The sequence below is a fragment of the Micropterus salmoides genome, unplaced genomic scaffold (genome assembly GCF_014851395.1).
Source record: "Micropterus salmoides isolate LMB-PRFRI ecotype aquatic unplaced genomic scaffold, ASM1485139v1 Ms_hic_scaffold_2, whole genome shotgun sequence".
NCBI classification, from domain to species: domain Eukaryota; kingdom Metazoa; phylum Chordata; class Actinopteri; order Centrarchiformes; family Centrarchidae; genus Micropterus; species Micropterus salmoides.
In genome coordinates, this window is record NW_024041150.1 from 155,498 (window position 1) to 227,586 (window position 72,089).

Sequence of the window (72,089 nt, forward strand, 5' to 3'; positions counted from 1 at the left end):
GGTGGAGTTGCAGCTATCTTCGACTCTAGCCTATTAATCAGCTCTAAACCTAAACTAAACTATAACTCATTTGAAAGTCTTGTTCTTAGTCTTTCGCACCCAAGTTGGAAATCACTGCAACCAATTCTTTTTGTTATAGTGTACCGAGCACCTGGCCCGTATTCTGAATTCTTATCTGAATTTGCAGAGTTTTTGTCAACTTTAGTCCTTAAAACGGACAAAGTTATTATTGTAGGGGATTTTAATATTCATGTAGATGTTGAGAATGACAGCTTCAGTACTGCGTTTATCTCTTTGTTAGATTCCATCGGCTTCTCTCAGAGTGTTCATGAACCGACTCACTGTTTTAACCACACCCTTGACCTTGTTTTGGTGTATGGTATTGAAATTGAACATTTAGTGGTGTTCCCACAGAATCCCTCTTTATCCGACCACTGTTTGATAACTTTTGAGTTTGTATTGCTGAACTACTCGCCATTGGGCAAAAATTTCTATACAAGATGTCTGTCTGATAGTGCTATAGCTAAATTTAAGGATGCGATTCCATCAGCTCTAAATACATTATCTAGTCACAAAGTAACGGAGGACTCCTATGCTAATTTCAGTCCCTCCCAAATCGATCATCTTGTTGATAGTGCTGCTGGCTCGCTGCGAATGACACTCGACTCTGTAGCCCCTCTAAAAAAGAAAATACTAAAACAAAGACGGTTAGCTCCATGGTATAATACTGAAACTCGCAAATTAAAGCAAATATCACGGAAACTTGAGAGGAATTGGCGTTCCACCAAAGTGGAAAATTCTCGTTTAATTTGGCAAGATAGTCTTAAAACTTATAGGAAGGCCCTCCGTAATGCCAGAGCAGCGTACTACTCGTCATTAATAGAGGAAAATAGGAACAACCCCAGGTTTCTTTTCAGCACTGTAGCCAGGCTGACAGAGAGTCACAGCTCTATTGAGCCAAGTATTCCCATAGCTCTCAGTAGTTACGACTTCATGAGCTTCTTTAATGATAAAATTCTAGCTATTAGAGACAAAATTCACCAAGACCTGCCCTCAACTGGCACCGACTTATCTCTAAACTCAGGAACCTTAGAAACAGCTGTAGAACCAGATACATGTTTAGACTGTTTTGCTTCCCTCAATCTTTACCAACTAACTTCAATAATTTCTTCATCTAAACCATCAACCTGCCTCTTAGACCCCATCCCGACTAGGCTGCTTAAAGATGTTTTACCCTTAGTCAGCACCTCTATACTAGATATGATCAATCTATCTTTATCAACAGGCTATGTACCACAGTACTTTAAAGTAGCTGTAATTAAACCTCTTCTGAAAAAGCCCAAACTTGATCCGGATGTTTTATCAAACTATAGACCTATATCTAACCTTCCATTTCTCTCTAAGGTTCTGGAGAAAGCAGTTGCTAAACAGCTGTGTGACTTTCTACAGAGCAATAGTTTATTTGAGGATTTTCAGTCAGGATTTAGAGCTCATCATAGCACAGAGACAGCACTGGTGAAAATTACTAATGACCTCCTTATTGCATCAGACAAAGGACTTGTCTCTGTACTGGTTTTATTAGATCTTAGTGCTGCATTTGATACCATTGACCATCAGATCCTATTGCAGAGACTGGAATATTTCATTGGCATTAAAGGAACCGCTCTAAGCTGGTTTAAGTCCTATTTATCAGATCGATTTCAGTTTGTACATGTTAACGATGAGTCCTCCATGCACGCCAAAGTTACTCATGGAGTTCCTCAAGGATCTGTCCTTGGACCAATCCTCTTCACTTTATATTGCTTCCTTTAGGCAATATTATCAGGAAACATTCCATAAGCTTTCATTGTTATGCAGATGATACTCAGTTATATCTATCGATCAAGCCAGATGAAACTCATCAGTTAGCTAAACTTCAAATGTGCCTTCAGGATGTTAAAACCTGGATGAGCTGTAATTTTCTTATGTTAAACTCAGATAAAACTGAAGTTATGTTCTGGGGCCTAAGCACCTCCGTGACGCATTATCTAAAGATATAGTTTCCCTGGATGGCATCGCCTTGGCCTCCAGCACCACTGTGAGGAATCTTGGAGTTATCTTTGATCAGGACATGTCGTTTAAGTCCCACATTAAGCAAATTTCAAGGACCGCCTTTTTTCACCTACGTAATATTGCGAAAATCAGGAACATCCTGTCTAAAAATGATGCAGAAAAACTAGTCCATGCATTTGTTACTTCTAGGCTGGATTACTGCAATTCCTTATTATCAGGCTGCTCGAAAAAGTCCATTAAGACTCTTCAGCTGATCCAGAATGCTGCAGCACGTGTTCTGACAGGAACCAGGAAAAGAGATCACATTTCTCCTGTTTTAGCTTCTTTGCATTGGCTTCCAGTAAAATCCAGAATAGAATTTAAAATCATTCTTCTTACCTACAAAGCTCTTAATGGTCAGGCACCATCTTATCTTAAAGAGCTCATAGTACCTTACTACCCCACCAGAGCACTGCGCTCCCAGAATGCAGGGTTACTTGTGGTTCCTAGAGTCTCCAAAAGTAGACTAGGAGCCAGAGCGTTCAGCTATCAAGCTCCTCTCCTGTGGAACCAGGTTCCAGTTTGGGTTCAGGAGGCAGACACCATCTCCACATTTAAGAGTAGGCTTAAGACTTTCCTCTTTGATAAAGCTTATAGTTAGGGCTGGCTCAGGTAGTCCTGAACCATCCCTTAGTTATGCTGCTATAGGCCTAGACTGCCGGGGGATTTCCCATGATGCACTGAGCTCCTCTCTCCTCTACTTTCTCTCCCTCTGTATGCAACCTTATCCCATTATTGCATGTTACTAACACAACTTCTCCCCTTTCTGGTAGTCTTGTGCTTTCTCGTCCCTCTCCTCTCTCCTCCTATCACTTCCTGCAGGTTTTCTGGCTCTGGAGCTGTGGAGTCTGGATCTGTGGCTGCGGGTCGCCTGCTGCCCCTGTGTTCCTGCTCGACACCCTCTACTGCAGCGACTGTTGTCGCTGGTCTTATTGTTATTATAATCATTAACATTACGATGGTTACCATTAACACTATTATAAATATCTGTACCATTTTTCATTTAGTTTATAGCAACATTACCTTCGCTGTCTGTACCTCTGTGTGTATATTGTGTAGGCTGCCTCCCTCCCCTCTCTCTCTCCTTACATCCCTCTCTCTCTCTCTCTCTCTTTCTCTCTCTCTCTCTCTTTCACTCTCTTCTCTCTCTCTTTCTCTCTCTCTCTCTCTCACCCCAACCGGTCGAGGCAGATGGCCGCCCACCCTGAGCCATGGTTCTGCTCGAGGTTTCTGCCTCTTAAAAGGAAGTTTTTCCTTGCCTCTGTCGCCTAGTGCTTGCTCTTGGTGGGAACTGTTGGGCTTCTGTAAATATCATCACAGAGTACGGTCTAGACCTGCTCTTTTATGAAAAGCGCTGTGAGATAACTGTTGTTGTGATTTGGCGCTATATAAATAAAATTGAATTGAATTGAATTGAATTGTTGTTATGAAGTCTTTTGAACGCCTTGTGTTGTCCCACCTAAAATCCATTACAGACCCACTCCTGGACCCCCTGCAGTTCAGGTCTGTAGACGCTGCAGTAAACATGGCCCTTCACTTCATTCTCCAGCACCTGGACTCCCCAGGAACCTACGCCTGGATCCTGTTTGTGGATTTCAGCTCTGCTTTTAACGCCAACATCCCGGCCCTGCTGCAGGACAAGCTCTCGCAGCTGAGCGTGCCTGACTCCACCTGCAGGTGGATCACAGACTTCTTGACGGACAGGAAGCAGCACGTGAAGCTGGGAAAACATGTCTCTGATTCCAGGACCATCAACATCTGGTAGAGAAGGTGATTGGCTGCAATCTTCCTTTTCTTCAGGACCTGTACTCCTCAAGGACTCTGAGGCGTGCAAGAAAGATTGCAGCTGACCCCTCCCACCCTGGACACAAACTGTTTCAGACTCTTCCCTCTGGCAGGAGGCTGCGGTCCATCAGGACCCAAACCTCTCGCCACACAAACAGCTCCTTCCCGTCTGGCCCTGGGGGGTCTGGGGGTACTCCCCCCAAACACTTCATTTCCTGCATTCTGGTGTTTTTCTGCACCAATTTCTGCCTTTTCTGCATCAATTTATTGTGGAAATTATTTATGTAAAGGGACACACAAAATTCAGGTAGCCCGCAGGGGGTTGTATCTTTGTTTCACTGTTGCTTTTAAATGACTTGAAGGCTGGCAATTCTGCCTTCAGATGTTATGACTGACTACTCACTTGATCGTCCTTGTTGCTGAATTGTGGTGAATATTTAAGAACATTTTGATATTTTATGACCTTGTAACTGATTATTTATTTCCATCTTAAATATGTAATTGTACTACTGCCTGCCTTGGCCAGGACACTCTTGGAAAAATAGTTTTTCTGGTTTAATAAAGGTATAATAAAACAATTCAAAATCTAAAATTGTAACAGAATATAATGCAGAGCAGCTCTCAGGCATTCTGGGTTGTTTTCAGATATGTTTCTCCTGTAGATTAACTTTTAATATCATCACTGCTGAATCAACACACACACAGACGTGACTGATTGAGGTAACCTCTTTAAATGTGCATGTGGCACCTTTTTACTTCATCAATAATAAATTTTATCATTTTAATTCAGTTATAAACTCCTGGACTTTAATAGCTCCTGTGTTTCAGCAGGTTTTCTGCTCATGTTCAAAGTTCTGCACATTCAGAATCTAACTGGGTTCTCTGACATTTCCAGAATAAAGGCTATTCAAGAGAGGTCAAACAGAATAAATCATCATAAACTTTGCAATCAATCCGCGGTCCACCTGGGTGGCGCACCTTGTGGAAGGGATCCATACCACTACTATCCATGGTAGTGTGGGGATTTAATTCTTGCATGTTTTGTTGTGCAGGATCACAGCTACGTGACCCTACGTGTCCACACGAGGAAAGGTCAAGATAGGCTATTAGAGTAAAAATAGACTGTCTAGACTAGGCAACTTGATGAGTTTATTTTTTTAAGAATAAAATATTCCTGCAAATGCAGGGAAGAAGCTGATTATCTGTAATTTAGCTATATCTACAATTATTTTCCTTTTTAAATCTCCATGAAGGTGTTTCTAAGATCACTTTAAAATATCACTTTTGCTGCCCAGCCAACTTTTGTTACCTGTGCTTTTTTATTATGGAGATGTAGCCAACCAAACCGCTTGCTTTGCTGTAGCACAGGCTGCCAATGCAATCTGATTATTCCTGAAGCATCTAAATAATCTTCATAACGCAAAGAATTATTGTGGCAGTAACACGAGAGCAGCTCGTTGTTGAAGCAGGTAAACCTGCATACAGAGGAAGCTGTGCGTCATGCACGAACCCCAAAAGAACTATTTTATCCACCATATTCTCTCTCTCTCTCTGTGCATCTCAAAAATAAATAACAGCTGGTAGCTGCTGAGTGAAAGATTAGTTTCACCGGCGACATTCTCACCATCGGACATCGCTATAAAACAAATAGATACCGTTGTGTAAAGAAAAGAAACAGGCTAATGTCCAAAGCAATGCTCTGTTCAACAACAGGACACTTTTAAAATATCTCAGTCAATGCAGTGATCGTCTGACATAGATCTTACAGTGTGTAGTCTTCATTTGCTCTGCAGAGACTAAAGACGCTTTTAATGCGCCGTTAGTGGAAAGTGAAAGTTTTTCACTTGCCGACTTGTGAAAGAGCGACGCAGGCTGCAGTGCCGTGGTGTGCGTTCACTGGATTTCAGTAGTAGTAGCATTGTTCTAGTATTGTAGTAGAACAATAAAGCCTTAAACTGAAAAGATATTTGCCTGATTTTCTAAATGTTTGCATCTGCCCAGCTCTGTGACTGTGACAAGCGCCTGACCAGCATTTTACTGCGTAACTACTCGCACACAGCCTGGATGACAGCTCATTTCGGTTAATGAAGCAAAATGCAGATTACAGACTGGTGAAGTTATAAAAGGTATGAATGGAAAATGTAGCGAAATTAAAAGTACATTAGATGTCTGTAATTAAAGTCTGTAATATTGAGACAATTTGCTGCATCGGCCTCGAGCAACTTTTTTTCCCTCCCTCAACATTTCTATAGGCCACATTTTGTCCTCGACTGATGTGGACTGTGAGTGATTGACTGGTCACTTAGTAAACTGAAATCGCCTGAGCCAGGAAGGCAATGGGAAATAAAACTTTACATTAGGAAAGAGGGGGGACAAAACATAGATTTTGAAATGAAACATGAAATTTTGAATTTAAATGTATAATGCCTCCTCTGCCTATCAGGTGATCAACCTCACCACAAATCCACACACGTGTTATATTTCAGCGCCTCTGATAAAGTGCAGCTCACAGCCCTTCAGGTGAAGCAGAGAGGACAGACACAGAGCTACAGCTGGATCATCTTATTGTCCGCTAATTTGCAGGAGAATAAATAATAACAATACTCTCTCTCTGCTTGCTCCCGCGCGCGTTACGTTAGTTAAGCGAGTAAAGTTCAATTTTCGGCCTTGTGTTGTTTGTTAGCCCCGGATGTCCAGGGCTAACGACGCTGCTGGCACAGACCCAGAATAATGCACATGTATATATCTGCAACGTTGTTCTTCCGTTCCATGTTTATATGTTTCTACATTTATTTATGTCAACTGTATGTTTGTCTACGTGTAGCACCTTATCACCACAGCAAATTCCTCTTATGTGTAAAACACTACTTGGCAATAAAGCTCCTTCTGATTCTGATTCTGATTGTGTTCTATGCATGCGCAAAACTCCGCGCATGTTTACATTTTAACACCTTTTACGACACTGCCTGCACTTTACCATTACCCTAATCCCAGGCGCATGTGCACAATACCACATGCATGCGCAGAAATGATCAAGTGGGGGGCACGGATCGGGCAACCACAGAAACCACCTGGCAGCTCACACCTGACACTCAAAGCAGCCCGTCCTTAATTATGCATAATTTAAAGCCGTAATATAATTTAATCAGGTGAATTTCCAGTTAATTTGAAGGGGGAAACTACCTATAGAGACCAAAACCCTTTTTTTTGTACCAGGCTAAAAACATGTGTATTTCTGCTATAATTTTGGAAATTTTAAAATGGGGGTCAATGAGGATTTTGGAGCCAGCCTTAAGTGGCCATTTGATTGGCACTTCTGCATTGGCTTCATTTTTTAGCCCTGGACGTTGCCGCTTGGTGTTTATCCATGTAGCGAGAGTCTACTGCAGGACATTGCTGGGTTGCATTATGCAGGATCCAGTGTTTTTGGAGCTTGCATCTCAGATAAAGTATGAAGTATGAATTTTGACAATTATTTTTTGGTTGTCTTTAGCAACCTTTATCAGTTGTGACACTACATTGTTAGAATACTTTTATAGAATTCTTTTCAACATATTGGCATTACCAAAAGCTACAAACACAGCTGACAGTTCACAGTGTACATGTGTTTTGACAAAATATAGTGCCTATGTTTTCTCAACTTTATGCACCAAAATCTTTTGCATACTGTACCTGTAAATGACACAGTGACTAAACTAGTTTTAACACACACAAACATGGTACATTGGCTGGCAATAGGGCACATGGTCACTTGTATGGCAGAGAGTTCATGTCCGGTTCATTTTCTCAGTGAGTCACACCACTGACCTGATTGGTATCATGCTTCTCCAATCTCCTCCCCTCCACAGTAATATATTTCACAACATCAGGATCGATATCTGTGTCTGTATATATTTGATGACAGGACAGGGAAGAAGGACTAATCACAATCACAATTGAATATTACCATGCATGGGTTGTGGTAGAACAAACCACCTAATTTTCATGCAGACTCACTCTGTGATCATGTTTAGAATTTATCCACTGACCAACTCTGTAAAATCCACTTTAGATAACGACATACAGGTTTAAATTTCCAACATGGTCTTAAATGGAGAAGACAGATTGTGTTTTCTGTGTTGTGCTTCTAAGGGACCTGGATGTGCTTACATTATTTTCATCTCTGCTGTTTAGTCTTCAGATTTCTAATCTCTCAGTAAACTGTCAGCATGTAATGAAGAACAGGAGGGAATCGAATGGTTTAAATTAAATTATATTCCATCTAAAAACCTTCACCTTGTAAGCTGAATGACTTTCCTTTCATTTACAGTCTCATGAATAATGATGAGAAACAAAGCCATCAAGTAAAATGATTTAAGAATGATGTTCTTTGTCTGCCATTTCTTCACAGCCCGTACAAATTAGAAATTTTACATAAATGCTGACATTTGACTTTGCACATATTTTGCATTTTCTAACTTCTTACATAGCCATATTTACAAAAAAAAAGTCTATTCTGTGTTTTTTACTATTCATGAATCTGAATGTACTGGATTGAAGGGTCCAGTGGGTCCAGGCCCTTTGCATCCAAATTTTACAATAGCCTTAACAGAATTGATCAGAGGGAAATGACACCATCGCCTGTGCTGCATGCATTTGTAGTCCCTAGGGAAATTTAATATGGCCCGAAATATCATTACAATCCAGTTATCTTATTTATACTTTGCTATCTGTTTCCTTCATTATAAATACATTTTGGTCAATATTCTGGTCAATAAAAACAGTCAGTATCATGTGGAGGTTGCAGGAACTGTGATTGGGCTCATGGAATTTACTACTAATTTCTGACTTGGATATAGACGTATGTTGAAAACAGCTCTCACAATTTTCTCTGTTCTGTAACACAATGTCACATTAGCTCAGTAAATGTAAATGCTCCGTACTTGTATAGCGCCTTTCTAGTCTTTTCGACCACTCAAAGCGCTTTTACACTACATCTGCATTCACCAGTCATACACTGAGCCTAAGTGCTCAAACGGAAACTAACAACAACAAGTACAGCCAGATGCAGACACAGAGGCAGCTCAGTTCTATGGTTTTAAAAGTAAATAAAGAAAATATGCAGGCTTACAGGAAAGGGAGGATGCAGAGATAAAAAAAAACTAGGTAAGTAGCCAATAAGGGAAGCAAATCCAAAGAGAGCACAAACAATAATCCAAAAACCCAGAATCCAAAAGAAGTCCAACAAAATAAGAATATCCAAATAACACAGGGAAATGCTAGGAATAGGTTAGTACCCTTGACATCAAGATGAAGACGAAGTAACAACAGACAATGGGAAGACACTCACTTAAATACACAAAAGGGGTGGAGATAACGAGGCACAGGTGGAAACAATCAGGGAAAAGTAAAACAATCAAAGCCAGCTGGACAACACAGAGCAGGAAGGGAAGTGACCAGAAATGAGAGGAGAGGACAATACCAAAGTAAAACAGGAAGCAGAATAAGTTAATCAGTGACACAAGGACAAAACAACACAGAGTAGAGAAAACACAGAAACCCATCTCCAAACCTTCAGCTCCTTGTGATCGTAATTCTTTATCACAAAGAGAATTAATGAATGTCAACACAGTTATTGTGGGATATATAATTAAAGCATGATTTGGACTGATCATGTACAATACATCCGTCTAGTGTTGCCGTTAATGGAAATGAAAGCAGCACTGCTGAACTATAAATACAATCTATGCTGCACATATCTACAAGGGACTGACTTTAACCACTTGGGTCAATATAAATCCAGCTTTATATTGCACCTTTGTGCAGATCTCAGAACAAAGGATGGGTTTCTTTTTTAAGTTTAGACTTTTTTCACTTTAAGCCATGAGCACACAAGAGCTCACTGGAACGGGAGGTAACGGGGGGAAAGGTATGAGGGGGTCAAAGAAATATGTGACTGGCTCACAGATGTCTAAAGAACAGCATTTCAGTGGGGCTTCAGCATGGGGCTGAGGATACAAAGGAGTCTGAGAAAAAAATGACGCAGTTGATGGTATCTCTTACCAAGATGACATTTTGATGTGAAATCCTTTATCAAGATGTGTAAGATTGAAGATGAGCCGCTGGAAGTTTTGAATCAAAGCTCACATGCAACATGCAAGGAAATTCAACACTGGCCTCTGAAGAAGCTGCAAAATGAAACCTTTGTTGTATTTCAAAAAGACACATAAAGGGAGGTGATATTTAAAAGTGTTTTTCATCAGTTTTCCTTTTCACCTATTGATATGTTTCCTTTGTGTGACTCAAACTGCAGTAAAATAACGCACAATTTTGTTTAACCAAAGTGTCTTACAATATATGTGTATCATTGTGAGTGCATGTGCTCACGTAGGAAATCAGCATATAATCTACAATCCTAAAAGACGTTACCACAGAATTGAATAAACGCATTGGTAACACTTTCTATGAAAGTCATTAGTATAATGACTTATGCATATATTTATAACACGATATAATGCGTCCATAAGACATTATAACAGTTGTTATAATCACTTACAAACATGAATTAGGGGCTATACCAAAGTTCATAATATATTATGAACTTTTAATTTAATAAATAAATATAATAATATATAATAATATATAAATAAAAGAACGTCTTTTAATAGGCTACGTTTTGTGAAGTGGTTGTCTTTAATTGTCCACTGCATCTGTTAGGGCCTGTCCATAGCCTCGCCATTCATCTGTGACAACATCTGAGCCTCTTCTCACATGATGTTGGTCGGCAACAGGTCTTCTTTTGAGCGATCTTTAACCACCCTGACAATGAGTTTTCTTGATGTAATTATGTTGTGTTTTTGTGCTAAACTGCAAAATGTTCAGAATTCATACAGATTGTTCATAAAGTGAGAAACATAAATAAAAGTTGTTTTCCTGTGCAAAATGTGTGTCACTTTACTTAAAGCAAACAATTATGTGTTATAAGGTCTTATAATTAGTTCATATGATATTATGTCCACCTGTAATTATACAGGGATAGATATTTTAACACTTTACGTAAAGCAAACAAAGACATGCTATATAACAGTAAACATTATTATAAGCTATTATTCCAATTTATATCACTAATTCTAAATTGTGACTAAAGTGTATTTATAACAAGGCAGAGTCGGTGGTTATAATGTCTTATGGAACATGGTCGGAGATTCTTGCTACACATTGACATAAACTTGTATGACTATTAGTAATAAAACATTAAATCAAAAGGTCATAATACATTATGAACTTTGCTAGAGCGTCTAATGCATGTTTGTAAGTGAATATAACAATTGTTATAATGTCTTATGGAAGCATTATATCGTGTTATAAAAACATACATAAGTCATTATAGCGATGACCTTCATAGAAAGTGTTACCAAAGCATCTAATTTGACACAGACATAACAACAAGTCAATATGATTACATTCATCAAAGGTTTTTGCAGAGATATTTTAAGTCAGAAATCAGAAATACTTTATTGATCCTAGAAGGGAAATTCTGTGACAGTTGAACACATTGCACAAAGGGCAAAAGGAATATAACTAAAGATAGTGGTAAATGGAGTATATAAATATCAGCGCAAAAATATAAAATACAGAAATATAAGGCATGTGGATATGTACAATATTTACATAGTTAAAGAATTGTTATGATACAGTATTTACATAATTAAGGAATTGTTATGGTGAACAGTAATAATGAATAAATAGTAGCAGCAGAGTATTGCACATTATAATTTAAGCAGGTGTTATTGCACAAAACAGATAATATTGTCCGGTTTAAAACTAAGGGAGGAGTTATAAAGTTTGATGGCCACAGGCAGGAATGACTTCCTGTGGCCCTCTGTGGTGCATTTTGGGGGAATGAGTCTTGCACTGAAAGTGCTCCTGTATTTGAGCAGCAAGTCATGGAGTGGGTGGGAAACACTGTCCAAGATGACATGTAGTTTGGACAGCATCCTCCTCTTTGACACAACCGACAGAGAGTCCAGCTCAACCCCCACAACGTCACTGGTCTTGCAGATCAGTTTGTTGAGTCTATTAGCGTCCGCTTGCATCCCTGTCAGCTTCTCACCCAGCAGGGCCAGCCGGATAGTGTTGAAAGCACTGGAGAAGTCAAAAAAGATGACCTTCACAGTGCTCGCCGGCTTGTCCAGGTGGGCGTAGGTGCGGTTGAGCAGGAAGATAATGGCATCCTCAACTCCCAGTCGGGGCTGCTAGGTGAATGGGAGGGGGTACGGGAGAGGGCTGACCATGGGTCGCAGCTGTTCCAAAACCAGTCTCTCCAGGGTCTTCATAATGTGGGAGGTCAGTGCCACGGGTCTGTAGTCCTTGGAGTCACAGGAACGAGGCAAGATGTCTTCCACAGCACAGGGACCCTTTGGAGACTCAGGCTCAGGTTGAAGACATGGTGAAGGACTCCAGATAGCTGGGGGGCACAGGCTTTGAGCACCCCGGGACAGACACCGTCAGGGCCTGCAGCCTTGTTGGAGTGGAGTCTCCTTAGCTGTCTTCTCACCTGGTCAGCAGTGAGGCACACAGAGGTTACAGTTGGGGAAGGGGGAGAGGAGGAGTCGTCAGGCTGGAGAGAGCTGATAACCTGAGAGCCGGAGGAGGGGGGGTAGGGATCTCCCAGGAGGAGGGCGGGGGATAGTGAGGAGGAGGAGGAGGAGAAGGAGGGGGGAGTAGTGGGGATGGAGGTGAGACAGCAGCTGAGTTAATAGGGGGATGGGCAGGACCTATAGTATCAAATCTGTTAAAGAACAGATTAAGTTGGTTGGCCCTGTCCAAGCTGCCTTCAACTCCTCTGCTGCCAGTCTGTCTGAAGCCAGTGATGTTCCTCATGCCGCTCCAGACCTCCCTTGTGTTGTTCTGCTAGAGTTTACACTCCAGCTTCCTACTGTACTTCTCTTTAGCCTCCCTGATCTTCACCTTCAGGTACCCCTGAATGGCCTTCACCTCCTCCCTATTCCCATCTCTGAAAGCCCTCCTCTTTGCATTCAGGATGTTTTTGGTGTCCTTAGTTACCCTCAGTTTGCTGTTTGGGTAACACTGAACAGTCTATGCTGGGACAATGCAGTCCACACAGAAGTTTATGTAGCCTGTGATACGCTCAGTAAGCCCATCAATGTCCTCTCCATGTGGCTCACAGAGTGCATCCCAGTCTGTCACCTCGAAACATCCCTGAAGTGTCTCATAGACCTCCTCTGACCATCTCCTCACTGTTCTTGTGGTCGCGGGCTACCTTTTCACCAAAGGCACAGGGGTTGATGGTAACCAGGTTGTGGTCTGACCTGCACAGTGGGGGGAGGGGTGAAGAGCTGTATGCATCCTTAACATTAGCATGCAGCAGGTCCAGGGTCCTCTCCTCTCTAGTATGGCAGCTCACATACTGGGTGAAGTTGGTTAGTGTGGTGGTCATGGTGACGTGGGTTGAAGTCACCCGAGATCACTATGAGTGCACTCGGGTAAAAATGGCCACTATTATATTGTAAGATGTCCCATTCATTTTGAGTCCACCATCAAATTACTTTAGACATACGTTACTTATCTAATGTTTTGCACCAGATTTATTCTTGTCTTAAAACATTTTGACCATTTTGTAAGTCAGCATTTATTCTCCTATATTTGCAGATTGGAAAAACAGTTGAATAGCACAAACTATCAAGTGATTCTAAAACTTTCCAATACATCAATTAAATGGTAAGGACTCATCAATTGGCTGCTAAACAAACAAATAATTGACTAAAAACGCAATTGTATTGGAGGTTTACATCATGACAGACTGATCAATATTTCATAAAAGGCCAATAACGGTTAAGCATGTTGACAAACTCGTATATGCATCAACTCAAATTAAACTCCTGACTTTAAACTATTTAAATCTTGTTGTAGTCAATGAAAAAAAGATATAACCACATAAATCCAAACTAATTTACTAGTAAGAGTTTTTTTGAAAATGGTTCATAAAAGAGGCAGCATACCTTCCCTTCTTCTAACTTCTCAATAGTGAAGTGAAATAAGGAACAAAACTTGAGTTTGCTTTTAATATATGCCACAAATTCCTCTTAATCATGGCAGTTGGGCTTCAGGCAAAGGAAATCAATCAGTCTTTGAGTGTGATTGTTTTTCGTATTCTCTTCTTTAATTCAGAACCACATGTTTACCATTTACTCCCGCAGGATATTGTTTGACACACACATATACATACAAAGATAGAGAATAATGACATTGCAGACAGACACATCTACACGCACACGTAAGAACCCACAGATCCATCGGAAGAGACATTAACTTGCTTCTCCTGGCTCTGCGAGTCACAGAGCAGCAGAAACAACACAAGGACAGAATTCAATAATGAATAAAAGCAATACTGACAGGTAATGCCCTCACTACACTTCACAGCCATTTGTCAATAAAGAAGCAATTACTAAAATGTAGCAGCCATTTGTATGCTGCCTGGCAATAGGGAAGGGTGGGGGTCTCTATAGATTTGTTGTGCTCATCAAAGAGCAAAAACACAAATGCAAACATAAATGCCCATCAAAGGAAGCAAACACATTTATATGAACATAGATACAAATATGAACAAATGCAAGAAACCAAAAACATGCAAATTATACTTTTTCCTACTTTAATAACATGGAGTACATAGACTCAAAATGTGTGCTCAGAACCAGAAATCAACTTAACAAATGAAGGCAGTAAAGACTGATCAATGCACAGCTCTGACATTGACAATTAAGCTGACGATACACGGGGCAACAACTGGACAATCTTGCTGGTGGCAAGTCTGACTATGTTTTGAACGGATAGTGGCAGGGAAGGGGATTACGGTAGTAATCTTTACTCATTACCATTGACGGCAACATTGCCCAGCACCATTGCTCTAAAAGTTGCTTCGTGTCACCATTATCATAAATAGAAAAAATCATAATACCACTACTATAGATCCAGAGGATCGATTTGTTAACATTTCGATTCAAAATACTCCTTTATGCATTGCTAATATCTATGGCCCCAAATGTTGACGACCCCTCCTTTTATCATGCTTTCTTCAACTCACTCTCTGCTCACTCAGGCACAGCTCTTATATTAGGAGGGGACTTCAACCTGGTATGTAATCCAGCAGTTGACAGGCTCAGTACTGCAGGTGGTCACTGTATTTGGAAATCAACAGACACCCTACATCCCACCCACAATACATGAGCGATTTTGGTCTCTGCGATATTTGGCGTTCTCACCACCCCACTCTTAGAGAATATACCTTCTTTTCACCAGTCCACCACTCATATTCATGCCTTGACTATTTTTTGGTTAGCAACTCATTTATGACAGACATTTCAGACACTCACTATCAGTGATCATGCACCGGTTTCTATCTAAAAAAAGGGTCGCACAGCCAACTAGAAGTTGGATATTTAATGCATCATTGCTTAAAGACCTAGATTTTATAAGTTATTTCAAAAAGGAGTGGGCAATATATATGGAAACTAATGACCTGCCAGGAACCTCGCCATGTCTTCTTTGGGAGGCAGCAAAAGCAGTCATGAGAGGTAAAATAATCTCCTATTCATCATACAAAAAAAGAAAGAGAGATCTTGTGAATTAGAGCTAGAACAAAAAATAAAAACATTAGAAACTGCCCTTGCTGCCTCCCCACAGGAACACAGAATGATCTGAGAAAATCAAAACTTGAATTAAATGAAATTATTAATAAAAAGACCCAATTTCACTTGCAGAGACTACGCTTGGAGAACTTTGAACATGGCAATAAATCCAGCAGATTCTAAGCCAGCCAATTGAAATTGAATAAAGAAAAAATAACAATTTCCTCCTTAAAGGACTCAGCTGGGAATCTGACTTACAACCCAGAAGAAATCAACAATGCATTTAGAGATTATTATAAAAACTTATATACATCACAAATTGATCCATCTAGCTCTAACATCGATGCATTTCTGAACAATATAGATTTGCCAAGGTTAGATGATGAACAGAGCAGGGCTCTGGATTCACCTGTTTCAATGGCTGAACTCCAGGAAGCTCTCTTACATATGCCGAATAATAAAGCCCCTGGGCCAGATGGTTTTCCGGCTGAATTCTATAAGGAATTCTGGTAAATACTTGTGCCCACATTCTATAGGATGGTTATGCAAATTAGGGGTACTTGCATGTTGCCTCCATCAATTAACTCTGCTAATATCAGCCTGCTCCTTAAACCAGACAAAGACCCCACATTCCCGTCCAGTTATCGCCCAATATCACTTATTAACGCAGATCTTAAAATCATCTGCAAAACCCTAGCATGAAGGCTAGAGTAGGTCACTCCTGGTATAATACACTCTGACCAAACAGGATTTATTAAGGGCAGGCACTCCACCAACAATACACGCAGGCTACTTAACATAATAGACTATGCCACTATTCATAACCTGGAAACTACAGTTGTTTCGTTAGATGCAGAGAACGCATTTGACAGAGTAAATTGGAAATTTCTATTCGCTACTTAATATAAATTTGGATTTGGAAAGTCTTTCATAGATTGGATTAAAATCTTATACAGTTCCCCAAGAGCTTCTGTCAGAACAAATGATCATACTTCTCCATGCTTTAGTCTCCAGAGGGGTACCAGGCAGGGTTGCCCACTCTCTACACAAGATAAGCCTTTATGCAGATGATGTACTCCTTACTTTCCCTCCTAAAGTCACAAACTTCTCTTTCTGAGACAATCTCACATCCATTTCAGACTACTCCATTAACTGGAGTAAATCCATAGTTTTACCTGTAAAGTGTGATTTCCAGAGAATATCTACCACACCGCTCAAGTCTGGGAATATTAAATATCTGGGTATCAATATTTCCTCCAGGCTGTCAGAACTGACATGGCTAATCTACATGCCCTTACTTAAATCAATAGAGGATGACCTCTAGTGGACATCATTACCTATATCACTCATGGGAAGAGTCTCCACCATAAAAGTGATGGTCCTACCTAAAGTCAATTACCTGTTTTCAATGTTACCCACCAAACCCTCTGCTGTCTGGTTTAAATCACTGGACTCAAACATCTCAAAATTTTTGTGGAAAAATAAACCCCCACGAATAAGTTTAAAAACTATGCAAAAAGCAAAAGATTGTGGTGGTTTAGAACTGCCAAATCATTACTTTCTGTCCAATAGACTACAATATATCTCAAAATGGATCAATCAGAGCCCCCTGGACCACTCATGGATTGACATAGAACAAACATTTTGTAAGGAAATTAAAATTTCCGATATGCCATTCATCAGTTCCAGCATCAAACATCATACCTGCTTTAAAAGCATTAACATAAGCACTTCCCTGGCAGCTTGGTGGGAACTTCTCAAAATATCTGGGTCTTCACCAATCCCATGCAGATTTACCCCAATCTGGAATAATCCTGACATCCTGCAAAATAAGAAAACACTAAATTCCCCACTGTGGTATTACAAAGGGATGAGACATCTAGAGCATGTAATGCAAGGCAGTAACTTTATTCCATTCTAGCGGCACAATATGGAATTAGCCATAATTTCAACAGTTTAAATCCATAATTCATGCTAGATTTAAGGATAAAATAATGGACTTAGATCTAACTCCAATGATAACAGACTTTCTTAAACTCTCGCCTCCATAACTGTTAAAAACAGACAGTTCAATCTCTCTCCCATTCTTAAAGTGGGAGACAGATCTATCCATTAGTCCAGACCAAAACTTCTGGATGCAGATATGTTTAAATACCTTTAGAATGACTACAAATCCAAATCTACAACTCATACAGTATAAAACTCTCCATAGAACACACAATACTGGACAAAGGATGTTCAGAATGGGTCTTATACAGCCAAACATCTGCCGGAACTGCTCAGGTAACATATCTGTTCCGTTACAGTACATGCATGCTATGTGGCAATGTGCACCTGTTCAAAAGTTCTGGCAGAAGATATGTGAAGACCTATCGATATGGCTAAGTTACCCCCTCCCAGTTTCCCCATCACTCTGCGTGCTGGGGGACCTAAGTGACATTAGTATAGAGATTGACACATCATACATGCTTCTCACTGCCTTATGCATCGGAGCTCCCGCTGCTTCCCCCTGACGGCTCTCTCACAGTGGGGGCATTCGGGAGTCTCTGGGGCACATGGCCAGTGTTGTCGGGGTGGGTTTTGGAGCTCTTCATTGGGGGTGGTTGACTGGGGGGGCTGGGCCCCCGTCCCGGGACGAGACCAGCCTCGGGTTTACGGGGCTCGGGGGCTGCTGGCTCTGCCTGCACTCTGGGGAGGGATGCCTCTGGCTGGGCTGGGGGACTGTTGGCCTGGTTCTCCCGCGTTATTGCTCCTTGGCGGCGGGGAGCTTCCCGGCTCGGCTTTCTGCTGTTCTTCCTCGGGGCAGGTCGCAGGGGAAGCTGCGCCCTGCCCCGAGGAAGAACAGTTCTTTGCACTTTGGGGGGTCGCGGGGTGCCCTGGCTGCGTGGGTTGATCCGGTTGCGGTTTGGAGGGCTGCGGTGGGATTGTAGGGCGATTGTCAATGCATCTTTTCGATGCATTGTGGGGTTTTTTTTGTTTGTTTTTTTCCCTTCCTTGTGCAGGGTCTCTGGATGGCTGCTGGGCATTTAGTTTGTGCATTGGAGTCCGGTGGAGGCATTTCCTCGTTGGCTTGGGGGGACTTGTTTGTGTCCCTGGTTTGCTTTGTTGGCCTCAGATCCATGCTTCCCCATTTCTCTGTCAGCCAGCTGTTGGACCCCTCTGGATACTGAAGTATAAAGTTAGTTTTCGGGATGTGCAGTGTGGGTGCGGGGCAGGGCTGTGCTCCGGTTTATTCTGGGCTTGTGCCTGGAGTTCTCGGCCCTTGACGGCTGGGTGGCTTGGTAGTGGCATACATTTTTAGTCTCTGTTGTGTGCACGCCGCGGTAGGTCCGGGCACTGCTTTTCTGCGGGTTACGCCTGGTGCGTTCTGTTGGCATTGCGTTGTCAATTGCCATTTGGATGGTCATTTTTATTTTGGGAGTCTGTTGGTTGGGTCGAGGTATTCCGCATTTGCATCGCGGTGCATCTGGGAGTCATATTTTCCTTTTTGTTTTTGTTTTATTTATTTATTTTTTTCTCTCTCCCCACCCCTATTGGCTACTGGGGTTCTTGTCTGCCTGTTGCTGGGGTCGGTGTGGCACATTCTTTAACAGGCTTATGCGCACACACATGTACACACACACACACGCATACAGACACATTCAACCACACGCACAAAGACACACACATTCACCCACACGCACAAAGACACACACAGTCTCACACATAGACACAAATTTAGGTTGTCCCTGGTAGAATTATTCCTGATGCTTTCCTTTCAGTTACTTATTTAAATGAATTGTTATTATTCCAGCTCTCATAGCTGTGCTGTGTTGCTTATTTATTGTGCGTGACTGTTTCTTGTTTTCATTTTTCTCTTAGTTGTCTTACTATGTCAGCTGTTTATTGCTGCTGTTCAGCTGGTTGTCTTTTACTATTATTATTATTTTTATAGTTTGTTTGTTTGTTTGTTTGTTGTTGTTTTTCTCCTCCCCAAGTCCCCCTCTCTGTTCTATTCCAGGTTTTGTTGCTTTCTGCAATTGGTGTTTCCCTCTGCTATTCCCTGTTGTTCCCACCTTCCATCCCCCTTTCCCCCTTCTCTTGCAGGTGTTGTCCTTTCTCTGTGCTGTCTGTTTGTGCCCCCCCATCCCCATGTCTGCCCCCCTGTCCGGCCCGGTGACAAATCAGTAATCATCAGCTGATGTTTATCTGCATTTGTCTCTTTACATCCGACATGTGCTTGAGGGTTTATATATTTGCACTGAAAAAAGAAAACTAGAATTGCCCCGTAACCCTGCAAAGAGATGTTAGGTTCCGAAGATTCAATTCTTACCAATGAAAAACAAAGATGGTTTCCAACCAGAATCTGATACTTGCTCACAATTAAAAATAATAAGAGAAATTAATTCTTACTTACTGCAATGGATTGGCGACCTGTCCACCTTTCGCCCAATGTCCGCTGGGATTGGCTCCAGCCCCCCCACGACCCTGTACGCAGGATAAGCAGTTGACAATGGATGGATGGAATTCTTACTTAATGTTTGTTACCCAGAACATGCAAAGAACCAAAGGGATGCTTGTATGTACAATATATGTCTGCTTTTAAAATACATTCTGTACATATGCATGGCATTGTGTTCTTGTGTCAGTTAAACAGTGTAATACTATCATACACACAGACACAAATACCCATCATTTGTTACCCATCAAACAAAGCAATTTCCAGCCAATTAAAAGAGTCAAACAGAAATCAAATCTCATTTGGACTCACTGTTGTAAAACGCTGTTATATGCCTGTCTGTTACACCATTCTTTCTCCTGTTTACTTGTAGATGCTGACAGGTAGGTGTTTTTTTCTGTTGTTTTTTTCACATCATTCTCATTAAACCCAAACCACCGTTCTGCATGAACGACTTAGGACAGCAGTTGTTTAAGACCTGGCACAGCTGCCACTGGAGTTCAAACAGAGATTAGATTTTTTTTTTTAACCCTTTTTTGACATTGATTTTAACTAAACATTATAATACATAATTACAAAATTCCTATGTACTTGTTTCATATCACATCATGGCTGCATTGGTGACAATGAGATGTGTGATATGTCCTCATAAACAGGATAAAGCAGACTAATAAAAACTGTTGTTGTGACAGAAATGTTGCCATGTTGCATACCAGGACTGTCTGGAAAAATACTACCTACCCTGGAAAGCAGCTGCTTTGAGGTGTTTTTGAGCAGGAAAAAATTCAGTAGTCTTCAGGAAAGTTACTAATATTATATGGTATAAGGTATACAGTTGTTTCAGCACAAGGCTGCATAACGAAACAGAATTTGACACACACACAACATATAATTAAGTGAAGGCCCATATTAAAATATGGTAAAATAAAATAAAACAATATATACAGTTACACAATAATCACAATAATTAAAAGCCACAGTGGAACATTTAAATTAAAACAGAATATACTGTATGTTTCGGGTAAAGTTATGAGGGATTTGATCAAAACCTTCAGTATATTATACTTATTAACAAATAAGGAGCAATTCAGAGCTGTAGAAATATGGTGACTTCCATCCACATATCCCTTATGTGTTGTTAGATCAGGAAGAGGAAGACAAGGTAGAACTGAATAAATTAGTCCTTAACATCAAATGTTAACAAAGTTTATTCCAGGTAAGATCCAAACTCACACTTCTGACTCATGATATCACTCTACTAGTGACAACTAAATACAAACCAACAGTAAAGTTTGGTTTTATCTAGTGGGCGGAGTTAGTTATTTCACTTTTATATCAACGCCCCTGAGTTCAAGATGTGGCCTGATTTTTTTTACATTTTTAAAGAAAAGAGAGAAAAGAGGCGAATTTTATGTAAAAACAAATAGTTTTAACATATGTTTGACATATAAGAGATAACTGAACAATTAAAACAGAAAGAGAGGACTTGGAAAATATGTGTGTCTGTAATGTGTAACTTCGCTAACGCTCAGGTAATAACTAGTTGATGCTGTAAAACATTGTCATGTTTACAAGTGGAGTGCAAATGAATGATGGCTTTCTGATTTGGTATACATGGACATTTATTTATAGTTTAAACTTCACAAGTTGCAGCATACTGTATACTGACCTTTTGAGCTGTTGTAGCATAGCATATGAATGTTAATTTACCCTTTTTGTTTGTCAGTGGCATTGACGTCCACCTAATATAAAGTTATTATTAAAGCAAGGAGAAGGAGAAAATAGCATCCATCTTTTCTGTGAGTTGGCCTTTGTAGTAGTGGTCTCGTGAGGTTAACTTAATGCCAAATACATTGTGTACACAGCTTCTCGTGTCAAAAACACAAACTAACAATTCCATTTGAAGGCAACAAGAGTATCAACATCAGACTGTCCAAGAAAAGGATTACTGACACTTCAACCCCAAAAGTACCAGCTGCTCACCGACAAACTGGATCTGTAGAAACAGAATGAGGGTACAGCTGGTAAAGTAGTGGCAGACAAATGCCAAGATATGTTTCCATGGATACCTTAAGAAGTTAACAAAAAGAGTTCAGCCTCAGGAATTCAGGTGATGCTACAAGAGGTGCTTCTTGCAGCAGGGAATTTGCTGCCATGAGATTAACACTTTTTTTTTAAACTATACAATTACATTCTCCTTCCAGTCAGTGGAAGTAAGAGTCAAATGAACCACTAAAATATGACACTAGTAGTGAGTATCTGTATGTGTTGAATTGAAGGAAAACTTTTTAAAGAGGTTTTCAGTTGATTTCAATGCTTTGACGATAAAAACACAGTGTTCGAGGAGGGTAAATGTGTCATCCGTCTTTGAGTGACGGACGCAGTGAGTGTGTGTTTGTTTGTGTCTGTGTGCATATTTGGTGGTGGGGGATTGACGTGTGTGTGCACTGATTGTTGCTTTATTGACCGTGTTCATGGGGGCTCTCTGGCTGATTGAACGCAAACAGACACACAACACACATACACATATGCACGCTCACATACACACACTCACAACGGTGTCCATGGGGGTTCTCTGGATGATTAGAGACATAGACAACCTCCACTGATTGCTCCTTTCTTGATGATTACCCCCCCTCACATAGTTTCCGCACACATATACAGACACACACAAAAATAGGTGTATATTGTTGCTACAGAATATGTTGATCAAACTTTAACTCTTTGTGGTGTTTCGGGCGGCTGTGGTTGGAGTCTTTCTATTTTATTAGGTGTTGCTGATCATTTTACATACATGGTGGAAAAGGTAAATACTTTTAGTAAGTTTGGTGCAACCTTGAAGGTTATCAGAAAGTTGGCACACATCTGGCACATTTTGGGCATCTTTAGGAGGGCTTTGTTGTGTAGCTGATATGTTTGTAGCTGTGTTGTGCCAGATTTTCTTTCTGGTTTTCTGTATATAGTTTTTAGTGCGTACTAAAAGTGGTATGTCTTAAAAACTAGCAACAGGTTTTTGGCTGCATGCCCCACTCCACCAGTCACCATGTCACAGGACATTAGCTACATGAAAATGGCATTTTACAGGTACATGACATAAGCTCACACACACCAGTGCTGTACTATGTACACATTTGCAAACACACATACACACAATTTCCCAGAGACAAATGCCTTGTCTTGGCTAGTAAAGAGTTGCCAGGTTATGAGGCCCAATAAACTTGTCAGGCTCACCAGATGGTGAAATAAAACAGTTTTACAGCTGCTTTGTTAGTGTGTTTTGACATGTTTACTTCTATGGGAGTTTGTAGGCGTATATTTATCAGAGGCTGTTTCACAAACCCAAAGTTCTCTTCAGGTGTCTGTAGTGCATGCAGGCGTGAAGATATATGCTGTCTGACCTCCAGTTACTTAAAAGTAATGTTTGTGCGCATCTAAGCGAGGACATTTTTCCAGTCCTCACTTCCTTAAGGTGATACTTTTAACAGTACTTTGTGGAGTTTCAGTCCACTGGTGGAGCTGTTAATCAATGGGGGTGTTGTGTGTTGTTCGTATCGTGTTGCACACAGTTCAAGTGATGTAATGTCTGGCCAATGTAGAGGGCAATAACTGCTGTTTGCAATTGACTGTAAAAAGGTAAAAATGCGCCAAAAAAAGAAAATAAATAGGGTAAATGATTCAAGCTTCAAAATATTTCTAAATGGCTTTTCAAATGTTTTATATTGAATTGGATTTAACAAGTAAGTTAAATAAATAAAAAAATAAAAAGATGTTGGTCGTTTCCATGGGATTATGACATTTTGCAGTGAACATTAAGCTTTAGACATAGAGACATAGTCATAAACACCACACGCATTTGAGTCTTGACAGCTGAGCTCTGGTTGTTGTTGTATTTTTTCCTTTAAGTGCTTCCCCTGTCCAGCCCTCTGTCATTTGGAAAATAAGAGTCTGGAGCTTTGGGCATTCATTAACTATGCTAAAACAACTCTGAAATTAGTCTGTCACAGGGGCAGAAAGAAAGAGGAGAAAATCACGATGGAATGATGGAGTGGGAGAGAAAGTCAAGACATAGGAAGAGAAGGATAGACCAATAATGGTGTGATGAAATGAAGGTAGATAGAAAAAGATGGGGGGAAGGAAGAAAACAGGGAGGGCAGATTTGTGATAGAACATAGTGATGTGGGATCGAGGGAGAGAATTAGCTCGTCTATGGAAAGCTGATGTTTTTTCAATCTATCTTCCTGTCTAATTCCCTGACTAATAGAGATTAAGTGTGACTCCACCAGAGATGAGGGGGCAGAGAAAAGTAGGAAAAGAGAAGGTGAGAAAGACGAGAGGAAAAGTCAGTAAAAGAAGGCAGAGGCGGACTTACCATTAGGCAAAGGTCAGCAATTGCCTTAGGCCCCAAGCTACCAAGCGGCCCATAAAACGCCTCATAAACCATGTTTAAAAAAATAAATAAATTCACTTATTAATTATGTCTTTCTAAAAATTGATACTCAACTGTGTCATCAGAATGCTATTCCATCATCTTACTGCACATCTACAGAAATGATTGAGGAATACAATAGCCAACTTGTGTAAATAAACAGCTCGTCATGGTGTACGGAGTGTTGATAAAGTAAGCGAAGCTACCCCGACAGGACTGAAAAAGGGAGGAAACAGGAGAATACTAAAAGACAATACCCACCTCAGCCACAGCCAAGAGATACAGAAATATCTGCTGGTGTACCACCAGACTACAAAGCAGCTTCTTCCCTCAGGCTTCTATTTCTTCATCAATTTATATAGGTTTTGTTTTGTCAGTAGCATAAAGAGACTAGAACTAGCATTTTGTTTTACAACCCTGTGTTGTAGAACGATAAATAAATGAAGCGTTTGTTATTTTTGTTTCTACATAGTTATTTTTGTTTGCTTATTGTCTTGTTTGTTATCTTCTCACTTCAATAAAGTACAATCTTATCGTACAGCTATCATTTTGTTTATGAAAAATAAGATTTTACAGTGGGTGTATTAGTTAAACTGTTTTTTTTACAGATGCAATTCCAGATGTCTGGACATAATTGCTAAGTGAAGGAAAGTCGTCTTTCTTAGGTCTTTCTTAGATAAAGATTAAAAAGAGGGGAGAACAAGGGATGTGTGTGGAGGGGCCCATGCCTGGGTTAGCCTTGGGCCACAAAATGACTAAATCCACCCCTGAGAGAAGGAATGGAAGGAAGGAAGAAGAGAAGAGGAACAAGGTGATAACTGGAAGTCAGTGTTAGCGCTTTGACAAATTCACCTTCTCTAATCACACACACACACACACACACACACACACCTGCGGGAGGAGGAGAGAGGGATGAAAAAATAATAAAAAGGGATGGAAGGAGAAACACGAAGCCTTAACAAGATGAGAAAGGTTGAGGAGGAAGAGAAAGAATCCAAGGGAAAGAAAGGATGAAAACATCAAGGATGATGAGAGGAAGAAGTGGTAATAAACAGCTTTCAGTCGCTGACAAATGAGTCACAGGCAGCAATGAGATTAAATCTAACTGATTGACTGAGTACATCAGCAGGAGTACAAACTGTCCCATTGATTTTGTCCTAATCAATATCCCTGAAAGACAAGGGATGAGCAAGAACAGCCTGTGTTATGTTCCCCTTACACAAAACAAGCCCTTAATTCACCTAAAGTAATACATTTGTAATTAATTTAAGTGATAAACGTTTCATTTTGGTTAATTTAGCCGCACTGACAGAACTGACAGGCTCCCATTAAGCGGTATCATTTTAATTAGATTTTGGTCTAATTTTATTGTGGTGTTTTGGGTGAACGAGGATAATGCTCATCCAAACGGCCTCAATGAATGCCGACAGTGGGGGAAATAGCATTGATTAAAGACAATGGGTGATAAAATGTGGTGGAAATGATCTCTTTAAGAGAATTTGATTAAATATGAATACAGACTTGGAGAGCATATAAATGCCCTTTACTGTCATTTGGGTGGCTGGTATACAAATGACACACGGCCACCAGAAATGTGCTTTAACATATCATCTATTACTGATCTTCATTAATAGTGGTTGCATAATTAAGCTGGCTGGCGCAAAACTTTTGATAATGTGAAATAATCATGGAAATAATTTCGCTGCTTAACCCATCAAACTTTAATGTTTATTGGGAGAGAAATTTCTTAATTTCTGTGTAACTGCAAATTGTTTATGGGTGCTGCAGCTGACATTCAGGAAGTAATCACCAAAACATTGTGAGTTAATGCAAAAGACACACTTATTCAGCTTACTCATGCAGAGTGATACTTAGCCAAGAAATTAAAATTTCTTAAATTTTTACTAAAAAGGTTTATCTAAACATTGCTTCCTGATGTGTAAAACACGTGAAATGGCACTAAACACTTATCACGGTTAGTAGTGTTGATTTGTCATCCAAAACTTTCGGCGATAACAAGAAATCTTTACTACACTTTTGACCATGAATTTTGCTTCAGATATTCGTAGTGCTGAGAACATTATTCCTACTGATTTTGGATACCTTAGTGACTTATAATTCTGCAATTTGGCATCGCCAAACTTTCCCCTTTACAAAATCTTTTATCCATAAATGTCCATGTAAAGAGGGTGGTAGGGTGGATGGATGAGTGAAGTTAACTCGGGACATTCACTCAGGAGACTCAGGAGAGGTTTGAGTCCCATGTAAAACAAAGTCAAAGTTAAATCACGTTTTGTTGATGACATTAACGTACGTACTTATTTTAACACAAACGGCGATCTTTTCCTTAATCTAATCTAGGTGGTTTTGTTGCCTAAACCAAACCAAACTATGACCTTTTATACATCATTTTCCATGTGTTAAACATCATGTCACTTAAGTCACGTCTGACGTAACGTACTAAAGGTCTAGTAAGCCTGTCGCTGGACTGTTTCTTGTTAATCCTTGTACATGTCTTCTTGGGACACTTGACAATCTACCTATTTTGTCGTTTAGGTATGAGGATGTGTTGATGGGGAACATGGCCGCAGAGTTTGGTCTTGAGAGATAAACCCTTTTGTCTCACAAAGGCAGCTTATCTTTGACTGCGGTATTAATTATGGTAAAATATACATTCTGCACAGGGAACCAGCCCTGGAGCAGGTAAAACAATTACACACTCAGCTGTTTTAACTGGTACAGGTGTTCACTCATTTTGCTTCATTAGAGCTTCTCTTTGTGTGTGTGTGTGACTCTGCTTGACACCTCCTTCCTTCACCTACTAGTTTTGCTGCACCTATTACCACTCTTTATCATTTTTTTGTAGGTTGCATTTTTATTAGTTCACGGTAACCTTACCTAATTGCCAACATAGCTCGTCCCACCTTGAACCTGCTAATCAACCCAAAGGGGAAATACCGCCTTTGAATCAAAGATGCTCTATAGTTAAATAGCAAACCCTGCACTGAAATGTTTAATTAATCTCTTATCTTAACTGAAAACACCTAGCACATGACAAAGGGTAGCCTTACCACGCCACACAGCCACAGGCTTGGTCACCACATTGTCACAGTAGATAAACAGGCATTTATAAACACAAATGTGCCCATGCCTGCACATACACACTCACCTATTGAGTTATTGAGCATAAGCAAACTCACTGACAAAAGCTATGCCTTATCAGTGCCGACCCTGTACAAGAAATGTATTTTTTTTTTCTGTTGGTACAAAGTCATGATCAAAGGTGGTTAATAAGGTCATTGTTCATTGCATTACAGACAGGTGTTGTTATATCCTCTCATTAAAATGTTGTTGAAATCCTTCTCATCAGGCAGGTTTGCAGCGTGTAGAGTTGATATCTTACACTTGACACGTTTACTTTTTTTGAGGAGGTAAGATGTTCAAATTTGGACCCAACCACTATTGGGTTAAACAGTTTTTCGACTAACATGTAAGCAAACTCCTAGCAGACATGGACATAGTATTTATTTAGTCTTGTTCCCATCTATGACTAAAAAATATGACTTTTTATCAGAGCAAAAATAGAGAAGAAAACTACAGAAGTTACTGCAGTTACATTACATTACACATGGTATTTTGATTCTGTCAATATAAAATAACTATTGATTAGTGGAGCCTTAAATAAAAGATTAATATAGAACTTTCGAAACCCTCATTTGTCTGATGAGACAAATGACAAGTCTGAACATGCAGCGACATTTTACTCTACAGCACAGAGTACTAAAAAAGGTGTTTTAAAGGGTATTACTTCTCAGTGTTTTCCTCGCCATCTATATCTGCCTTTATTTTCCACCATGTTGTTCTTTCTTTGTGCTTGTGTGGAGGAACTGATGAATGGAGAGACTATTACAATTCTCAAATTTGAAGACTTTACCCTCTGATCTCTTTCTTACACTCTTCTTCCTTCCTGCTTGTTTTCTGCACCCAATCTCTTTTCTCTCCTCTCCATCTCTCCTCATCACTTCTCTCGTTCTTTCACCTCGTCTTGCCCCCTTTCTCTTTCATCCCCATACTGTAGAGAGAAGGAGGGATGTTTGGAGAGATGATTAGAAAAAGAGGAAAGTTTTGGGTCTTGTAGCAAAGTTCACCTCTGTTTCTCTCTCCCAGCAGCAAGGGCTAATGGATTAGTTCAATGTGCTGATTTCTGCAGAAAACTGCCACAAACTGTGTGTGTGTGTGTGTGTGTGTGTGTGTGTGTGTGTGTTTTGGTGTGTATAGTGAAAAGTGTATAGACAGTCCCTGCAATTTCTTTCTTACATGAGTGCATCACTTGTTGGAGCCTTGCGGTTTTTATCTCGTGTGTATGAATGTGCGTGTGTGTGAAATTCAGCATCCTCACAGGCGGTCTTGATGTGTGTATGTGTGTGTTTAAGTGACAGAGATCTAGATATAGCTCCATGAAAGAGGAAACACTTTTCTACTTTGTTCCATTATGGTAGAAACACACACAGCCGTTTAATAATACATACCCGTTACCGCCACCTTTCTCATTCTTTTAGACTGAGAGAAATGACAAATGATAAAACAGGGATGAAAGGGACAGAGAGAGACGAGATGCTGTCGTGCCACTCAGAGAAAACTGCTGACACTTCAAATCAGCAGATGGACCAAAGGGGGCATTTTATGGTCCTCTTTGTGTCCTGATTTAAAGTTCTCTCTTTGTCCCCTCCATTTCAATTTCTTTAAAATACGTAACCAAATGGGTTACAGTGGACACAGGGGTCCTGTTATTTGACCCATTAAATCTTTTTTCCAAACATTATAACAGCAACAATATAAATTGAATTTATTTCAGTGAGCTTTTTAGCTCAAAGTTGACAACAACACGGTCAAGCCATCAGAAAGGGAGCAAGGATCTGTATATGAACAAATACGATATATGATGAAATTTTAAGAGAAATATGGGTACACCTTAAACAATATGTTGTAACAGGAAACAAAGTTTATTCGTCTTATATCTAGCTAATAAGTCTGTTTCATTAATAGGATAATAGGACAGCAATTGTGTGATAAACCCCAGTTTTTCCCCAAGAAAAGACAAACAACATTCTGAATCAAGACAGAGTTAAACAGCTCAGTGCAACTGTCTTATCTAGAAAATGTTACCAGCATCTTAAAAAGTCTTGAAATAAAGTGAAATAATCTCTACTAAATTGCTGATTGTTTTGGCTTGTTTTTACAAAATACAATTTTAGGACTTTGTGACAGGCTAAAGGCCCTGATAAACTCAGAACTAGACAGATGTGGACATCAGGGCAGGCAGCCCTCATGCACTCTATTTAAACTACCTTGAGATTTCTGTTCAAATGTGTATTTGGCTTATGAAGAACAGAAACATACTTAAAGAAAGTTTAATTTGGTTATATCATAATGTTAAGTCTCACATTTTTTACAAAAATACACCACTGATGCAGTTGGACTCATCCTACACTTTGTGCACCTGTCTTCAGATTAAAACAATTTCCTGTAATTCAGTGATACTGAATCTCATTAGTGAGAATCCTTGCATTGTCTAGCCTTCAGTATGGATCTCTCACATAAACTGTAAATGGTCTGTACTTGTATAGCGCCTTTTACACTACGCTTTTGCACTACGTCACAATTGCCACACATTCAAACACTGATGGCAGAGGGTAAGGTACCAACTGCTCATCAGAAACAGAAATTAACATTCACACAGCCATCGGGAGCAATTTGGGGTTCACTATCTTGCTCTTGCTCATCAAGGACACTTCAACATGCAGACTGCAACCGGTGATCTTGCGATTAGCGGGCAAACCACATGAACTGAGTTCCTCGGGACAGTTTCGCCAGAAGTGTCAAAGTTAATGGTCAAAGGTCGATTTGTGGAAGTCTCTTCTATAATTCCTATTATTTTGTAAATCTGTAGGATTTAAATGAGCATTGAGATGGTCCTAACTGCCATGTTTCCCCTTGGGATTTAAAATACTTCCCGTGTCTCTGCACAAGTAGCACTTGAATGAAAGCAATGCATTTTGCGATTAAGGTTGCCTGCTTCCTGGCCCTCTCAGTCTTCTGCCTGTATTGTCTTTCTGTCCTGCAAAGGCTGATATCCCTTTTTCTGTGGATTTTTGTTCTTCGGGAGTTATTGTGCCACATATGGTCTGTTTTCAAACCACTTACACTGTGCTTCCTCCGCCTCAAGGTCCATATTGAAAGAGAAAATGGACACAGAAGGTGTCAAACAGACAGAAGGTGGAGGGAGGGATAACACATTCAAGAAAAGACAATTCAATAAACAAATGCCATTTTTACCACTTTCTGCAGAGAAAACAAAGGTAAGGGTCAGCAAATTGTAAGTTCATTGTCTCCAGTTAATTTCAGGAGAATAGTTTTGGTATCCAGGGATTCATGAATTCACCCAATTAGGTGATGTATACTTGCAGCCAAAACATTTCATGAGTCAAAACACCACATATAATCCCTTGTAAGTCGAAAGGACAAACACGATTGCACCTGTAATGGCTAGATACCATTTTGCATTCACAGCTCCAAGAGGGGACAAACATCTTATATTTCATCCCTCAGCGATGGACAGCTGAGACACTCAGCGGTGGAGAGAAAGAGATGGGACATGCATTAATTTTTCAACAGAGAGACACTTGGCTAAAACAACCGGTAAGTGGTAAAAATAATGGGACAGAAAGAAAGGACATGCATTCATATTTTATCACACAGAGACACACATAGTTGATAAAACATAGTTGATAAAACAGGAAAACAGTGGAGATAGGGGACAGCCAACTACTAGCTGACAACTCTTGGGGTCATCAATAAATAGGCACGAGGGACACTTTTAGAGAAGGGGGAGGAATGAAACACAGCGAAGCATACATCCATATTTCATCAGAAAGAGGTGACTGAAATGGCTGATAACAGGTGTGTATGGACACATCAGGACCACTTATGACAGAGGGAGAGAGATGCAGAGAGCGCTTCAGAGAGACAGAAGCACATCTAGAAGCTGATAACTGCCTCTATGAATATAGACACATCTACCGTGACATTTATAGACTGCCATTAGACTTTCGGCTTTTACTTTGTTGACAGTTTAAGACATCCATTTGCTCCAGTGCTTGGTATTGTTTGGAGCTTTAAATGTACATATGGGTGCCTGGGGGTTCTTGCTAAAGTTTTATTTGCGTTAGATAAAAGCTGAAAGCTCAAAGGACAGGCAAAGTCAGATCTGCAACAGTTGCTTTTTTTCTTTAGCAAGAAATGGCTGCCTCAAATATCAAGTCATACTCCTACTCTGACTGCGCATTATTTTGTCTGAATATAGATTACCTGGTATTAACTTAGATATTATTTTTTTATTTGTCTTGGCCATCATTATGATAACACCGGACACAGGTTCATTTCTGAGAATGCTGAATGCAATAATGTGGGTAAAAACAGAAAGTCGTTTTAACACGTTTTTAACAAACCAGAGGTTTGGCAACAAAGACGACTGGTAAAATTATTACCCAAGCTGTCCACTGCAAACATCAGTCATAACGTTGTTGTCCTTACACATAGTTTTGCCATGCAATGATGTTTTATTATGTATGCTTACTTTGTATTTTGCTTCCAAATAAAGTGGTTTAGGAATTTTCCTAAACTAGCTGTTGCCATGTTTAAATTGTTGTTTAAAAACATTGTACAGCAATAAAAACATCACTGTCATGGTTGTAAATGTACACCCTTCTGCAACAGTACAGTACAGTTTTACTTCCGGCATTGTTACTGAGACAGGACAGTCATTATTGACACAATTGAAAGATATTATTTTTCTGGAAAATGGTAATGTAGGTTGTATGTAAACATTTGAACAAACATACAATGCTGTTATACTGGTGAGGGCAGTCTCATTATAATGGGAGGAAATTGTCTGTTGCCAGTCCCTTACTTTACCTTTACTGCCATACAATTTCTTACTTAAATACATTGGATGAAAAATGTAGTGTATCACACACTGAGTGTCTTTCCTCTTGTAGGACCTTACATTAGCCTGGGAACCAGGCATATCTGCCAAGCTCATGTTTCATTTGCTCTGGCAGATCCGTGTGGCCCCCCTTCCATTCAGACAGATTTCCACCCGAAGTTGATCCGGAAATGAACTGAGAGGTTCCAGGCTACACATTTGCGAATTAGTCTGGCAATGCCAAGCTAAACTTACATACCTTCACATGTTCCTTCACATGTTAGCTGATGTCTCCCACACATCCAGTATATCACCACCAGCAATAGTAGAACAAGCAGTTCTACTCCACCCTTCCACTTGACCTGGCCGAGTCGATTTTTAGGCAGTCAGCCTTTTACTGAGCTCCAAGGGTGTTAATGTATAGTCATTAACCATCGCTTAAGACATTGTTTTCTGCTAAATGACAAAAGTTCCAAAGCATACATCTGTGCAAACACACAAGACTCATGCACAAAAAAAGAATTCTCACAGTTCATAAATGTGCAAGTGCCTTGTACTTTCTATTTTTTAAACACCCACACACAAACACACACATGCACAATCCCCAATCCCCTGGAACTTGAGATTGCCTTCTCCACTGCAGTGCATTGTGGGTACAGGATTGACTAATCGTTGTGTCACAAATATACCATGCAGTATCTCTCTACACTAAATGTAATGGCTCTGTATTTGTGTGTGTGCTTGTTTTGTTTCACAGGTCTAGAAAGCAGCAACTCTCCTCACCGTCAAAATGTAATGTTTCTTATTGTGTTTTGTGTGTGTGTGTGTGTGTGTGTGTGTGTCAGTATTTATTTATTCCTGTGTGTCAGTGTATAGGTGTGTGTTGTGAGTTTGTGTGTATCACTGAGGGGAAATGAGGGCTCCTTATTTGGCCTGACAGGGCAATGAGCTGCTGAGACGAGATGAGCCTTATTTATCGGGCTCCAGGCCGGTGTGTGTGTGTGTGTGTGTGTGTGTGTGTGTGTGTGTTTCTGTCCTCCCTGAGTTTGTGTGCCTCTGTGACTAAAATGATCACATTGGTGCAGTAGTGCACTCCCGTCACTGTGTGAGCTGACAACATAATTGGTTGGCCTGGCATTTCAATTCACCACTGCTAGATTGCTGTGGGCTACTCCATTCTCCACCCTGTTAGCCACCACCACTAATAATCCGAGAGAGACAGAGGCCATGGCGGCGGTCTCGCTGTCCACTGTAGACACACTGTTGAAGCTGATTTCATGTGAAAGATATGAAATTTAGATCTAATGCAGTTTTTACATCAAAACTTTGTTTTGGCAGCCTTTCCCTAACCTATGTAGCCTAGTTTTTTTGACAAAACTTAACAAGACTTTAACCATAGAGGTGGCATATCAGAAAGTGCTAACAATTGATTTTAGATTGGTCATATTACTTGAAAGGTAATGACAATTAACGGATTTTGAGAAAATGGACACCACAAGAACAGTGAAGTCTACAAAATGGTTAGTGATAAAACAAAAGAGATGGGTTGTGAACGCTCCGTCGAGCAGTGCCCCATGAAGGCAAAAAACTCTGACAGCAGTCCATACAATACATTAACATTACATTAACCACAACAACATTCCGCAACAAATTGACAAAAAAACAAAACTCTGCTGAAGCTCCATGCTGACAAGTAATCTTTTGGTTTAGGTTGCCAGGCAAAAACAAGGGGAAACGCTCCCTTGTTTCAGAACAACGTCTCCAATCAATCCAGGCGTGAACACCCTAAATACCCTGTAACCTTTTTTTTTTTTTACCATGCAACAACAGAATTTTCTGTTCCCTCTGTTAGTTTATCCTGTAATGAACCAGTCTCTTATCATGTTATGCTTTCAATGTCTGAAGACCCACGTCTGAAAATAGCTGAAACATACAGTTCTCCATTATCGTAAGAGAGAGTGAGACAGAGTAAAGACACAGTGTTGACGACAGTGTTGCTATGCTGAAGGAAAGTGCTGTTGACTGATATAACACACATACATGCACTCAGTCCCTCAGCACAGACTCCCACACGTACTAACTCATACACCAAACCTCCAGATACACCAGGCTGAACTGTGATCTGCCCTAAAGTTTCTTGACCTCTAAAGGCCACAAGAGTGATATGTCTCATTCATTCCTCAAGACCTTAAAAAAATACACCATGTTTTTGGAAGATTGGCTCACAGGTCAATTTACCTTTAACTGATGATCGCACAGACTAACGTTATTCTTGTGCTCCCTCACACTTCGGATTGTAGGATAATTTGTGTCTGGTGTTATCCAATATACATAATATGATTGTAGCTTCTTTCAAATTATTTTGAATATTTTATAATGAGCCAGTTAAACCACCACTTATGGGTGCCAAAGTCTGCAGTTATAAAATTATAAGCATGTTGATTTGTTAGAAATGAAAAATATTTTCCATAGAGTCTGCAAACACATTTTAAAAAATTAAACATTGTGAATATACCCGATGTGGCTGGTACATTTTTGTCTTCCATTTTTGTCTATATATTTCTATTACACACACTAAACATCAAAATATAAACTGTGCAAGTAAATAAACTCAACTCAAGGTCATTAAAGCCTCTTTTACGGTGGACAAAAAACCCTCCAACACCCACTAAGATTTGGCTTTTGTCTTCAGTGTGAAAGTGTACAATTGGCATTAATCAGCATTTACTTCCGGGTCAAATGACTCTGCAGTAGTCACGGGTATTTATCGGCTCCAGCCACTCCGATGGAAGCCCCCATTCTCTTATTCATCTGTTTCTATCTGTGGATTTCTATAAAGGTCTCATCCATACATTTGAGCAAGATTAGCACGCTAGGCTAAATGTCTGTTAGCTTCATCTCCATATGCTTTCCACTGTTTACTAAACCTGTTTTCCGGAGTGTTTGTGACACATCAGAAGTGAAAACAGAAAGGGCAAACTTCATCTACTGGCAATGTAAAAGGAGTCAATTGTACAACAGGTATAAGTAGTAAAATAAGCAAATAAATAAATTCAAGAAACTCTTGATTTATTACTTGATACACGTTATGTTTTGATGCTAAGTTTCTCTTCTATAAGATCCGAGGTCACCTAAGCTTAGTCATGATTCTACAGTTTGTTCCCACAGTTGTTTAGTCCTTACCAGTAAGCACTGCCTATGTTGTCCTGCATTATTGCAATCAACACTGCTGCTTTGCATAGTGGTTCAATTAATGTTTAAACATTTGTCTCACTGTGCAAAATGTCTGGTTTGGTATCTGGTAACATTTGATGAAATGGCTTAGTATTTGTCTGGTATATGTGCCACTCATCTCTCAACACCTCAGTCTGCCACCAGCTGAAAGTGCATTGGACTAGATCTCTAGCCACTGCAGTTATCTGTAGCTGTTGACGTGTAGTATCTTTTTGTCCTTGCTTAGAATAAGGGGGTTCCTTCTCTTAAATGCCTTAAGCCTTTGATACTGTATAAATTATCTTAATGGCTTTCCATCACTCTGCACCCTGTGTGTATCAATTCAGACAATGCAATTTTGTTTTGAGAGCTGATTTTAAGGTTAAAGGGTAACCTTATTTTCCCATGTTTTGTGTCTTTGGGACTAACCCTGGACAACATATTTTGAACTTGGTCCAAGTATTGAGGAAGTTATTATATGACTTTGGTGTTTTAAAGGGTTAAAAACACTCAAGTCACACAATAACACAAACTAACAGATCGAGGCAGCAGTAGACCAGAGAGGTCTATGTTATTGAACTTTAATAGGTCCTACCTGTGGGCTAGATTGCTCACACCTTTTGCTTACATGTATTCTGCTTCACACACACACACACACACACACACACACATTTATATTAAAGCAATAATTTTAGTAAAACAGAACAAGGGGAACGTGTTGCTTTCAAGAAGAGATGCGGCAAAAGGAGCACTCTGTCCACTGCAGAGGCTGTATCGACCTGGAGGAGTAACTAATATAAATGTGTGTATTAGTACAATATTATAACTATAAATACAAAGTTTAATGTTAGTATATTACTAATATAGTTATAGGTTACACTTTATTTGGGTTATGTCTGCCTACAGATTGTTTATAGTAGGCCTATTTGTTATATTTCAACAGATTATTAGTTCCACTGATTCCCAAATAAAACTGTTTTCTGTCTTGTTAAGGTTGGGATTAGGGCCAATGTTAGTGTATTCATCATTATAATTTCAGATAATAACCAATAAGTTCAATTCAATTACAGAAGTTGAATTCAATTAATTCCAGTTACAGCAGTTTCATGGTTCATTGTTGTCATTCATCAATTAAAATAAATTTAAATTTAAATAAAATAAAATAGTCTTGGGCAGACAAGAGTACCAGCAGCTTGAGAGAATATGCCAAAATGCACATAATGAATGCAGACTTTAGAAAGCAAAAACGAAATCCCGGACATTTTGAGCTATTTCGAAAAAAGAAAGAGGACTTGTCTGGGAAAAAGAGTATGTATGGTCACCCTATGTAATAACAATCTGTACTTGTCAGTGGCAAAACAAGCACTTTTGGGACACACTTTGACGGGGTGCAGTTCCCCGCAAGGGTTAATTCGTAGCCTTGTTACACTTCTGCCAACTGCTGCACGCTCGCTTAATGCTGGAAGAAAATTAGCATAAACTAAGCAAACTGCTGGAGACATTGTCTCATCAAGAAGTCAATTAAAAAATTACTGAAATGAAGAGAAAGACAGTTTGACAGAGGGAGAGAAAGGTAACAGAGAAGAGAAAAAGAGGAAATTAGAAGAAGAGAGAAACCTAACAATGAGGACAGAGGAGGAGGTGAATTAGAACCCGAACTAGGACAGCAAGAGCGAGCAAATCCCTGTGCAGCCATGCGTGTCTATGTGTATGCTGTAAAACACAGTAAAGCTCTGCTAAGTTTTGTAAAATTCATCAGGTATGTGTTTGCGAACATTGCTGCCCTTAACTCTGCTTTGCTGCCTCTGCCTCTCAATTATGTACAACTCAAATTAGACATGAATGTAGAATGACCTGCAACTAAATGCAGACGCTATGAAAACATACACACATACATTATACAGATGATTTTGTGCTGCACATAAAGGAAGGGAGAACAAAATAACAGTTCAATGCATGCATACAAACTGGTATATTTAAAATAGGGAAACACACATTAGTTACTCACCAACAAACACACAACTACAGGTGGCAGCACACTGACTGGGACTACATGTTCTCTCTATCTGAAAGTAAAGCTACTAATATGCACATGTACAATAGAAGTCAACACTTTCAAAACAGTATCTTGACTTTAACCGTCCTTGTATAACTATAACCTGGAAGACTGAGAACCTTCACAGTCACTTTCCAAACAGCAGATTTACCACTGTCACGAGAGAGACTGTCTGGCAGAAATGTACTTGATTGATACTCAATTATTAAAATATAATTTCTTGCACAAAATCAGGTTTCACTTTATGATGCACTGTGGCTTTTCACAATGAAAAGTGTTCATATATTGTTTAAGTCAGTTTTCAGTGATTGCAAGGAATCTGGTCATTGTAAAGCTAGCATTTATATTAAGAAGAAGAAACAGCTAGGAGATGGTTAGGTTAGTTTAGCAAGACAAGAAATAGGGGGGGAAAGCTAGCCTGACTCTGTCCAAGGATAAAAAATACAACTACTGTAAGTGTTGTCTGCTTCTCTTCTCCACCCACTGGTCACCTGCACAGGACTATCTATCTGATTATTCTTATAGTATACCTACCACTACTGGGAATGGCATTATTTTCACAAGTTTTATGGTTATCCAGCTGCCGATACGTTTCTGACATTAAAGGAACATTTGTTTTACTTTGTTAATATGATAATAATATCAAGAAAGTCTGACGAGATTGACATTTACACAGAAGGACGGAAAGTTCTGGAATATATCCAATATGTCCCACCATCCATCACTGCTTATTTTTATACAGATCCTGTCTAAGCTTGTTTCCTTGCTTTTGCGGAGTTATGCTTTCAATGAGGGGCATTTAGTTTTGATGATTTGCAACTGGATCTTCATATTCATAGTAATACAGTCATGGAATACATATGCTGGTTTTTCTTTCCTATTCTTGTGACAAAAAAATCCTGGATTCATTGAAAATAATCACTTTCTCCTTGGCCCGTAGTGCAACGTTCCACCAAATTTCTAGAGATATTGTGCTATTGCACAAGTGTGCAAAAAAAACCAACCTCCTTGGCAGAGGTAATAGTGCTAATTTGTGAAAGTACACACAAATTACTGGAATTAATTGTTATATTCATTCATTTTTGATGGTAAACCTAACCCGACACTCACAAAATGATATAATAAATTACTGAATTAATGATTAAAATTGGATCTGGATGAAAAATTTGGACAAGTCACCAACTAGGCCCCACCTTGTCATCCTAATTCTTGTACAATTCCTGTGTGTGTATATAAAATGGATAGCTGTTGTCAGCCCAAAACTAATATCAACTCCCACAACTGTTAATTCCAGACTGAGGATGGCATTCACACGCACTCGCACACAAAGTCACAACCATCATCACAATATAAAGCTAGTAGATCATTAATCCACTCTGCAGTCTATTTGGAGGCCAGTGTTGATGGAAAGAGGGAGAGACAGAGTGAGACGGAGGAGGGGGAAGAAGATAGAAAACAAAGAATGAGTGAGGGAGAAAGACAGAGAGACCTTTATAAAATAGTAGCTGAGTGCTGCTGGTGTAATTTACAGGACTGAATTTACAGATATGTCATAGAAGCAATAGAACAGAGAGATGACAGAGATAATAGAGGAGAGGGTAAAAAATATGGAGACTTGCCGAAGAAGTAAGATTAAAGAACGATGGAGAGACAGGGACATTAGAGACAGAGAAAGTCGTCTGATGTGAATAAGGTTACATACGAAACGCAACAGAGGGACCTATAGAAAGTCACATATGGAAACTTCAATAAGATGATTAAAATAGATTATTTTAAGAAATTGTACTATATTAAATACTATCAGTTGATGTTTGATGTTACATTTTTTTTGTCTATCCCCTTATAACACAAATTATTCCAGGTTATCACAATATATGTATACTGCTTCTGGGCCAACATGCCACAGTAACTTTAAAATGTATGAAAATATGTACATAGTTTGGCTGGAAAAAGGATGTCAAACAAAGTATAGTTTGCTTTTTGTTATATTTATTGGCCTATTATCAATTTATTGTGGCTAATAAATACAGTGGGAGTAGATTAAACCTCTTGAAATGCTTTGTCTTATCCTATGGATGATCATTCTCAATGTGTAGTAAATTTGAGGAAGCCTATATTAAGGATGTAACCTCTCTACCATATTTCGCTTACTTGGCTCCACGTGGCCATGTTGAGATGTTTTTTCCATAATGACTCTCTGGTGAAGATTATTGTTCGACAAGTAGACCTGCATGTTTTTAATGAGCCTGGGTCATAGGGCGAGATTAAATGTACTCAGCTTGAGTCCTCAGTTGATAAAAGTTTATGACCCTTACCACAGATCTTAAAATTTAAACCTTTAATGAGTCTGGTCCCTGGATGTGAGACAAAACTCTCTTGGATTTTCAGCCAAAAACTTTAATAAGCCTTTCAGCAATGTGTGAGTAGCTGTTTTAAAGGTCTGTAACTGTACTGAGTGCAGTTTTACTTCTTTAGAAAACAACACAAAAACACACAGAAACAGACACGGCAACAGCAAAGCATCTGTATAAAATCAATCAAATCAAAGCTAGGTGAACGCCTGTAAAAAAACAAAACCGTAGACAGAAAACAAAACAAAATGTTAAAAAAGGTGACAAAAGGTGCAATGTGTAAGACATGGCCAGAATTTTAGTTTAAAACATTAAAAGTACTAAATAACATTATTAACAAAATGTGAAGTAACAGTTTTGACCCTCAGCGACCGCCATTCTAGCTATGTACCGGAAGGGGCGGGACCAACAACATGGGAGAAGTGGGAAGCAGCAGAGAGAAAGACCAACAACAGAAGGTCTTTTACAGGTTTTGTACACTATTATCACTAAATCCACTTCTGAGAAATTTTGAGGCGAGAAATGTTGTACAATAAGTGATGGTGGATTAAAAATGTGCTTGAACATTTGCAGAGTTGTGAAGCTCCGCAAGGGGCGACGGGGGAAGCTCACGCCAACCCGCTGGAGGAGCTTGCGAGCCTGCTGTCCGTGCACACAGCCCCCTGCTCCTGCAATCACACATACCGCTGCAGCCAATGCAGCAGAGACTCAAGCAACAACGGCAGAGGAAAACACAGCTGTTTACACAGCAGTTTATATGTTCGTACTGGTGTTGTTCTGTCATTACATTTGAGTAGTTTAACTTAAATGAAGAGACATCTGGCTCGTGATGTACAGAAAATCCTTGACTTGTGAACCTTAAAAAATAAATAAATAAACAGCAGAAATAGGATGAAAAGGGGTCTGTCTTTTCTTTATTTTTTTATTATTATTATGATAAAAAAAAGTCATTTTGGAGCTGTGCAGGCGTATTGCGCAATCTTGCGATAGTCATTTCCGGTTAGTTCACAACAGCAGTGTTGGATTTGAGACAACACTACCCTGTTAAAAATAATGTACTAAGCAAGTAAGTACATAGTGTATGCAGTGTACTGCATCTTAGTATACTCAAGGAACTACCCGAATTGAGACACAGCAATTATGTCAAAGACATAAGCAGAAATATCTACTGAAGTTAACATGCTAACCAGCTAGCCTCTATCCTACAATACTACTTTGTGCCTCAAGTGGTGATCATCCAATAGTATAGCTCAGCACCCCATAGATTCAGCCGGGAGATGTGTGTTTGCTTTGTTACACAAGCTCTTCACAAAATGTAAAGAAAGGAAATATTAAACACCTATTTTAAAATTACAACCGTACACTTCCTAAATTTAAGTCTCTCTTTCACCCAACTAAGACACACTTCATTCAAACTAGGCAGAAACGAAATGAAACTCACCAAAGCCATCTTTGCTATAGTCTTTCAGCTGTTTTTACAATCATCAACTCTGGTTTGGTCAAAATAAACCCTTAATTCTCCTCCCACTCGCTTGTCTGCCTCCCCACTTGAAATCTGTCTTTGTCTTCGTCATCCCCAGAGTCAGAGTCTCTGACTGTCTCAAACTCTCACCTAAAAACTTCTATTACTTCTAGAGATTAATGACAGATATTAGCAAAGAAATTAAGAAAGGATTAGTTGAGTATTAAATGTTAATTACAAGTTTCAAAATCTGTATTATCACTTTAGTGACTCTTATATCCTCTTGAAGTTTGTAGGTCTCATCTGAGACTCATTCTCTCCTCTGCATTAAGAGGTAAGCTGTGTAGAGAGTGAGTCTAACAAACAATACTGCTCTCCTTTGTTGTTTTATATATTTGTTCACTCGCATGAGAAATGCTGTAAATACAAAAATCTACAAAATGACGGAGAGATGTTCAAATGTGCATAGCATACTGGTGTAAAAAAAGACATAATTACAGTTTGCTTTTATTACATTTTCTGTAATGAGGAATTACACTTTTCAAATGTGTTTACAAGTTGTTTTTCCTACTATTAGAAGGCTGGAGCAACAGACCTAAGAGGACAAATGACTGCAAGTGAAAATCATTGTTGCATTTCTATTAGTGCACAACCACATCACGAAAAACAAATTCACACCAGTTTTACGCTCTAATGGCATCATCAACTCTCAAGAGTTTGTGGAATTACAAACTTTGTATTTTCCTCATATTTGACATTTTTCTCAGTGGTTCAATGAGTAATCACATTTCTTTCAAACATATTTAATTTTACTGCTTTGATGTGACTTATTAGCGCAATTTCAGCAACTAAGTGAAGGCAAATGAAACATGAAAAAACAGAACACACACTCACATACACAAATACCTTTTTTTTTTTTTTTACTTGTAAGGACCATTGTTGACATAGTGGACTCCCTGTAGCTTTTAGAACCTGCCACAATGCCTTGTCTTTCCAAAATGGTCTTTAATCTACTGTCTAAACTTACTTTGGTCCTCATAAATGTAGGACAGGATTAGAAAGAACCCAAACACTCTTACACAATAGGCATGCATCCAGGCAAAAACATACACCCACATACACATTTTTCACACAGTCTATTTAATTTTCTAATTAAACTTTAATTAATTAAACTTTAAGCTGTTTTAGTGCAAATTCTTACTGTGCCATTATCACGACGCTGTGTCCCATTAGCTACATTCAAATGCAACTATTCTTCGTTAACAGTGGGAGTATTCACTGCCAATGTAAGTTATAGAGTGATGGTGATTACTGCAGTAAAAGGTAAGGGGATGGAGGTCGGGAAGTAGATGTGTATAAGTAATTTGCTTTTGACAGCTTATATCCCATCTTATTTGGCTGTGCTGATATTTATGTATGGATGTGGATGTAGCCCTAAAATTGCTTGAAAGTTTGAACATCTAAAGTCCCAAATGCAAAAGCCCAAAGTCCAACCCAAAGGGAGTTCCTGTCTCCACAGAAAACTGCCTGAAACAGCTTGTTTGTAGTCCAGCCGCTTCCCTTTCATCCCTGTGACGACACAGCAAAATGCGGGTCATATAACGCTCGCCAAGTGGCTAGTCCGACACACCCTCAAAAAAAACGGTGGTAAAACACTGAGCTGCAGCACACACCAATGTTTGGAAGGGAGAGTACCCTCCAGACAGTCAAGGGACATAAAGTTGTTACTGTGATGTGGAGACAGAGCTCGGTTATAACTTTATGAATGAAAGATACATTTGTTCCAGATTAATAACTCACCACTCTGAAACTCTTGCTCCAGTCCATGTTGCTAAACCGGTATGGAGATATACAGCTGAAACAAAGCCGTGTTTACTGGCTTCTCACTGACCCGCCCTTCTCTGCTTCTGATTGGCTAGTAGACCTTAACTAGGAACTGCGCATGTGCAACTCCCAACAAAGATCACGTAGAGGCAAGATGTATCGCCACAGAGAGGCGATGTGACCTGAAAAGAAAATTAAATAGGCCTAAAAATATTTAGCGTAATGTTGTACCGGCACATTGTGTGTCAATGAACGTAAAAATCAAAACACAACGCTAAAATATTCACAGCACACAGCATGCTTTATTAATTTCTCTATCATCATGGATCTTGCGTAAAATCAGGAGTGACAGACTTCATCCAGCCAAAGGTAGGGCAGCGGGCCGGTTGCTCCGCGATCTTCTGGCCCTGTACGCTCCACCGCCCCACTCCCTCTCTGGTACGGGTTGTGTCGCTATTACAACCGACGCGCTGTGAATGCTTTGTGATCGTTCCCTCTGGCTGGATTAATATTAGGCATGATCCATGCACTACTGCAGCTGGGGGCTCTCCGCAGCGCCATGCAACTTTCTAAATTCTTCCCTGTCACGGAGAAAAGAAAGGTCAGGTTGCAAACACAGTGGCAGCTGTTGTGTGATGTGTTGTAGCAAAATGGCTACATATCATAATAATATTTATTATTATTATAATAATAATAAAAAGACAAACATGCCTGCATTCCTTTGTTGTCAGTTATGGGTTTAAAACAGAAAAAACAAAAAAGGACTTGGTTTTTCCAATCGGTTTTGAAACGAAATAATGAAAGAACGAACCATATACGGATTCTGGTACAACCCCTGAATAAGATTTTGAACCTGAAAATTAGCATAATACCACCTCTTTAACTGCTGCTTCCAAAATAAGAAAGAACTGTAAAGATTTATGTTTTTGTTATTTAAAAATATTAAATATACACAACTAAAGAAAACTACAACCTGTCTCCACAAGACTCACAAGATTTTAATTTTTCTACAAATGATCCATTAGTATAGAGCTAAATAAAAGCATAATACTGATGCTGTATGTAACTAAATTTTACACATGAAGAATCCACACAGAAAACTAAGTTGAGCCAGCAATAAAACACAAAGCTAAGATCCCTCACTTTTAGTCAGAGCCATTGCAACATATTTCATTTCTGCGTAAACTGCCATGATTTCATCATTGCCCATGGTCATCTCAGTCATGTTTTTACTAACAAATTCTGTAGTTCCAGTCCCTGCCATTCCTGACCTGCACACACTTTCCCCACTAACCCTTCACCTGACAAGTTTATTCTTTACAAACATGCTTCCCATTAGTCACAAGTGCTAATATACTATATCGCTACCCATGCACTATACACCATTTGCTAAATTATCTCTTGTGAATTGCCTAATTTTTTAGCCTTGGTTTTTTTTTTGCCTGCCTGTTTGTGATCTCCTGCTTACTTTTTGAGACCTACTGTACCTGACCTGCCTTAGTCCTTTTGATTTGTGTTCTGCTCATCTGACAACCATCTCAGTAATAACTGTACTATACCTTTGTTATGTAGTGACAAAATGTATTCTTCTTGTTTTTGTAAAAGACTTGAACACGTCTGTATGTGTTTGATCACTGTGGAAATTATATGATCATGTACATATTTCTGTACTGTTGTCATTGTAATGTATGTCATTATTTTACTCTAGTGCGCATGCGCCAACATGCATGCAGCCTGTTGCAGTTGCTCCATTGTTCGTCGTCTTCTTTTCTAACTTTAACTTTCTTTTTTCTATCTCATGTGTGTGATTTTGGGTCTATACGCAATTTAAACTAGACTCTCTCTAATCATGCAAGTTGGGAGAGTTTTGGTAAGCCACGGCACCGTTGCGAAGCAACTTCATGGCCGCTTTGTTTACACCCGGGACCAGCTGATCACGCTGAAGCCAACCGGGGTGCCCAGGCCCACAGACATCCCCACTGAGATCCGGAGGAGGACACAGAGGTTGCAGAGGATGAACGAAACGGCGAGGGAAGAGAGAGGGGTCCAGACAACAGAGACTTAGGAGAAGGAGATTTAAGCCGTGTCTCCCCTCTCTTATCATGGGCGACGTGAGATCACTGGCTAATAAGATGGACGAGCTAACAGCGTTAGCCCGGAGTCAGAGGGAAATCCGGGAGTGTAGTTTAATGTGCTTCACGGAGACTTGGCTACACTCGGATATTCCTGACCACAACGTCTCCATCGACATTTCAGACTTTTCGGGCCGACAGGGACTGCACCGAGAGTGGTAAGCGTAAAGGCGGGGGGCTTGCCGTTCCAGTTAACAATGGTGCGATGGTGTAATCCCGGTCATATTACGGTTAAACAGAGTATCTGTAGCCCAGACATTGAACTGCTTGCTGTGGGACTCCGGCCATATTATCTGCCACGGGAAATTTCACATACCATCGCTGTAGCTGTTTACATTCCGCCCTCTGCCAACCCGACGTCGGCGTGTAACATCATCCACACAGCCATTGCTGAACTCCAGACTCAACACCCGAGTGCCCTCATAGTGATCTCGGGTGACTTCAATCACGTCACCATCACCACCACACTAACCAACTTCACCCAGTATGTGAGCTGCCATACTAGAGAGGAGAGGACCCTGGACCTGCTGCATGCTAACGTTAAGGATGCATACAGCTCTTCCCCCCTCCCCCCACTGGGTAGGTCAGACCACAACCTGGTTCACATCAACCCCTGTGCCTTTGGTGAAAAGGTAGCCCGCGACCACAAGAACAGTGAGGAGATGGTCAGAGGAGGTCTATGAGACACTTCAGGGATGTTTCGAGGTGACAGACTGGGATGCACTCTGTGAGCCACATGGAGAGGACATTGATGGGCTTACTGAGCGTATCACAGGCTACATAAACTTCTGTGTGGACTGCACTGTCCCAGCATAGACTGTTCAGTGTTACCCAAACAGCAAACCGTGGGTAACTAAGGACATCAAGGACTTCCTGAATGCTAAGAAGAGGGCTTTCAGAGATGGTAATAGGGAGGAGCTGAGGGCCATTCAGGGGTACCTGAAGGTGAAGATCAGGGAGGCTAAAGAGAAGTACAGGAGGAAGCTGGAGCTTAAACTCCAGCAGAACAACATGAGGGAGGTCTGGAGCGGCATGAGGAACATCACTGGCTTCAGACCGACTGGCAGCAGAGGAGTTGAAGGCAGCTTGGACAGGGCCAACCAACTTAATCTGTTCTTTAACAGATTTGATACTATAGCTCCTGCCCATCCACCAACTAACTCAGCTGCTGTCTGCCCTCAAACACCTCCAACCCCACTACTCGCCCCTCCTCCTCACTGTCCTCCACCCTCCTGTGAGACACCAACCCCCCCCTCCTCTGGCTCTCAGGTTATCAGCTCTCTCCAGCCTGACGACTCCTCCTCTCCCCCTTCCCCACCTGTAACCTCTGTGTGCCTCACTGCTGACCAGGTGAGAAGACAGCTAAGGAGACTCCACTCCAACAAGGCTGCAGGCCCTGACGGTGTCTGTCCTGGGGTGCTCAAAGCCTGTGCCCCCCAGCTATTTGGAGTCCTTCACCATGTCTTCAACCTGAGCCTGAGTCTCCAAAGGGTCCCTGTGCTGTGGAAGACATCTTGCCTTGTGCCTGTGCCAAAGACGCCACGTCCCAGTGACTCCAAGGACTACAGACCCGTGGCACTGACCTCCCACATTAAGAATACCGTGGTTCTGGATCAGCTATGGCCCATGGTCAGACCTCTCCTGGACCCACTCCAGTTTGCCTACCATCCCCGACTTGGAGTTGAGGATGTCATCATCTTCCTGCTCAACCGCACCTACGCCCACCTGGACACGCCGGCGAGCACTGTGAGGGTCATGTTTTTGACTTCTCCAGTGCTTTCAACACTATCCGGCCGGCCCTGCTGGGTGACAATGAGCTGACAATGATGCAGGTGGATGCCCCCCTCATGTCCTGGATTGTTGACTACCTGACTGGCAGACCACAGTATGTGCGCCTGCAACACTGTGTATCAGACAGCGTGGTCAGCAACACCGGGCCCGGCAGGGGACTGTTCTCTCTCCCTTCCTCTTCACCATCTACACCACAGACTCTACCACACAGAGTCCTGCCATCTTCAGAAGTTTTCTGATGACTCTGCTGTGGTTGGATGTATCAGCAAGGGTGACGAGGCTGAGTACAGAGCTATGGTGGGGGACTTTGTCACATGGTGCAAGCAGAACCACCTACAGCTCACCGTGACAAAGACTAAGGAGCTGGTTGTGGATCTAAGGAGAGCCAAGGTACCAGTGACCCCTGTTTCCATCCAGGGGGTCAGTGTCGAAACTGTGGAGGATTACAAATACATGGGAGTGCACACTGACAATAAACTGGACTGGGCCAAGAACACTCAAGCCCTCTATGGGAAGGGCCAAAGCCGTCTCTATTTTCTGAGGAGGCTGAGGTCCTTCAACATCTGCAGGATGATGCTGAGGATGTTTTATGAGTCTGTGGTGGCCAGTGCTATCCGGTTTGCTGTTGCATGCTGGGGCAGCAGATTGAGGGTAGCGGACGCCAACAGGCTCAACAAACAGAGAGGTGTCAGAGAGGAGGATGCTGTCCAAACTACATGTCATCTTGGACAATGTCTCCCACCCACTCCATGACTTGCTGCTCAAACACAGGAGCACTTTCAGTGCAAGACTCATTCCCCCAAAATGCACCACAGAGCGCATCCCTTTAAGTGTCTGACAGTCTGTTATTAAACTAGACCTTATTATCTATTTTCTGTGCAATATTACCTGTTTAATAATTAATGTGCAATTTTCTCTGCTGCTATTTACTCACTAGTACTTTTTGATTCACCATAATAATTCTTAATAATGTAAATATTGTACATACCTACACTCCTTTATATTTGTGTTTATATTTTATATTTATACTCCTATATTTATATACTCTTTATCTATCTACCTTAAAAAGTGTGCAATTGTGCCAAAAGAATTTTCCCTTCGGGGATTTCTGATTCTGATTTTATTCTTTGCTGATATGGACCTATGTGTCTGAAATAAACATTGAATGATTGATCGCTGGAAAGTCAGAGCCAAATTTGAAGATGTTTTTGAAAGCTAAACATTATATGCACAGTGTTCAGTGGGAGTTTTTAGTGCTTTGTGAGACTGAATGTGAATGAACACAGTTAAGTTGTGGGTTGGGCATCTACACAATGGACTAAAACTCACTAAATCTGCAGATTCGGGTGATAATTCTGCATAGGTTCATCTCTACAGTTGACCTCTGTCACATTGTCTTCACATATCGGTTAAAGCTCCTTTAAAGGACCAGTATATAGGATTTAGTGGCATTTAGCGGTAAGGTTGTAGATTGCAACCAACTGATAACTCTTCTTGTATTGTTGCTGACCATGTCCATCTCTTTATGACCACAGTGTACCGATCTTCTGATGGCTACTTCCAGCGGGATAATGCACCATGTCACAAAGCTCAAATCATCTCAAACTGGTTTCTTCAACATAACAATGAGTTCACTGTACTCCAACAGCCTCCACAGTCACCAGATCTCAATTCAATGGAGCACCTTCGAGATGTGGGGGAACAGGAGATTCACATCATGGATGTGTAGCCGACAAATCTGCAGCAACTGTGTGATGTTATCATGTCAATATGGACTAAAGTTGCTGAGGTACTGTTGTTGACAGTATGCCAAGAAGAATTTCTGAAGCTGTTCTGAAGGCAAAGGGCTCCAACCCGGTACTAGCAAGTAGTGTTGTAATACTCAAGACCAGTTTTAAGACCACTTTCTGATGGTCTCGGTCTCGCCTCGGACTCAACCGCATTTGTACTCTGTCTTGTCTCGGTTTGATTGAGGACATAGAGGACTCAGAATTTTATTTCAAGACCAGTCAAGACCATAACTTTGGGAATATCAATAAAATGCTGTTGCATTGTCTGATTTATCTTTTAACATACTAACTTTAATTGGATGTAAACGTTATTGCTTCAAATGCAACCATAACCCTACTTAAAAATGTGTTACCATTAACGACTAACGACTACCCGCCCCCCTTCACACGCATTCCAAGAAAGTGAATGAGGGAGACAGGAGAAGCTGTGGCTGTCTGGGAAGCAGGAGGATATGTCAGCAAACTCTTTGTAATAACATTTAGCTATCTAAACTATAAAGAATTAATCTGTCAAACAGCATCCAGAAGAAAACACACAGCAGTCTGTAAATTCTGCAGTGTAACCGTACGGAGACGGCTGGGACCACATTGTTAACTTTTACTGCCACTTAGAAAGAAAGCATAAAGAAAGGTATGCAATGTGTAAGTGACATGGCATTTGTTTCAGTTGCTTGCGATGGTTGCTTGCTAGTTATTTGCCACCTAGCCAGGTGCACAAGCTACCTGACTAATTTTGTTATCATATTGAGGGAAGTAGCTGATGCAGTTAGTTTGTAAGAGACTGAGGACAGGGCATGTGGAGACAACTTGTTCCGAAGTTACATTCTTGCTTACTTGGCCCCATACAGCAATGTTGCTAATGTGTAAGTTACATCACTGTTAGCTACTTGTCAGCTGCATACAGCTCCCGACATTAAAGCTACACTCTGTTGTACCGCTCCCTCATTTGGGTGAGAGAGCTAGCCTAGAGATGTGACAGCAGAGAGCGGAGACCGAGTTACGTGCCTCAACTATTAAGGAAAATGCACATTTTAAATAGGTTGCTCTGCATGGCCATAAGCACATGGCACTTTACTATAAGATAGCTAATTTTGAGTTTGAATACACAGTTATAGCATGAACAATCAAATATGGAATGACATTACAAGAGTCACCCAAAAAGCCTACTGCTTGCACAAAAATGTGTGTAATAAATCAATACTGATAATTATAGTGATATAATTTCCTCAATAACAATATAACAAATGTTTAATAAATGTTTGATTTAAAAGATTTCACTTAATGTAACAAATACATCATGTATTTTTATTGAAATTGAATTGAATCATAACAGTTTTGAATGTTCTACCTCAGGTTTGTGAAGTGATCCACTGTTTGGCATCAAGTGTTCTGACCATAAAGAATAGTGTAAAACCACAATTACCATCTGCCTTTAAATTTGAAAGAAATAACGATTTGACATTTTTTATCGTGATAACATTTTTGGCCATATCGCCCAGCTGTAGTGTTAGGTGGATGGTAAACATGGGAAAGGAGTGTTAAATCAAGATGCTTAAGTTGATTTCAGCTCTTAGTGTTTGTACATGGGTGTTTTAATGAGAATGTGGATCTTTCAGATCAGTACCCATGATCTTGTTCCACATTTCATGTAATGTCATGAAATGCGGGGAACTGGTCTTGGTCTTGACTTGGTCTCGGTTTGGGCAGTCTTGACTACAACACTACTAGCAAGGTGTACTAATGAAGTGGCCAGAGAGTGTACATAGCTTTAATGTTGCTTCAAAGAAATATGTCTTTTGTTTTTAAGGTTCTCTTATGTCACATATGCTAAATGGCAGAATCTTCTATTATCCACCACTGACTGCTTGTAGAAGAAATACTGGTCTACCTTACACAAGTCATTGAGAACTTTCCAACTCCCCAGTGAGACTTTGAAGTGATAATAGCCACTGTCCAAAGTCTCTCTCCCTCTAACAGTCCCTGTTACAGGTATATGGACTCGGTGGCAGGTCATTTGTTATCAAAATTGCTCTCACATCCCCCTTTTCTCTTCCCTCTTCCTCCCCATTCTTTCCTTTTGCCACTTTACCCTTCTAACATTTTCTCTTCTCTGCTCCTCTCCTCTCTCCTCCTCTTTCTCCCCCTCCTGTCTCTCACTGTCCTGCCCTCTCAGCTTCCTCCTCTACCTCTCTTTGTTGTTGGTCACAGTGGGATATGGCTTTGTGTCAGGTCATGCGTTATCGACCGAACACAGACACACACACAAACATGCATGCGCATATACCAGAAATCGAATGCAGCAGTGTGACTGCAAAAAAGTCCTGCTCACTCCTCTTGGTAACTTTACACCATGACCTCTCATTATCTCTCACTCTCTCCTTCTCTTATTGAATCTCAATTACAGTATAGCCATGGCCATAGTAACCAAAGATTTCTATTACATTTTGTTATTGTTAACAAGGCTGATAATTCAGTTACTTGAAACATGTCTCCCTTTTCTCTAACCCTCTGAATTTTGGAATAATGGATTCCCTTAACTTATTATCTAAAATCAGTACTGGAACTTTGTTTTCAGTTTTTTTGTCATGATGTGCAGCCCCCACATGTGATTGATGATGTCACATGTCAGGTGGCTATTTGCTTTTAATGTCATGTCTGACAGACCATAATCTTCCATCCTATTCTGGCAGATCTGTATTCCTTGTCAGTAATATTTATTTTCTTTATGCTTTGTATTTTGTCATTTTATATTAGTCCGTCAATGAGCTGAAAAACTCTTCACCACCTCTCCATGTAGAATTGCTGTCAATGTTATTGCTGCTGTGGCTGAGGACGATATCTCTCCCAAAACGCCCATCTTTTTCTCTCATCCCACTATACCTATCCTCTCTGGATCAGTGCTTCTCCTCATCTCAGCATGCACACACACATGCACGCACGTACATACACACACTGATTGTGAGTAGTGGCAGGCTGAGCATCTTTGAAGTCCTATGTGTGTGTGTCTCCAGTGGTCTGAGCCATCAAAGTTTCCATTTATTGGTTCCTCTGTGACAGACTTCTTACTCTGACACACCATTTCTTGCTCTCTAATGCAGACATTCGTGTATATGTATGTGTGTGTGTGTGTGTGTGTGTGTGTGTGTGTGGCAATGTGAATTACAGTATAACTGAGACGCAGAGCCACTTTGACCTTCAACACTTGCAACCCTCAATGAGCTACAACTCCGGACAAAGTTTACTGACAGGGTGATGTCAAACAGAGAAACTTCTAGATTAATTTCAGCTGCAGGGATCAACATTAAAGCTTGTTCTTTTGGGACAAATGGACACTTTTGTTATTGGATATAAGTTAGCAATGGCAGCTGCCCAATTGTTGATCAGAAATCCTTCCCATAATTGTGTGAAATGAAGTCAGCATTTACATCATATTAATATTTTATTATAAAGGATTGGTTCCCCCAAATAACAAAGCCCAGTAATAGCCCGACCCAACAGCTGTAAATGGGCGTTGGGTGTGACAATTGATCATTTTAACCCATGTAGTCATCATAGTGGATGACAACCAACACCGGATCTGGCAAGCCTCACGAAATCCCCACAAAAAGACTAGCGTGTCAGAATGTTTTGCCTTCAACAATAATTTCCACAGCTTGTTTCAAACGTTGACCAATAGGAGCACAGAACACTCTTTCATGCACAACTGTAAACATGGCAAAGAAAAAGATGTGTGTTGTTATGTTATGTTATGTTGTTGGTACTGTGATGGGCAATTCCAATAGTGAAACATCTGACTCTGTTATTAAAGAACCAGGGATTACTTCAAGTAACACAAAAGTTTTAAAAGGCAACTGATAAAAAAAGTGACATATATATACATATAGTAGGGGTGAATGTTATTGTGTTTGTGGTGCGTACAGCCTCTAAATAGTTCACTGGAAAATTGAAAACGTTACTCCGGATAATCTATTCATTTTCATTAAACTACTTTCTGTTGAAGAAGTGGTCCCCATGAAATTGTTGACATTGAAGGTTTCTTTTGTGATTTGAGTGAACTGAACCTATAATAAGAAAAGACTCATTTTATGAGCTAATTTTTATGATTCAAGAAGTGTTTCAGTGACTGGAATCAATTAATGTACTTTTGTCTGTTTATATGGACAGCAATTCAATACAATCCTTCAACTGGCCCTGTGAAGTCAATCTGTACCCTTGGATAACATACAATTATAATATTCCCAACATTTTCCCAACAAACTGATGCAAAATAGTTCACCGTGTTAATAAATATTTCTCGTGTTTTCTGCATGTTTTTCAATTGTCTTTTTATTTTTTCAGTTCAGTCATTGTAGTTTACAATGCTTGGATTCTCTTGCAGCCAAACTTGTAACACAACACGACTAACAACACTGTTTAGTTCTGGGGCCAAATTTGAAAAAAAGCCTCATCTAATGTTGTTGTCTTGAATCTGCTTCATGAATGCATTCTCTCTCTTGAATAACGAGCTACAGAGAGCACATTTGTTTCCAAAGCCTCCAAGAAACAAAGCTGGCATGGGAGAATAGCACTCCAGAGCTTGGTCTGCACTGCTTAATTAGCAGGCCAGTGTTGGCTTGGAGAGATGTACGTTTCAGGTCTCATTTCATGCTGTGGAAATAGAGAATAAAAGACACTCACATGTCTGGAATTCATGGAAAGCTAATTGTCTATCGCATTTTGTTGGCTTGTTAGGCCTTTGATTTTCTCTCCCTCTTCTGACTCTTTCTTTGTGGTGCTTTGCTTCATATCCTTCATCCTTCCTACCCTCCTTCTCTTCCTCCCACCCTCTCTCTCATTTCTCGCCTTCTCCCTCTGTGATATCAGAGAACAAATCAACATCACTGTCATTGTTTTCCAGGCCTATTTAATAGTTGTTGACTTGACAGCACATGTAATGATTTCTGCCTTATTTAATAGCTGTAGCTGTAATCATTTCTGTTTCTTTAAAAAAAAAAAAAGGTAGACTTGCTGTAGATGTAATCAGAGACTTAATGATGTGTGAGGTTGTCTGCCGACTGGCTGGTTCATTTTTAGAACAATCAGGATAGGCTTTAATTAATAGGCTGAAAGAAGAGTCTGACAGAGCTTGAATGCAAATCCTGTTGTCACTGTCTTCCTTTGTCTCTGTGTGTTGTCTTGGATTCTTTGTGTCTGATTATTTTATTTCTGTCCCTGTTTTTTGTTTAATCTCTGTTTCTCTTGTTTGGTTTCTTTCCTGATCTGTCTCTCCTCCATTTTTTTTTTTTACTCACCCACCTCTTTTCACCGTTTTCCATCTCTTCTTCCCTTTTCTTTATTCTTTCTTTCCTCTTTCTGTTTCTCTTCTACTTCTTCCCCTTTTCTCCTCTCCTGTCTGTCTCACCTCTCCTCACTGTGTTTAGATTTTCAATTCCATTGTTAACAGCTCATTAGCTCTGTCTCTGACAAATGACACCACACTTAACATTTTGAATTAAAGGCAACATCTTTGTTATTAAAATTGCTTCTATTTATCCAGCCCACCTGCGTTTGACTTGGGGGTTGGGTGAGGGGGCAACTGATTTTATATATAAGTCAGACAAAGAGCAATTTAAATGTTTGAGAGACAGAATAAATATACACACATTATTTTTCTTTTACTTTTATCCAGCCATGCATGGTAACTAATTTGCTGCTTCACTATCTCTTCATATTCACAGCTGCGAGCTGAATCAAAGGCCTACTAATGGCCACAGAGCATCCTGGAGTTGGTGCTAAAGAGCATCTCGGCAGGAAAGAACAGAACAGAGCTTTTTCAAAAATGCCCATGTTGAGTGGATAACTTTAAAATCAATGTCATATATGGGCATGCCCGGTTCTGGTTTCAACTGGGTGATGTGCATTGTCGAATTGCTTCACCCTGTACTGTGAAATGGGTTGCGCTCAATGTCTACTGGTTGACGGCGCAGGATGACAAGATAGGTGGTGTTCAGTTTGGGTGAAGTTTTGAATGATATGCCTCTTTATACATGACAAACATAAAAGTGCAGTGAAACTGACTGGAGCTCTCTTCAGAATAAACATTTTTTTATTATTTCTTTGCAGATAAATTTGTCTCTGATGATATCACCAAAACAGTTCAATGAATTAGTTACATGCATATCTCTGGTCTGTAGGTTTACAACACTGGGTTTGTTTCAAATAACAAATAAGTGAGACAAATAATCTTAAAAGGCAAAAATTGAATTACTGGTGGAAATACAGCCTCTGTATTTGGTTATATTCATGTGAGCAACAGGAAGAGACAGTAATTTGCTGCTTCATTTAACAGTGATTTAACATAGTTAGCTAATTTAAACACAGAGACACGCAAACAAATCTCTGTCACTGAGCATAATTATATGGTCAACAATCATTTCATCTGGGTCAGGTGAGAGAAACAGTAGAAATAACTTGTTAGAACATGAGTCTCATTGTCTAGTTGAATCAGTCACACCTCCCTGGGGGATGTGACACTCTCTTCACATACACACATCCCTGTGTCACTATGGTTGTGGGGACACCTCATTGACATAATGCATTCCCTAGCCCCTTATAAGTGCCTAAGATGTCTTAACCCCCAAAAAGCCCTGTAAACTTGGGGGGTCCAGCATTTTGGTCAACACAAACCTGTCGGACCACACAAGTATAGTGGGGTCCCAGTATCTGGACCCCACACAAACGTATACACAAACAATTAGTAAAGATGCTTTTTAACAATGCATGTTTATGACTTGTGAACAGACAAACACAAACACTACAACTCAGTCACTGAAAGCTTGAATATTTCTGTGTAACATTTCAGTGACACATCGACCAGTGTCATTTTCATCACAGTGACTAATTCATAAAGAGCTCTCACACTCAAAACCAATTGCATGGAGTCACTTGTGAAATTTCACCGATGAGCAGCTAATTGGCTCTGGGGCTTTGCTGAATCTCACATTTAGGTATTTAGACATGTACATAGCTGTCAGGTTTAACCAGAAGGTGAGGCAGAGCTGGTGAATTGTTTTCTTTAGGCAGGATGCCAGCAGATGGTGAGCCACCACCTGCATCTCACCGAAGAGGAAGCGAGGCAGACTGGCAGCACACCGCTGTTTAGGCCACCCACACACATTCGCTGATCCCTCCAAGACTTTCAGGAAATCTGTGGGTCAACTACTGGTTACATCCTCAGTAGAGCATGCTGGAGAAATGCGGAAAGCTGGCGGTGGAAAAATGCAGCGGATGGTGGTGGCAATCTGTCAACATCAGGAGATTGTGTTGCTGGTGTGAGGTGAGGCAAGCTTGATACAGAACTTTCCCTGAAGAGATCCCATCATTCCTGCACTGTCTTTGAAAAACTTCTACTACACCCATAGTCCAGCCTTACTGTAGAAAGAACAAGTGGGACCTCCCCGATCCAGTTTGTATTTTAATTAAAACCACAACTCAAGTTCAATGTTCTCTGTTATGGTGATGAAGCCAACAATTTGACAACTACAAAGCAGCTTTTTAAAATATTTAACATGTGACTGTGCACCCGTACCCTACAGTTCAAACTTCCTAAACCAGCATCATGAAGGGAGAGACTTAATTAGGCACAGGTGTGCCTGATTAAGCAGCAAAAGCACCGCTGGCTCCGTCCTTCCTGATGCTCCATCTTGTGCTGCGAGCCACAGTCATATGACTCCTACAAAATAAGGAAGGCTTATCGCTGCCACTTAAAATGCTCTGCAAGTTAATTTAAATGCTATCTCTTTAGTTAACAGGGTAATTATTGGCCTGTCAGGTTGAAATCTGTCACGATATACGTAGACATATATATATATATATATATATATATATATATATATATAAATGCACATGTACATGTACGCATGCAGCCATGCAGGTGGGTTTAAATAAATATATATACTGACATATTTGATCCAGTCTTCCAAATATTGGTTAATATTACAAGGGCAAAACCAATAACGGTTATTATATAAGAAATATTAAACCCAGTTCTTAGCTGCGATCTAAATGTCCTCCCCCCGCAGTGTTTCAAGGAGTCATCACAAAAAATGATTTCTCCACTTGTACCCAATTCACAGATCTCATTTGTGACCATATAAATAATTCTTTCGCCAAGACAAAATGTTTTTAAAGTTTAGAGTTCCCTTTTAGTCAGCCAGTTGTATTTGACTCACTAGGATCACACACTGGATTTACTTTGTTCCTTTAGTTCTAATGGATGTTTAAAATAAACCATTGTTTTTTTTTGTTTTTGTTTTTTTTTTTGTTTTGTTTTGTTTTGTTTTTTTTAAACCTGTCCTGCCCAGCAGCCTGGTATAGAGTATAATGACCTGGATACCATATTGTGCCAGACAGATTTTACTTTAACAAGAGAGTATTAAAATACTCCTTTGTCTGTTTTATTATTTATTTAATTATGTATTGATTTGTCACCGGGCCGGACAGGGGGGCAGACACGGGGATGGGGGGGCACAAACAGACAGCACAGAGAAAGGACAACACCTGCAAGAGAAGGGGGAAAGGGGGATGGAGGGTGGGGACAACAGGGAAAAGCTGTGGGAAACACCAATTGCAGAAAGCAACGAAACCTGCAAGAGAACAGAGAGGGGGGCTTGGGGAGGAGAAAAACAACAACAAACAAACACAAACAAAAAAAACAATAAAAATAATAATAATAGTAAAAGAAAACCAGCCGAACAGCAGCAATAAACAGCTGACATATTAATGACATATTAAGACAACTAAGAGAACAATGAAAACAAGAAACAGTCACACACACTAAATAAGCAACACAACACAGCCACGAGAGCTGGAATAATAATTAATTTAAATAAGTAACTGAAAGAAAGGCATCAGGAATAATTCTACCAGGGACAACCTAAGTTTGTTTGTGTCTGTGTGTGTCTGTGTGCGTGTGGGTGAATGTGTCTGTATGTGTGTGTATGTACATGTGTGTGCGCATAAGCCTGTTAAAGAATGTAGTTGTTAGAGAGAGTGGGACGCCACGACTGTAACAGGCAGGCAAGAACCCCAGTAGCCAATAGGGGTGGAAGAAAGAAAAAGAATAAATCAAATCAAAAAAAAACAAAGACTCCCAGATGCACCGCGATGCAAACGCAGAAGACCCCGACCCAAATGCCAGTTGACAACGTAATGCCGACGGAACGCAAAAGAGGAAGAGCAGCGCCCGGACCGACCGCGGCGCAGATACAACATAGACCAGTGGCCTCCCCCATCCAGCACCCCACCGCCGCGCAGCAAACAACCACAATGCCCAAATGCCACGCAATCATCAACATCAATGCACAAGTGACGAGCCCAACGCGCACACTGCGCGAGCACGGCGACACCCATGCCCAGCAGCCCCCCGCGAATCCCGCGTGCGAGGTCGGGCAAATGAGAGAGAGCAAACGGAACAACACGACAGCGAAAGCCAGCGGAGAGAGACACCAGCAGCAAGTCCCAGCCCGGCAGCAAACGCGCCGCACAGGTCACCGTGCACCCGCCAATAAAAGTCCACCGTCCCCCCAACCGCCGGAAAAAACTAAGGCCGCCGGCGCCAGCCGACATCCCCCATGCCCAGCGCGCCCCCCGGCCGCCATGCAACACCAGCCAAACCAGCAACGAGGCAAAATCAACTAGCTCAGCTGCATGCCACCAACAACCCACCCATCCATCAAGGGCCGAGAACTCCAGGCACAAACCCAGAACAAACCGGAGCACAGCCCTGCCCCGCACCCACACTGCACATCCCGAAAACTAACTATATACCTCAGTATCCAGAGGGGTCCAACAACTGGCCGACAGAGAAATGGGCAAGCACGGATCCGAGGCCAACGAAGCAAAACAGGAACGCAAACAGGTCCCTCCAAGCCAACGAGGAGATGCCTCCCCCGGACTCCAACGCACAAACTAAACGCCCAGCAGCCATCCAGAGACCCTGCCCCTGGAAAAAGTATAATACATCAAGATGCATCGATAATCGCCCCACAATCCCACCGCAGACCCCCACCCCCAGAAGCCAGGACACCCTGCGACCCCCCAAAGCGCAAAGGACCCCAGACCGCATGTCCAGGGGGAAGCTGTACCCCGCCCCAAGGAAGAACAGCAGAAAGCCGTGCCGGGAAGCTCGCTACCGCCAGGGAGCGATAACGCGGGAGAACCAGGCCAACGGTCCCCCAGCCCAGCCAGAGGCATCCCTCCCTACAGTGCAGCCAGTGACAGCAGCCCCCGAGGCCGATCTCATCCCCGGACAGGGGCCCAGCCCCCCCCAGTCAAGCACCCCCAAGGAGGAGCACCAAAACCTACCCCGACAGCACCGGTCATGCGCCCCAGAGACTCCCGAATGCCCCCACCGTGAGAGAGCTGGCAGGGGGAAGCAGCGGGAGCCTCACCTCTGCCGAAGAGGGCCCAGGCGAGGAGAGGAGACAACGGGCCCCCAGGCCCAGGGACACACCACCCGCCCAGAAATGAGCAAAGGCCACAAGCCCGAGTCCGCAGAACCCTAGGCCAAGGGCGGGCCCCCACGCCAGGGGAGCCCCGACCCCCCCCAGCCCACCCCAGATCAGGCAAGGCCGCCACCAACCCCACAGCACCCCCAACGCCCGGGGCTCCAGGGGTAGGACACGAGGCCAATGAGAATCTCTCCCACTCCTTCAACCCCTCTGCCTGCCTCTGTAAATGTATTGTTTTGTGTTGGATGCATGTCATGGATTGTGAAGTGTTGTATGGTGGAGTGAAGATAAGGTGTGTGGTAACTAAGGTGCAACTAAAATTGGAGGGTAGTTGTGACACAGGCACCCCACAACTGTCAGGTAGTGGAGCCTCCCATCGTGCCCCTCCCACCCCCCAAGCCCTCTGTGTCTAATGTGTAATTAAAATTGAGGGGCAGGCAGTGAGGGAGGAAGAAGTGCGAGGCCGCAATAAAGCAGCCCCACCCCCCAAACGCCCTGCAGGCTGCCCGTCCCCCAGGATCCTAAGGGTGTATGTTGTGAGACATGACCAAAGGGGGAAAGGTGAAGGAGGTCATAGGGAGGCTAGAAGACCAGATTCCTGACTGGCCCCATCATTTATTCAGTCCCGTCCCCCACCCCCCTAAGCAGGAGGACGCCAGGTCCCTCCAGCCCAGGGCTTATAGCAAGAGCCCCTCTAGCACCGGTAGCACCCCAGAGTCAGTGACAACCCCGCCCATCCCCAGCACTCTCCTTCTTGTCAAGGTTGCAGATCTATCTGAGGTTAATCAGCACCATGTAACACACTTGGGCCCTGTGTTCCCCATGTATATAAGCCAGAGCAGCAGTCAGGCCTTGCAGATCTCCTCTTCTCACATGCCTGTGAATTGTGGCTTTTGTGGTCTTTGTCTTTTCCTGTGCCACATCCACACAGCACATTTTCACTCCCTACGCTATTGATTTCACATTTTCCTCCCACTTATTTGCCTAGGTTATTTTGTTGTTTTGTTATAAATAAATGACTTTGTTATTTAATATACCAGTGTGTCTCCCATTTTTGTCCCAGTAAAAGAGCGAGGAGGCTGTGACAGTATAATATTGTTAGATGTTAGACCACCCCTCGTCCTGGTTCTGATGCTGCTCCTGAATGTATGTAAAATTAAATGCAACTTTTTACACAATGAATAAGAGAAAAACTGATATCTTTAGTTTTGGTTTACACATACACAAATAATCGAGGTAAAAAAAAAAAAAAAAAATGTATTGTAAATTTTAATTGCAAAGCTGTGTGGCTGCAGTGGCTGCAGTGAAGGAGATATCCATCACCAAACTACTGTACAGTCTGTTGATAATTTTGAGTGTGTTCCAGTTACTTTTAATTCAATGAATCACATATAATGTTTTTTTAGTTAAGTTAAAATATCATATACGCCAAAGTCATTGATCTATGAAAGAAAGAATGATTTCTTAACTTCGTTTAATCATATACAATTCAACTTTTTATCACCCACCACTCTTTGCAGGTGGTCTGATACCAAGGAAACACATGAACTATTTTTGATTGTTCTATGCCTGCATTGAATTTGGACATACAGATTTTGATGGATTCTGTTGTTGGACTGTCCAACTGGGAGGCATCATATTTTTATGTCTTCAATTGCACACTGCGTGCATTGTACCAGGATTAAAAGGACCAACGAATGTTTCAGAAGACATTTATTACAGGTTCATATTCATGTAACATTTTATAGTACTTGAAGTCTGTGAAAGTTGTTCATAATTTTCATATAGAACTTGCATCCCACGGGCAGAACAGTGGGTGGTAAAAGGTCATCTCACCTTTATAATGTCTATGCTATGTCAAAACAAATCTTTCTCTGTCTAACAATGAGTGGTAATGGGCCTTTCGTAAGTTCAACTAACAACAATGCCAAAAAAAGAAAAAAGAAAACCCACTGCCAAACTAGTGCTGAAGAAAGTTTTCTTTTACCTTACCTAAACACAGTATTGAGTGTTACTTCAGGCATGTATCAGCAAAAGAGCTCCATAAAGATACTGACAACAAGGGAAACACCCTCCAACTCTCACTTTAACAACTCACCTGCATATAATATTGACCAAATACCACCATACAATTTGTCTAATACAGTTAATAAACACTGACACTTGACAGTGAACACTGACAAAGAATAACTTTCAAACTTCCAGTAAACTTCACCTGCATACACGGAAAAATAGGACAAAGATTTTAATGTGAATTCTAAATGTGGTACATGTTTTCAGCCGAAGTCCTCTGTTTTACAGTAGAGAAGAAAACCAGTGATAGCTCTGTCCAATCTCTCGCTCAACAAGCTCCAGTTTAACAATTTAGGTTGCCTAAGGTTGCCTTTTTGTCCTCACCATTGCAGTTTCACTCACTAACTAACCAGAGATTGTGAGAATAGCTAAGGGTAAGAACCAACTTTAAGTAAATGGAGTCTTTGATTTGTGATGCATCTCTCAGTGAAAGCCAATGTCTGCATTGATGTGGAACCAATATAGCGCTAGTCTGTTTCTCCATGCTTTCCAACTTTCATACTCTGTGGAGCCACAAAGCCCATTTGGAAGACACATAGAGCTCTAAAATACAGGTCACAAATGTATAGTTTCATTTTCATGCTTAGTGATTTCTTTAAACAGCTGGGCTGCTCATGTGCATGATAATGAAGAAACATAAGGCATATAGCATTGTTGGTTTGATCTTTCTGTGAGAATTTTTGAAAATAATAATGTTACGACATAAATTTTATTGTGAACTATATATATATAAATTTTATTGTGAACTATATATATATATATATATATATATATATATATATATAGTTCACAATAAAATTTATGTCGTAACAGGTTTTCTTTTTTATCCCACTTCTGACTGTTCTTTTTATTTCTAGTTATTTCAAGTTACAGGGCCTTGTGCAAAGATCAAGTACCAAAAATAAACGTTACACACAACATGTACATGTACTGACATCTCCAAGTTTCCCCAGCAGATATTTATTTAACAGAGGTGTGGGTGGATGGTCCGAGGTTGTACATACACAAGTAATTACACAAAAGTAGACTCACATCTATCACTACAACTACAAAAGTTAGTAATATTTGCCCACACATGTGCCTTATAACGTTAATTTTAACATATTAAAATGCAACTTTATAGGAGAAAGGCCAACACAGTTGGTGAACATATTGAGGAGGGTATATCTGAATGAAGCCTGCGAAGCTTATATACTGAACCAGATATATATGTATGTGTAAGTAGACCTATATTTTGTCAACACTACAGAGCCAAGGTTGTCAAGCAGTCAAATATGCCCTCCAGGAAATGGCTCGACCATCTAAATGTAGGTCAAGAGCAGTCAAACTCTCAGCTGATATGAACAAACAAGTGTTGCACCTCTTTCATTCAGTAAATTGTCTCGTTGAGCATTTCATTTTGTATTAATTTCTCCTTTCTATTTATTACTTTTTTATTTTATTATACAATAGTTATTATGCAGATAGGAACATTGTTCATTTGTGTCTAATTAGAAATCGAGGATTTTCCACAGGCTCTGAAAAGCTGTTTGACATATGGTGTTGAATCCTTGTTTTTCATGGCAATAACTCAAGCCAAAGAACCAACCCCAGTGGTCATGTTTTATACCTCTCCCAATACACACCATTACTAGTGGGATTAACAGGATTGAGTTTTAACACACACGCGCGCGCACACACACACACAGAGGGTGAGAGAGGCAATGCGAGACACAAGGCTCTGGCATCGGAAGACAAGTCTGATGCCAGTGAAGCACTTAAAATGAAAGAGAAGAAATTAAAAAAAGGACATAGAGGGGGGAACAGCGATAAAGAACAAGGACAAGACAAGTTGGATGACAAATGCCAAAAGCTGGAGTCAAACCCACAACATCTTGAGTACATGGATTGTCTTAGACTGCTGCCACACAGAGCTTCCCAGTGTGTCTAACACGCTTTGGTTTCAGTCCATTTGGAAACAAGTTCAAAGTGCACAGACACAGGCGGCAGAGTTGTGAAGGGACCGTGTGTGTGTGAGTTTGTAATTTTGTGTGTATTTTTATTTAAGATTTCAGAAATTCACATTTCTAATAGGTGAGCTGAAATTAGCATAAATCTTTTTAAATAGCAGGACTCCAGGATCTGTGACGTTAGATGTAACCCAGATAAAATAATGTTACCTGAAATCTTTAGACAAGCCACTACAGCAGAACCTAGTCCATAAACTCACTATTGGACTGGACGTCATTTAAACCATTTAAAGCATCTGGGGATATGGCCAGCATGACAGAAGAGAGAGAGAGAGAAAGCACATTGGTTTAGGGTTCAGGCTTATCAGCAAATATTCAATTGTCCCCTAGCAATCATTTTGTTCAAAACATTTAAATATAACCACTGTTGTCTGTCAGTGTAGTCAATGTATTTGGGGATACTACCATATTCCAACTTTTTTTCTCAATATATTCCGACTTTATTCTGGACATGTCAGAGAACACAGATATGTGGGTGAGATAATGAATGTGCAGAAAGTTTTTAACAATGAGCAGAAAACCTGCTGAAACATAGGAGCTATTAAAGTCCAGGAGTTCATAACTGAATTAAAATGAATTAATTTATTATAGATGTGAATATACACATTTAAAAACGTTACTTCAATTATTCAGTCCCTCCAGGATTTCATGATGTTGCAATTGTAGTAACAAGTATTAACACAAATTCAACAAATCATGCTCTGCAGAAAAATGCGAAAGACAGCAGGCACAGCTACCAGGTATTGCACAATAATCCAGATGGCCCCGGAGATGTTTTAAGCAACAATTCAGCTGATTGTTGGATTGAAAACGGCGAAAATCGCGAAAGTAAGTCAGCGGTTTTGACGATTGCGTGCTGCACAGTTAGGCCCGCTAAATCCTGGAGGAACTGTTTAATCATTGAACTATAATTCTAATGTTCAAAATATCACATCTACCTTTGCAGTGAAAACTTATTCCCACAATTTCAGGTGATGATTCAATTAGACACATGGCACAACAAGTTAGTAACAGCAAATTGTTGTTATGTTTTATTGTGGATAGATAAAAGTAGAGGTTGTTTACTATTGTTTTGAAAAGTTACTTTTGCTAGGTAGGGCTATCTTGGGCTGTGCTGTTGTGTGTTGGGGCTGCGGGGTGGGCATTGATTGTGGGTAATGTAGGAAACAGTCAATCGTGAGTCTGACATTGTTATAGGAGTGCAAGGCTAAATGGGTGGAGTACTCTTTTAATCTAGTGATAGTTCGTGTTACTTTTAAGGTATAGGAGTATGTGTCAGATGTGTGTGTATATATGTGTATGTATGGCATTGTATGTGTGTGTCAGTAATGGATACAGTTTAAAATCAGATGCCCCAAAACAAAGCCAATTGTTTTGGTACCCCTTAGTATTGGTATTTTCATTTGCCCTGCATTCTGTTTTATTCTCCCCTGATTTTCGTTCTCACTTTCTCAATGTGTAGTAATGTAGAAAGATAAACAAATCTGAGAGGAAGAGGCAATAAAAGGCAAAAATCCCAAAAATGTTTAGGAAGAGGAGAAAGAGAACAAAGAAAGGGGGAATCAGCTCCATTTACAGATGGACACTTCTAGATACAAGAATTTATGAAGAACCTCCTCTGATATTTTTTATATTCAAAATAAGTCCCACTGCGATGTTATCCTGGTCAGTCCAATCAGCCCAGCTCTGCTTTAAACTCAGAGATGCTTAAGTCTGTTACACACACACACACACACACACATACAACAAGGCTAAGTTCTTCTTTTGATTTTAATATTAATAGACGCAGAAACACTTTGTGCAAGTGAAAGTGCACATGTTGCAAAAGTGTCTCAACAGCAAAGCATAAAAACCTACAACTAATTGGTTCTCTGTGGGCCTCCCCTGACAGGCCCAAACATTAAGGTTATACAGCAGAGAGAGAGATGAGTGGAGACACAGAATGAGAGTGAGAAAGAGAGACAGAAAGTCAGAGATAACATGAGAGGAAAAAAATGACACAGCGAGGAACATGAGGAGGAGATGCAGGAAGGGAGAAAAACGAAGGGTTGTCAGACAGAGTACGCAAAAGGACAGTCATTCGATACCAAGTAGCCTGGAGAAAGATGAGTGGAAAAGACAGAAAGGGAAAGAGAGGAGAGAGAAATAGTCAACGCAAATCTGTAATGGTAAATAATATACATTTACATACTGCTGTATAACAACACTGAGAGGCGCAGAAAAGAAAATGAAAGAAGGACATATTTTTAAGATGTTTGGGGTTTTAACCACCTCCTACCTGGCACCTATTTCTAGGAAAAACGCCTAAAATAACATATCCAAAATAAATCAGTAATATCTCCTCAACCATTAGGCCTAGATGCATCATTCTGGTCTCCTTTGAAAGGTCAGAAGCTAAGGAATATAAATTCATTGTAGATTAACATATTTATTTTACCATTACAGACTACATGGATATGAAAATATAATATTTTCATCCTCGCCTGGTAAAAAAAGCTTTATTTTGATGCAATAAACCATCAAAACCATCCTAAGGTAGACTATAATGCACCTGAATATCTTCTAATACACCTAGAATACAACTGTAATTGTAAATTTGATGAAAATAAACTGATATACAACAGTTATTACACAATCTTTCAAAAATATACCAGGCGAATGTCCATGTTTTGTCCCTATTTACTGTTTATATGTTCACTTTTATTAAAACATTATTTCTCTCCATACAACCACGTTCCAAATAACATAAAGCTTCAAAAACATTGAAATATTGATAAAAACAGTCAATATAAATGACCAAAAGCACTCCCATGCTTTACAGGCCCACAGCTTGAGAACAGAACATCCTACAGGGCTGGTCTCATTTTGTTCGTCTCCACGAGACGATTTCATATATAATTTGGCATGCATATCCTGCATGCCAAATTATACTCTTCTTCGGCTCTCATACCTCGTGACACAAACGAAACTAAAGACTGCAGCCGACCTCACCAAGATGGCGGCCCGCCAGATGATCTCTGTGGACACTAAGCGCCGCAGTTTTTGGACGGAAAACAGCTAGAACAGCGAAAATAGATTACGTACCCGGTACTGGGTCAGTCCGTTCCCATTGCGTTTTAAAGCCTTTCAAGATTATTTTTTTGACCTTTTCAAAATATGTCATGTAAGTACGTGCACTTTGACAAACCTTAAAACTAGACAAAGAAGAAAAAAGATCAGACAAGAAAATTGACAGCTTGTGAAAATAGTGGATCTGTCTCCTTAAAGAATTTCTTGATTGGCTGTAAATGCCTTCCAGTCCTTTCACATGAGAGTCTCGGTGTGCCTCTGTCTTGTATGGTCTTGTATTGCTGCTTTATTGTGGTAGCAATTGTCACTTATTGTCATTTCACAGCACTGTGCTAACAAGGAACATTCCTTGTACATGTTACCAGGCTCCACAGTGATCCTGATTGTAATTCAGTCTGTTAGTGCCAACGCAGCGCATTCCGCAGCCTCATATCCAGCTCCTCACTCATCTCCCCCACGCTGAAGTTGTCAGTTTACCTATGACAAATTCAAACCTGGTGGAAGTAGAAAACATCAGACAAGACCCAGCATACCATATCATCTCATCACTGTGGCTTCATTAAATGTGTGTGTTTACGGGCAAATGGAGTGTGAGAATTATAGATACTAGAAATAATTAATTTAAAAAATTGATTTATAAAGAAAAGGTTTTTTTGTGGAATACATTGTGTGCTCATTTTGTTATGTTATTTGTTTGACAAAAAATATATTATCAGTTATCTTTCTCACGGTCTGCTTAAGCAAATAGAGTTTGCTGTTTTTTCTGATCGGTCTAAAGTTTTTTTTCTTTGTGTACTTTACAACTATAGTGATTGCATCTTTTTGTCTGACACGCTACGTGAATAAAGTTTTATTAGTATTATTATGAAGACCCTGGTGCAAGGCCAGCAACTCATTTGTGGGGTTTTTTTGTGTATTTAATGCAATATGTATTTTTTTGAACTGTAAACATCACAAACTGGCCTCAAACTGCAGTGATTGATACATTTTGGGTGAAATTGGTTCAAACTGATCTCAAAACTATTTTTTAAAATCTGTTTATCCAGTAAAAATGAATAAGAACCAAAAACGATGAGCCTTAAGGTCAAGGTCAGAGAACACGTATACGTAACCAACAAGTGTGGAAATTTCATGTCACTGTTGGTTGGAACAATAAAAACATCTCCCAGCAGACTCCAAAGTGTGCTGCTTATCTACCTTTCCTTGTTCTCATACTGTGTTGTTCATCACCATTTTATCACCTCATACTGTAAGAAACTAATGTTAGAGCTGAGAACAACTGTTTTGTGTGTTCTTGAAAGCCCAAAGAACAAATAAAAATGAATGGAAAAACCTACAAATGTGAAGTTTTAGTGTCTTCTTGAACAGGCTGATGTCTTTTCAGTGTTACATGTTTAAAAACAGTGCAAGAAAATAGGCTATAATAAAGCCTCCCACTGGCAAATATTTAATGCACAGCCACATTTTCACACCCACTCCCACGACTTGTTCTTCTCATTACAATGCTAACAGTGTTGTTCAGGTTGTCATCTCTTAGCCTTGAAAATGTCTATATATATATATATATATATATATATATATATATACATACTGTAAATCAAACTCTGTCCTCAACAACATCTTCCATGTTTAATTAGCTGATGTGGCTCACAGGGACTTTTTGGGAAGCAAGGAGTCTATTGGCTCTCTGACCTCACCGAAAATAAACACGGCTTTTCTACATGTTCTTTTTTTATTTCACACTTGCTTCAGAAATGTAAATGTCTGCTTCCCATGCCAATAAAGCTCAATTGAATTTACAGCCAAGTTGGACTTGATCTTTGCTGTACTTTACTTCCTCTGGTTGAATTAACACTTTAGGAAGCAGCTCAATATAAATAGCAGGCGTGGCTGCTGCTTGATCTTTTTCAAAGGTAGCAAAGAATTTCACCTCATCTTGACTCTTCGCCCATGCTTCATTTTGTTACGTGGAGCTTTCCAAGCTTGAAATACTGCAGGCGATGACAGATTGACATCCACCTCCAGAGTTTGAATACGCTGCTCCAAACATGTCTGATATGAATGCGCTCCTAGACAATCTTCAGTGCCAGAAGTCAGAAGACTCTTCAGTTCGTGCAACTTGAAAAGGCTCCAGACTCAGCCAACAAGGTGGGTGCTAAGGCCGGACACCTGCACGATCTATACAAACTATCGTAGACTGCTTCACACATTTCTATGTTCCAGAATAATCTGTGACGTCTCCATGCACTGTCTGATCTGTTTGTGTCATTTTTGTCAGGATATAACACATTTTCTGTATATGTGACTACATCCTATTAATATATTCTAACAATAGTAATGATGCAGGGTGCGAATTATACAGTGACAACTGAGGGGGTCAACTTCAAAAAAGGAAACCCAGTACAGCGCAGGCACGTGCGTCAGTGAACTAAAATCTTACAAAGCTTACAATATTTATATAATGTCTATATAATGCAGTCTGTAGATGATGATAAATCAAATTCATTAACCCGATTGATGGGTGCCCCATAACACACGACAACTTCTGAAGTTAGGGGTTACCAAGTATTCTAGAGCAAAACTGCCAGCAAGTCAGACACATAACAGCCGACCATCATGACCGCTCAAAACAGACCCATACAATGCTGAACCAGAACCAAAGACACATATATACAGTCTGCATTATTATGTCTAATTCCAAATTCTTATCATTCTCATCAAGTTTAAAGTTTCAACTTACTCTTTTTGTAGCAAATATCTCTTTTCCTCTTGCTCATGTTGACTGTGAATTTTGTAATCTGCATCCAACAAAGCAGTAGTCATACACGTTTGTTGGGGAATTGGGATTTCAAAGTCAAAATAAATGCCATGTTTAATGTGAAAGGACTCACAAAAGACTTCAAATGAAATAAGAAACTCTATATAGATGTAAAAATGTATCTCTACAATAACTAATCCCCAATTTCACTGCTCATGCCTAAGCACCAGTGTTAGCTGACAATTACATAAAATATGAAATGACATAGTTATAATGAAATGATAGGGTGGGCTCTCAGCTACCCAACATCAGATAGCTCATTTCAAGTTAAAGAAATGCTAATTACGAAACTCTGGAGGTATGAAAGATAAGGAAGCTTAACCTGCCTAAGGACCTGCTAATTCACTTTTACACAGCTATAATCCAGTCTGTCCTCTGCACATCAATCACTGTCTGGTTTGGATCGGCCACCAAAAAGGACAAGGACAGACTACAACGGACAGTCAGGACTGTAGAAAAGATCATCGGTGCCAACCTGCCCTCCATTCAGGACTTACATACATTTCCAGAGTCAGGAAACGGGCAGGAAACATCACTGCAGATCCATCTCACCCCGGACACAACCTGTTCCAGCTCCTCCTCTCTAGTAGGCGCTACAAAGCACTGTACGCCAAAACCAACAGACTTAGGAACAGTTTCTTCCCACAAGCCATCACTCTGATGAACAGATGATTTCTGACTCACGGTGTCAGGAACAATTCTTGTGCAATAACCCAGTAACTCTGCCTCTAATCAGCCACCTGTTTACTGGCTAACACTTATTATTTATTCACCATTCTCTATTTCAGTGCTGTTCATACTGTTATATTGTCATATTGTAGATACTTTATACCAAATCCACCTACCTCAAGTCATTACTCCTGCACAAAATACTTTTACTTATTTATTCCAACATCCTTTGCACTATGCTTCATTGCACTGTGTAAATGTGTACATGTATGCATACATATGTACCTGTATATCACATTCACCTCCGACATGTACATACTGCTGCTTCCTTTGCACTCTGGTCACTGCCCTATTTGTCATTATGTCTTTATTGTTTTTGTTCATAGTGTGTATATTTGTGTTGTCTACACTTAAGTGTGTGTCTGATTTTATTTTATTTTTATTATTGTGATTTTGTATTTTTGTAAGCAATGTACAATCCAGAGTCAAATTCCTCATATGTGTACAGATACCTGGCAATAAAGCTGATTCTGATTCTGATAAGTGTATTAAAGTAGCTAGGTAGCTAACTACTGACAAAGCGTGTGACACACTGGACTGGAGCAGCTGCACTGTGAGTGATGTAGACGGACAAGACGTTCAACTAACATCAATGTTGGGTAATGGTACGGTCCATTTTAGGGGTGTCTGAATCAGAATCAGAATCGGGTTTACTGCCAGGTACATTTTCACATATGAGGAATTTGCCTTGGTATGAATTGGTGCTTACAGTACACATAAACCATAAATAGTAATATAAATATATAAAAAGTAAGGAGATAAAACATTTTTTTTACAAGTATACAAAAATATAAAAAAAAAAAACAATAATATTATAATACAATGCTGACAAGTATGTGCAAAAGTTGGCAACATGAGCATAAAGCACAGTTGAGCGTTATTGTAAAGTGTGGGGTCAGGAGAGTGTATGAGTGTGTGTGAGTTTGGGGAGGGGGGCATGAGAGTCACTGACAGTGGGGACCCGGGCCTTGTTGAGGAAGCCCACTGCCATTGGAAAGAAACTGTTCTTGTGGCGAGAGGTTTTAGTCCTGATGGACCGCAGCCTCCTGCCAGAGGGAAGAGTCTGAAACAGTGTGTCCAGGGTGGGAGGGGTCAGCTGCAATCTTTCCTGCACGCCTCAGAGTCCTGGAGGTGAGCAGGTCCTGAAGAAAAGGAAGATTGCAGCCAATCACCTTCTCTGCAGAGCAAATGATACTCTGCAGCCTGCCCTTGTCCCTGGTGGTGGCAGCAGCGTACCAGATGTTGATGGAGGAGGTGAGGATGGACTCAATGATGGCGGTGTAAAAGTGCACCATCATTGTCTTTGGCAGACTGAACTTGTTCAGCTGCCGCAGGAAGTACATCCTCTGCTGGGCCTTCTTGGTGAGGGAGGTGATGTTCAGCTCCCACTTGAGGTCCTGGGAGATGATGGTGCCCAGGAAGCGGAAGGAGTCCACAGTGGTGACTGGGGAGTCACACAGGATGATGGCGGAGGGTGGGACTGGGCTCTTTCTGAAGTCTGCGACCATCTCCACTGTCTGCAGAGTGTTGAGCTCCAGACTGTTCTGGCTGCACCAGGTCACCAGATGGTCGATCTCCCACCTGTAGGCGGACTCATCCCCACCTGAGATGAGCCCAATGAGGGTGGTATCATCCGCAAACTTGACAGACTGGTGACTGGAGGTGCAGCTGTTGGTGTACAGGGAGAAGAGCAGAGGGGAAAGAACACAGCCCTGAGGGGAACCGGTGCTGAGGGTCCTGGAGTCAGAGATGTTTTCCGAGCTTAACGTGCTACTTCCTGTCCGTCAGGAAGTCAGTGATCCATCTGCAGGTGGAGTCAGGCATGTTCAGCTGAGAGAGCTTGTCCTGAAGCAGGGCTGGAATGATGGTGTTGAAAGCAGAACTGAAGTCCACAAACAGGATCCTGGCATAGGTTCCTGGGGAGTCCAGGT